Consider the following 72,089-nt stretch of genomic DNA (forward strand, 5'->3'; position numbering starts at 1 on the left):
AACTTTGTAAAGATAACAGAAGTCCTTAAAGACGAAGTAAATGAATCCCTTAAAGAAAGCAGAGAAAGGATAAATGAAGTATTGGAGAAAATTAATAAACCCCTTAAAGAAAGACAAAACATAAACAAAGAAACAGTTGACAGAAGTGAATGAATCTGTTCAAGACCTAAAATAGAAATAGGAACAATTAAAATATATGAACTGAAGAAATTGTGAAAATGAAAATATTTTGATATGACATGAGGGGACATTCTTCTTTTGTTACTCTATTTGGTATTCTTTAAGCTTCTTGCATTTTCATAGGTTTGACATTTTTAGGTTAGGAAAGCATTCTCCTATGACTCTATGGAATATATTTTCTGTGCCTTTGAGCTGAATTTTCTTCAATTCCTGTTATTTTTAAGTTTGGTCTTTTAATGGTGTCTCATATTTCCCGGTATTTTGTCTTAAGAATTTATTAGATTTAGCATTTTTCTTTGTGTGGTGTATCTGTTTCCTCAATAATGTCTTCAAGGCCTAAGATTCACTCTTCTGTCTCTTGTATTCTGTTGTTTATGCTTACATTTGTAGTTCCTGATTGTTTACTCAGATTTTCTATCTCCATTTTCCTTTGATTTGTGTTTATTTTTTATTGACTCTATTTCAGTTTTCAAGTCGGGAACTATTTCTTTCACTTGTTTGACTGCTTTTTCTTGGTTTTCTTTAAGGAATTTGTTGATTTCTTTCGATTTTTTGTTTGTCTTTTCCTCCATTTCTTTAAGTTAATTATTTTTGACTGTAGTAATCAGTTTATTACACAGATTAATCATTCTTGAACGTACAAGCTCCAGAGGAGCAACTGGGTCTTTAAATATACACAAGTATTTCCATCAAATGAATTTTCACCCTTACATCGAAATAGGAAAACATAAGAAAAATAAGAGCTATTAGCTATGTATTAACTGAGAAACCACATACAAACCAAAGATTATGGAAAGGGACTAAAAGGAAGAAGGCTGAAAGGGCAGAGAGATGTGAAAGTGTTGGGAACAAAGTCCACCACACTGTATGTACTAACAGCTCCAGTCCATTTAAATGTTGATCAGTCAAACTCAGACCTTAAATACAGCGTGTAGGCAGAGTCTAATCTGTTTGGTCATAACATTCACCTAAGTTGTAGGTCCTTCAGGGTGAAATGAATACAGAAACAGCTTCATGTTCTTCACCGTGCTTTTTATGACTGTTTGAGATTAGATGGGTTCCACTTAAAAACAATCTCCTATGGGTCACTGGAGCTTTTTTCCTCCCATCAAGCAAACACTGTGTACCCATTATCCCTCACATCTTGCCATTATCCAAATTTAGGTCAATAAGGAAAGCTTTTAGTCTCACACCTAGGTTATGCCCGGAGAACTGGCTTCTCACACACACACTTCTCTGCTAGGAGGCAATGTTGGTACAGAAGTACAGTATTTCTAGTTTGTTGTTCCAAGTATGTACAACACGCAGCACTGCTGTGTCAGGTAAACATGTGCACAGGGGAAGATGAGGCGTGGGCTCATAGAAAGCAGTCAAATGGAAATCAAAAGGACTTTCTCTTTCAGAGTTCCCCAGCTTTATTTGTAGAGGTTATCCAATAATTTCTTTAATTACATCGCATACTTCTGAGTCCATTCCCGAGCTATTCTGTTGTACTTTTCTCTATCTGTTTTGTAGATCTGAGCAATCTCAGGCACTAAAGGATCATCTGGATTGGGATCACACAACAGAGAACAGATGGACAAAAGTACTTTTGAAATTGTGCTGGAGACCACTGTGATCGTAGAATATCAAGACAAATGCTGCCATTACTGTTAATATTTGGATGACAAATTCTTGTTGTAAATGCAACCTTAGGTGGATTGAAGGGGTAATCTGTTGGGAAATGAATTGTCAAGAAAAACACTCCACCCTGATAGGGGCTGTCATTTGGCCCCATTATTGTAGCCTGCCAATGAAACATATCATCTCTAACAGGACCTGCTAAACACTGTGCTGGAGGATCTCGGGCCAGGTCATTCAATTCCTTATGGATTCTCTTCAGAGCCATGGTGGGAAACGGTGGCGACGGCCCCCAAGGTGGGGACGGGGATGGGGGAGGGATGGTGAAGGGGCGAGGGGGGCCTGAGACCGCCTGAGCGGTTGCGAGTCAGCCAGAGAAGACCCAGAGCTCCGAAGCGCGGATCCGACGAGCTGAGGGCCGAGGCCCACTCAGCTACTGGGCCTGCCGCAGCGGTCACCGCATCACCCGCATCACCCGGCGGCGGCCCCTTTATGCCCTTTAAGTTAATTTTTATTTCCCATTTAAAGACCTCAGTCATCTTTATAAAGTTATTTTAAGGTTATTTTCTTCTGCTTCACCTGCATTGGGATGTTCAGACCTTGCTATTGTAGAACCACTAGTGTCTGGTGGTGCTGTCTTGCTCTTTATGTTGTTGAGTGTATTCTAAGACTGTTGTCTATACATCTCTTCCTCCAATCAGAATAGGGAGAGTCTGTGTTTCAGGGGGTCCATTTTATCCAACTCCTGTAGTTGGGGACCATTGCTATGTTGATTGCTTCTTTAGGTGTGGGCAGAAGAGAGCCTTTGGTCATTGCTCCCCTAGGTGCTTATGGGCCCAAGGCTCAGATGATCATACATCTTAGTGTTGGCAAGATTGAAACTGAAGCTCCAGTGGTCAGATAATATCTGGAGGCCACTGCTATCATCATGACTTGCTACATTGCTGCTCCCACTTTTCTTCCCAGTAGTCTGTCCCAATAACACCACTATGCTCAGGCTTCTCCTCCCCAGCAGCCTGACACAGTCTGTCCCTTCATGCTGATGTTTATGCTTCTCCTCCCAGCCATCCGGCCTGGACTGGCCTGTTGCACTGCTGCTATACTACTTCTCCCAACATTCTAGCTCAGCTACCTGTTTCTCACGGTTCCCCTTCCCGTGGTCTGGGCTTGTCCAGCCTGTCTCACTGCTGCTTAAGCATTTCCTCTCAGCAGGCTGGTGTGGCCACCCTCACTACTGCTCACTTTCTCCTCCCAGTGGTCTGTGGGAATATTTTTTTCAAAGCACCAGGGGAACGTCAGTCTATGAACTACCATAGAAGAGGCAGGATAGGAGGAAGGCCAAGGCATTTGTCAAACAGATTTAGGATCTGTGCTGATGACATGTTGTTGAGGATTCTCAGGATACTCTTACAACCCTATGAGACATTCCAAGTAAGGGTTCATTCAGGGTCAGTATTTGGTCCCCCCAAAATGATTCATGGACCACCAGGTTGAGAATCACTGCTCTAAGCTGATATAAATAAAAAGATGAATAAATAAACAGCACTTAAAACATAGAATGAAATTCAAGACCTGGGAAACATTGGAAAATAGAAACAAAGCAATGATGACAGTCATGCCACTGAAGAAAATGAAATCTAAAAAATGATAACCAATAATTGACTTCTTAAAATGATAAAAATAATTGAACACTCAGCTATATGGACTTTGAAACTAAGAAGACACTTCCCTGGTAGGGAGAATGCCATTAGTAAGAGAACCTTGACTTTGTCCCATGTAAAATGTTAGCTGCTGAGTGCTGTATGCTGAAACATTGAGTTACAGTCAATAACATGTGTCTCAAACATCTGAGCTGACTTCACTCTGTCAACCAGGATTGAACATATCTGCATGGGAGAGTTCACTAATTGGAAACTAAATATGTAGTAGTTCAAGCTATCCTCCATAAACTCTATACCCACTGGTGTCTGTCTTCATTCACATGCAAGGAATTAAGGTATGATGGGAAATTACACAGAAAGTCACATGCTGTGCCCAACCAGGTTCTCCTTTGTAATGGATACCCCTGAAGCTCTCAGTCCCTTAAATTTCATTCTGTGATCTAGTTATTGTCCAGTCTTTGTCCCCCTTCCATTGTACACAGTATACTGTTCCTACTCTTCTGGTCTGAAGGGAGAAGCCATGTTCCACACAAATCCTTCTATTGCTATTCCAATGGACGCCCCAAGATATGACTCAAACTGATAATTTTAGAACTCTTTGGTGCAGCATACTAGTAATGCAAAAATTTATGGTGGTTAGCCAAGAGGATAACAAGGGTAATATCCTGTGGGGCTACAGACAGGATTCAAGTCCACCTCAATCAGGATAAAGGATATTGACTGTAAACTGCTTTTCTAAAAACTGAAAAATGCAGCTGTTCTAGAATTAGTATCCTTTCATGGCACACAGGTTGTGACCCTGTAATGGCCCTGTTAAAAGCATGTTAGAGGTTTTTGACTGGGAATTGGGTCTTTTGGCTGGTTGTAAATCATGGTTGTCTCATTTGTTATAGGAATGTACCTTAATGGCTTATTAATTCTGGTGAACTGTAACACCCGATTCTGTGTTACCCCTTTGGTACAGTTTGCCTGCCACTGCACCATATGTGGGCTGGGTAAGGGCCTGGAGATTGAAAGAACACATAAGAGACCTGGGTCATTTGAAAGGAGATCAACCGAATGCCATTTATTCAACTTTGGGGAAAATCTATTATACCTAGCTGCTGCACAAGGATTTCCTCCCAGGCAGGTGAGAAATTACCATACCAAAGATGAAACAATGTCCTACAGCTAATCACCAGGCAAAGGCAGAGGGAGCACAGGAAGAAACAGCATGTTTTAGCTGGCTGACCAGAAACAATCCTCAAGATGCACCCCAGGAGCAAGGGTAGACCCAGGGCCCTACAGTGAACAAACATTTGCATCTCATGATACTAATATCTAACAGGCATGATTAGCATACTAATATTTGGGGAATTTGGGATGCAGTCCTCCATTACTTAAATTCTACTTTGTGTGACTTAATGTCTCCTCAGAACTGGTAAATTCTTATACCATTAATTCTATTATCAATTATGCTCTACTTCAGTTTAGCAGTGGAATGCTACTCTACACAGGAGAAACAATTTACGAGCTCAACATTTAACTACAGATGGATCCTAAACCTAAATGTTAAAAGGACAGAACTTCTTTTTTTTTAAGAAAGTAATTTTATTAAATTATAAAAGTTTCCATTTCTGCTCCTCCTCCCAACATCCTCCCACTCCCCCCTCCTCCTTTCCACCACCAAGATCAGTCAGGGTTTCCTGCCCTGTGGGAAGTTCAAGTTCTTCCCCCTTCCCTCCAGGTCCAGGAAGATGAGTATCCAAACAGACTGGATCCCCAAAATCCAGTATATGCAGAGGAAACAAGTCCCAGTGTCATTGTCAATGGCTTTTCAGAAAGACTCTTGGCCAGCCACATTCAGAGAATCCGGCCACTTTCAGAGAATCTGGTTGGATCACATCCTCGCTCAGTCCCAGTCCAGCTGGTCTTGGTGAACGCTCATTAGATCAGTCCCCTTGTATCAATGGGAGATCGCATCCCTCGCAGTCCTGATTTACTTTTTCATTTTCGTCCTCCTTCTGCTCCTCATTTGGACCTTGGGGGGCTCAGTCCGGTGCTCCAATGTGGGTCTCCGTCTGTATCGCCATTCATTGTCAGATGAAGGTTCCCTCTGGCCCTGCCCTCTCCACTCACGTTCTCTTTCTCTCTGCCTCTCATCCAGACCCAGGGAGTTAAGTCCAGTGTTCCAATGTGGGTCTTGTCTCCATCTCCATCAATCGCCAGACGAAGGATCTATGGTGATAAGCAAAATATTCATCAGTATGGTTATGGGCCAAGGCCGGTTCAGGCACCCTCTCCTCTGTCCAGAGAACAATCTGGGGATCTCTCCTTGGACCTGGGATCCCATATATAATCAAGTCTCCAGTAAACACTAAAATGACTCCCATAGTTGAAATATATTCTTCCCTGAACCCATGTTCATCCTTCTTCCCTCCCCCATCCCGGTCCAGCGAGCTTTCCCCATTCTTCCCCTACCTTTAGCTCCCTTGTCGAATATTAGGTGTTCATAGGTTTGTGGGTTAATATCCGGATCTTCTATTTGATTCCACAGGTCGACTTCTCTGTTGTTATGCCAATACCAAGCTGTTTTCAACACTGTTGCTCTGTAATAGAGTTTGAAGTCAAGGATGGTAATGCCTCCAGAAGTTCCTTTATTGTATAAGATTGTTTTGGCTATCCTGGGTTTTTTGTTTTGCCATATAAACTTGATTATTGTTTTCTCAAGGTCTGTGAAGAAGTTTGGTGGGATTTTGATGGGGATTGCATTGAATCTATAGATTGCTTTTGGTAGAATTGCCATTTTTACTATGTTGATTCTCCCAATCCAAGAGCAGGGGAAGTCTTTCCATTTTCTGGTATCTTCCTCAATTTCTTTCTTCAAAGACTTAAAGTTCTTGTCAAATAGGTCTTTCACTTCCTTGGTTAGAGTTACCTCAAGATATTTTATGCTATTTGTGGCTATCGTGAAAGGTGATGTTTCTCTTATTTCCCTCTCTGCTTCTTTGTCCTTTGTGTATAGGAGGGCAACCGATTTTTTGGAGTTGATCTTCTATCCTGCCACATTACTAAAGGTGTTTATCAACTGTAAGAGTTCTTTGGTAGAGTTTTTGGGGTCGCTTATGTACACTATCATATCGTCAGCAAATAACGAAAGTTTAACTTCATCCTTTCCAATTCGAATGCCCTTGATCCCCTTTGTCTTATTGCTATTGCTAGAACTTCAAACACTATATTGAAGAGGTATGGAGAGAGTGGACAGCCTTGTCGTGTTCCTGATTTTAGTGGAATGGCTTTGAGTTTCTCTCCATTCAATTTGATGTTAGCTGTCCGCTTGCTATATATTGCTTTTATTATATTCAGGTAGGATCCTCGTAAACCCAATCTCTCCAACACCCTTATCATAAAGGGGTGTTGTATTTTGTCAAATGCTTTTTCAGCATCCAATGAAATGATCATATGGTTTTTTTCTTTCAGTTTATTTATATGATGGATTACATTGATAGATTTGTGTATGTTGAACGAACCCTGCATCTCTGGGATGAAGCCCACTTGACCATAATGGATGATTTTTCTAATGTATTCTTGTATTCGGTTTGCCAGTATTTTATTGAGTATTTTTGCGTCAATGTTCATGACTGAGATTGGTCTGTAATTCTCTTTCTTGGTTGTGTCTTTGTGTGGTTTTGGTATCAGAGTAACTGTAGCTTCATAAAGAGTGTTTGGCAATGATTCTTCTGTTTCTATATTGTGAAATACATTAAGGAGTATAGTTATTAGCTCTTCCTGGAAGTTCTGGTACAATTCTGCATTGAAACCATCTGGTCCTGGGCTTTTTTTTGGTAGGGAGATTTTTGATAACAGCTTCTAATTCTTCACGACTGACAGGTCTATTTAGATTGTTCACGTGGTCTTGGTTCAACTTTGGTATATGGTACTTATCTAAAAAAATGTCCATTTCTGTTACATTTTCCAACTTTGTGGCATATAAATTTTAGTAGTAAGATCTATTGATTCTCTGAATTTCCTCTGTGTCTGTGGTTATGTCACCCTTTTCATTTCTGATCTTATTAATTTGCATGTTCTCTCTCTGCCATTTGATTAATTTGGATAGGGGCTTGTCAATCTTGTTGATTTTCCCCAAGAACCAGCTTTTTGATTCATTGATTCTCTGGATTGTTTTCTGCGTTTCTATTTTGTTGATTTCAGCCCTCAGTTTGATTATTTCCAGTCTTCTAGATCTCCTGGGTGTATCACTTCTTTTTTTTCTAGAGCTTTCAAGTGTGCTGTTAGGTCTCCAATGTGTGCTTTCTCCGTTTTCTTTATTTGGGCGCCTATTGCTATGAACTTTCCTCTTAGCACTGCTTTCATAGTGTCCCATAGGTTTGAGTATGTTGTGTCTTTGTTTTCATTAAATTCAAGGAAGTCTTTAATTTCTTTCTTAATTTCGTCCTTGACCCAGGGGTGATTTAGTAGTTGACTGTTCAACTTCCATGAGTTTGATGACTTCCTGGGGTTAGCATTGTTGTTGAATTCTAATTTTAATCCATGGTGGTCTGACAAGACACAGGTGGTTACTAATATTTTTTTGTATCTGTGAAAGTTTGCTTTGTTACTCAGTATGTGGTCAATTTTCGAGAAGGTTCCATGAGCAGCAGAGAAGAAGGTATATTCTTTCCTATTTAGGTGGAATGTTCTATAGATATCTGTTAAGTCCATTTGATTCAATACCTCCAATAATTCTCTTATTTCTGTGCTAGGTTTCTCTCTGATTGACCTGTCCATTGGTGAGAGAGGAGTGTTGAAGTCTCCTACTATTAGTGTCTGTGGATTGATGACTGCCTTGAGGTCTAGAAGTGTTTCGTTTACAAAAGTAGGAGGCTTTATATTAGGGACATAGATATTCAGGATTGAGACTTCCTCCTGGTGAATTGTTACTGTTATGAGTATAAAATGTCCGTCTCCATCTCTTCTGATTGATTTTTCTTTGAAGTCAATTTTGTTGGAAATTAGAATGGCTACACCTGCTTGTTTCTTAGGTCCGTTTGCCTGAAAAACCTTTTCCCAACTTTTTACTCTGAGTAGATGTCTGTCTTTGTGGTTGAGGTGTGTTTCTTGTAAACAGCAGAATATTGGATCCTGTTTTCATATCCAATCTCTAAGTCTGTGCCTTTTTATAGGTGAATTGAGTCCATTGATATTAAGTGATATTAATGACCAGTGGCTGTTGACTCCGGTTATTATTAATTTTTGTTTGTTTGTTTAATAGAGTTTGTATGTGTCCCTTCTTTGAGTTAAGCTCGTGAAGGGTCACTAGATGTCTGAATTATTGTAGGCAGTGTTGGCAAAGTTGGATTCTTTGGGTTGTGATTTTCCTTCTATTACTTTCTGTAAGGCTGGGTTTGTGGCTACTAATTGTTTAAATTTGTTCTCATCCTGGAATATTTTGTTTTTTCCATTGATAGTGAATGATAGCTTGGCTGGGTATAGTAGTCTGGGTTTGCATCCATGGTCTCTTAGTTTCTGCAGTACCTCTATCCAGGACCTTTTGGCTTTCATGGTTTCCATAGAGAAGTCTGGTGTATGTCTGATAGGTTTACCTTTATAAGTTACGTGACCTTTTTCCTTTGCAGCTCTTAATATTCTTTCTTCAATCTGTATCTTTTGTGTTTTGATTATTATATGGCAAGGGGATATTGTTCTTTTGATTCAGTCTATTCGGTGTTCTGTATGCTTCTTGAACCTTCATAGGGATATCATTCTTTAGGTTGGGAAACTTTTCTTCTAAAATTTTGTTGAATATATTTTCTGGGCCTTTGATATGCAGTTCTTCTCCTTCTTCAATCCCTATTATTCTTACATTTGGTTTTTTATTGTGTCCCAGATTTCTTGAATGTTTTGTGATGAGAATTTGTTGGATTTGCTGTTTTCTTTGATCTGCGCATTTATTTTCTCTATGGTATGTTCAGACTCTGAGATTTGTTCTTCCATCTCTTGTATCCTATTGGTTATGCTTGATTCTGTAGTCTCTGTTCGTTTACGTAGATTTTCCATATCCAACCGGCCCTCGTTTTGTGTTTTCTTCATTGCCTCCATTTCAGTTTTCAATTCTTGAACTGTTTCCACTACCTGTTTGATTGTTTTTTTCTTGGTTTCCCAGTGTATCATTCACAGATTTACTCTTTTCTTCAAACTTTTGGTTATACTTCTCATCCATTTCTTTACTCATTTCTTCAATCTTTTTGTTGTACTTCTCATCCAGTTCTTTAAGGGTTATTCATATCCTGTTTAAGGGACTCTATTGCTTTCATAATGGCATTTTTTTCCAATTCTTCTGAATTAAGAGGTTCAAGTCCTATTATTGTAGGGTCGTTGGGATCTGGTGATTTCATGTTGTTTTTTAGATTGTTGGAGGAGTTCTTGCCTTGGCATCTGCCCATCTCTTCCTTCAACTGCTCTATATTGGATCTTCTGGTACCAGGTCAGGTTCCCTTGTTGGGCAGGGACTTCAGTGACAGAAGGTCTACCTTTCCTCAGGCAGTCTATTGAAACACAGGCACTCCCTCCTGCCAGGTTGCACTCACAGCCCAGGCCCAGCGAGCAAGGCAGCTGCTCTGGGGAGATCTTGTGACCCCAGAGGGAATGGGGGAAGAGAGGAAGGTGTGCCTGGATAAAGACTGGGACAGGATTCGGGAGAGCTCTGCCGGGAGGAGCCTCCTCTGCCTGGTGACCAGAAAGTGGAGAAGGGTGGGGAAAGTCTGAATTCCTCCTATCCAAAGCCCTCGGGCCAGTAGCAAACTCACCCCTCCTCCAATGGATGACTGCTAGAAGATCACTGTCTCTTGCTGGCCAGGAGTGTGGCTGAGCTGAGACAGAGCTTACCTGTCCTCAGGCAGGCTCTCAAAGCAAAGGAACTGCCCCTGCCGGCCTGAGCCCACAACCCTGGCCCAGCTCGCAAGGGAGCTGCTCTGGGGAGATCTTGTGGCCCCAGGGGGAAGGGGGGAAGAGAGGAAGGTGTACCTGGATGAAGGCTGCGATGGGATTCGGGAGTGCTCCACAGGGTGGAGCCACCACTGCAGGGCAACCAGAAAGTCGAGGGGGGCGGGGAAAGTCTGAATTTCTCCTAGCCAAAGCCCTCGGGCCAGGAGGAAACTCACCCCTCCTCCAATGGATGTCTGCTAGAAGATCACTGTCTCTTGCTGGCCAGGAATGTAGCTGAGCTGATTCAGGGCCTGCCTGTCAGGCAGGCTCTCAAAGCACAGGAACTGTCCCTGCCCTGCTGAGCCCACAGCCCAGGCTTAGTGTGCCAGGGAGCAGCTCTGGGGAGATCTTGTGGCCCCAGGGGGAAGGGAGAAAGAGAGGAAGGTCAAAGAGCAGAACTTCTGAAGATACTGGAGAGACCAGCACTCTCCGAGTTTGGCAAATTTGGTGTTATCTCTTCACATGTGACAATACAAGCAATAAAGGCACCATCATTTGTGGCTCCCAAAATTCTGATCTGTGCAGACACAGCCCAGGCAGTGAAGTTATTCAGAGACTGCCAGCAGGGTGTTGAAAGGATCACTTAGAACTACTTAGGATAAGGAAGGAACACACTTAACTCTGTTTTTGTCCACTGACTCCCACCCACCCAGGAAAGGATGCACCACACCAGACAAGAGCCACAGCAGGATGCTCCACCTACTTTGAAAACAGTGGCCCCATGCTCGCCAAGCCCAGCTATTCCTCTGCACATGGGGAGAACAGCCCCACGCACCAAAGCCAGCCACTTCTGGAGACATTGGCCCCTTACTTACCTTGGCGCACCACTCCTCCAATCTGTGGAGAGCAACCAGTCAATCACCATGTGCAGCTGCCTAGCTGAAAAACTCTCTGCACAAGGGAGTCAAAGGCGCAGTGCATGAGAGAGACTGTGATTTCTTCAGGAAGCGCTAAACCAGAATCCTTGCTCCTGGAAAAACCCTCCCATTTGAGTGGTGGAGTCTCTGATTGGTTAGTGAAGTCTGAGTGTCAGAACCAGGTGAGCAGAAGGGATACAGCACAGCATTCCTGGGCTTCTAATCTAAAGACAGACATATCCCAGATTGGCTGGAGATATAAGTCAAATTCAACAGCAAGTCTCTTGCTAATGTAAATCAATGGGTTCGGTTTTAAAAGGAAGTATACAAATTCAGAAAGAGGCTAATCAGACAATGTTGCACAAGAGGAACATTGGGTAAATCAAGAACATTATAAACAAAGTCCACAGTGGTGTTGGAACTGGTAACCACAGTTTTCACCCTTTTGTGAAAAGTCTTGGGTTCTGAGAATCTGAAACAATCCTTTTCCAAAGGCCCTGGCCCCACATCTTTACCAGCTTTCCCAAGCATATTCCTGAGATTAGAGACAGAACTATGTTGTTGCTTTATACATCAGGGCCTTCGAGTAACCTCCAAAAGCCTAGGCAGGTTGCCAAAGTTTGAGAGGCCTAGTTTCAAGTATTTTCTAAAAGTTCTGAACTTAGCATTTGACATTTAGGTGCAAGATCCAATTGGAGTTAATTTGTGAAAGTTGAAAATGGGGTCTCATGTACTGTGTAATAAATATACAACTAAGTCGCAATGTAGAAATGTAGAATTGGTGATATAAAGGATTGACCAATGCTTAGAAGAGACTAAGCCATATGAAATAGAATTTAGCTGAGGGAGGGCTGCCTCTGAAATACCCCCAAAGACAAGTACTATGTTAATCAGGACTTTAAGAAATTTGGATGCTAAAATGTAAAAGTTTATTTAGCCTTTGTATATACATGTCTTTAGTGAAAAGAGCAAATGAGATGCTCACCCACAGAAAGGACAGAGAGTCTGCCTGTGTAACTCTAACATTATCAGAAACCAGTATGCACATTCACATACCCACAAAAAAACACACTTATAACACATAATCACAATTAAAACAACTCTTTAAACATATTTTCACTCATGAATGTTTTTCTCTTGTAAGAATTCATTCCTATAATACAGGTGTTAAGGTACCCAATGGCTTACAGAGTTTTTCTTCACCATGAAGCAATCAGGTAGGCATGAAGTCTGAGAAATCAACCCTTCTAAGTTGATGGAATAAATCATTTGAGAGGACTTATGAAATGAGTCCGGTTTCAGGTTCAGGTGTTTCTCTCATTGGCTCTGGATTCAGGAACAAAGTGTGTTTCTTTGTCTCAGTTTTAGAGTCAGAATATATTTCTTTGGCTCCAGCTTCACAGTCAAAATCATGTAATTCACTGGCTCTGGTTTCAGGGTCCAGATGTGTTTTTTTGATTGGCCCATTTACCCTACACATAGAGCTTCATAAATTCACAAATTCATTTTACCATGAGTGTGTAAGTACAAACAGTATAAAAAGGACATCATAAAGCTTGAAAAGATTGTTAACACTGTCAAATTTATTTCTACAGAAGAAATCATCTTGAATTTTAGGCAGAGGATTCTTATTCATTCCTAGCTGTCCAGACCAGAAATAATCACAAAGAAATTATATTAATTAATTAAAACACTGCTTGGCCTAGAATTACCTAGGGTTCTTATTAACTAACTCTAACATCTTAAATTAATCCATTTTGATTATTTTGTATTTTACCATAAAATTTGTGATTTACTAGTAAGGACATCTGCCTCCTTAATCAGCAGATAAATGGAGTCTGACTCCACTTTCTTTTCTCCACTATCTCTGCTTGGAATTCCTGCCTTCCTCTATGCTGCCCTGTCATAGGCCCAAAGCAGCTTCTTTATTAAACAATGGCAACAAAATACATTCACAGCATAAAGAGGAGAATCCCAAATCATTGTGTAGCTGATTATAAGTATTTTGGCTAAAGAGCTTACCAAATACTTTATAATAACAAGTCCTCAGTATCTTTTTCATGTAGTCAATGTCTATTGTAATATGCAAAGATTTTAACAGATTGTTGCACACAAAAGTTTTACTCCTATATAATGTACAAAACTTTATCACACTGAACACATTTATGGGGTTTATCTGCAGTATGATTTTTTCTCATGATTTAGATTATTCATACATGCAAATGCTTTACCATACTGATTACAGTCATAGAGTTTATCTCCAGTGTGTGATTTTTTATGCATTTGAAGAGTACTGTGAATTACAAAGTCCTTACCACAGTGATTGCATTCATAGGGCTTCTCTACAGCATGTGTTAGTTCATCTTTGAAGATGACTATGATAAACAAAGACTTTACTACACTAATTACATACATAATGTTTCTCTCCAGTATGTGTTTATTCATGCCTGTGAAGATAACTGTGCCATGCAAAGGCTTTACCACACTGATTACATTCATAAGGTTTCTCTCCAGTATGCCTTCCTTCATGAGGGTGAAGATTACCATACTGAGAGAAGGCTTTATCACACTGATTCCATTCATAGGTTTCTTTCCAATATAGCTTCTTTCATGCTTTTGGAGAGTACTGGAACATGAAAAGGCTTTTCCACACTAATTACATTCATAGTCTTTCTCTCCAGTATGGGTTCTTTCATGACTTTGCAGATTATTGTGACTTGCAAAGGCTTTACCACACTGATTACATTCATAGGGTTTCTTTCCAGTATGTCTTATTTCATAACCTTGTAGATTACTGTGCCATGCAAAGGCTTTACCACACTGATTACATTCATAGGTTTTTCTCTCCAGTATGGATTTTTTTATGTTTTCGAAGACTATTGTGACATGCAAAGGCTTTACCACACTGATTACATTCATAGGGTATCTCCCAGTATGAGTTCTTTTATGACTTTGAAGATGACTGTGACATGTAAAGGCTTTAACACACTGATTACATTCATAGGGTTTCTCTCCAGTATGGATTCTTTCATGAATTTGTAGATGACTGTGACGTGCAAAGGCTTTACCACAGTGATTACATTCATAGGGTTTCTCTCCAGTATGAGTTCTTTTATGTGTTTGGAGAGTACACTGACGTGCAAAGGCTTTACCACAGTGATTACATTCTTAGGGTTTCTCTCCAGTATGGGTTCTTTTATGATGTCGGAGAGTACTGTGCCATGCAAAGGCTTTACCACAGTGATTACATTCATAGGGTTTCTCTCCAGTATGGATTCTTTTATGATATCGGAGAGTACTGTGCCATGCAAAGACTTTACCACACTGATTACATTCATAGGGTTTCTCTCCAGTATGGAATCTTTTATGATTTCGAAGACTACTGTGACATGCAAAGGCTTTACCACACTGATTACATTCATAGGGTTTCTCTCCAGTATGTGTTCTTTCATGCAGTTGTAGATGACTGTGACGTGCAAAGGCTTTACCACACTGATTACATTCATAGGGTTTTTCTCCAGTATGGGTCCTTGTATGTGTTTGGAGAGTGAACTGAAATGCAAAGGATTTACCACACTGATTACATTCATAGGGTTTCTCTCCAGTATGGATTCTTTTATGATATCGGAGAGTACTGTGACATGCAAAGGCTTTACCACACTGATTACATTCATAGGGTTTCTCTCCAGTATGGCTTCTTTCATGACTTCGTAGATTACTGTGCTGTGCAAAGGCTTTACCACAATGATCACATTCATAGGGTTTCTCTCCAGTATGGGTTCTTTCATGACTTTGTAGAAGACTGTGACGTGCAAAGGCTTTACCACACTGATTACATTCATAGGGTTTTTCTCCAGTATGTGTTCTTTCATGCAGTTGTAGATGACTGTGACGTGCAAAGGCTTTACCACACTGATTACATTCATAGGGTTTCTCTCCAGTATGGGTTCTTTCATGATTTTGAAGATGACTGTTACATGAAAAGTCTTTACCACAATGACTACATTCATAGGGTTTCTCTCCAGTATGGGTTCTTTCATGACTTTGAAGATGACTGTTCCATGCAAAGGCTTTACCACACTGATTACATTCATAGGGTTTCTCTCCAGTATGGATTCTTTCATGCCTTTTAAGATCACGGTAATGTGCAAAGTTTTTACCACACTGATTACATTCATAGGATTTCTCTCCAGTGCATGTTTGTTTATGCATTTGAAGATGACTATGATGTGAAAAGGCATTACCAAACTCATTTTCTTCATAGGGTTTTAATGTAGTATATGTTTTCTCATGACTGTGAAGATGACTCTCATGTGCAAAGGTTTTAACACTTTGAGTATATGCAGAATGTTTCTTTCTAGTTTGACTTTTTTCATGCCTACAATTACAACAGTACATGTGAAAGCATTACTACATTTAATACATTATTGAATATTTTTATCTGTATGAATTAATTTTACAATTTAGTACTATTTTAACTAGGAATGATATGTTAAGGTTCTATCACCATGTTTACAATCTCTTTTTTCCCCTTCATTAAGGTTTGCCTTTCACCATTGAAGAAACCTGAGAACAGCCTTTAATATATGGTTCACATTTACAAAATCTTTTTTTGTATGAGAATTTTCATGTATTTGAAGAGAACTGAAAAATTCAAAGCTTTACCACTGTTATTGTATTCATAACGTTTCCTATACTGTGATTGATGATACATTTGCTAAGTGAACTAGGACAAACAGATGTATTTACACAGTCCTAGTACTCATGGGGCTTTTCTGAAATGTGAGTTTGTTGATATATTAACAATCAGACAAGAAAACCAATTACTTATATATACATGTATATCAAATTCAACCAGTATACTCAACATGGGGACTGCTACATATTTTCAATTTGTTCTGAGAGAGAGGTTTGTCATATCTTTTCACATCCCTATGCTCATGTGGTTTGTATCCAGAGTAATATATGATGTACTTAGTAAAGGAAGAATAACAAACAAAAGGTTTCCACATTGAGTTCATCCAATTTGACTTTCTGTCCTCATAGACTTGTGGTTTATGGATTAAGGTCGCTTCAAAACAGCTGCCCCTTGATTCATAACCCTAAATGACCCCTCACAAAACGTAACACAGCCACAAGTATATGGGTTAAACTACCTTTTCTATGGACTATTAGTGTAATAGATAGTTTTAGAGATCTACTTATCACCTATTCAACATGTATATCTTTTATAATATGAATAATATGAGATAAATGGATTGACAACTTTACAGTATAGCTCTCATTGTATTATGATTCAAATGGTAATGTAAGTTAAGACATTGTTTTCTTTCTTAAAAGAATGACTTGCAAGTGTAGATCACCTATCTGAAATTCAGGTATATGATTTTGTGAGAATTTAATAAACATCAATTTACTTTATTATTTCCACTCTTGCTTTTGTTTAAAACATATAGGATTAATTACAAATTCTTCAGAGGTACATTTGTATCAACTTATACATGAAAATTACCTTTCATGTCTTTTAGAATTTTGACAATGTTCTTCAATATTATGGTCTTCCCAACTGTATCCTAAAATATAATGCGAGAAATTGTATGTTTTATATTAAAAATTGTAAAAAATTTAGTTACCATTTGAAGCAAACCTTACAACCATGCCTGATTTATTTACCCCATTCTTCTTTCTCAGTCATATTACAAAAGAGCATCACTAACCAATGAATAGTTGTTCCCTTATATGAAACATGAAAGATCATATAGTCTTACCTATAGTAGTGAGGTTCCTGTAGGTCTCTACCATCACATCTTTGTAGAGATTCTTCTGAGAAGGATTCAGCAAAGTCCATTCTTCCCAAGTGAAGTTGACATGCACATCATCATAGGTCACTGAATTCTAAAATATCCCATACAGGTGTACAACAGAAAGTATGATTTTGACAACACTGTAAATGTATACTTCTTTGACAGTATAGTCATATAATTCTGGGGCTCCTCATACTTCTTCCATGACAAAGACATCATAATTTAATCACCAAATCACTTCAGAAGCAAACTGAATAGGAGGTTCACCTCTGTCATTTCTGAACCCTTTGAATGGGATATCACCTTGCAAGAGAAATGCTGACCAACCAACAATGAAAGATACATAAACATGTCACCAGTATAGAGTACAGATAAGAAAAATTGTATGAATGCTTAATTCCTAACAACAAAAAGAAAATAAAATGAAAAAGTTGGATGCATTGAATCATGCCTCTAATCTTTGCACTCAGAAGGCAGAGGCATGTATATCTATCTGCCTCTGAGTTGAATACCAGCCTAGTCCATGCAATCACATTTAGCGCAGCCAGAAATACATGTGAAATACTTGTTTCACATGGAAAAAATTCAATGAAACAAACATAAAAGCTAGAAATAACTCAGGTTTTTGCTGAAGTTTCTACAAAGAGTTACACATTCACTTCAACTCTTTATTCATCTACCAGAAACCTGAAGTTGCCCAATTTAAACTGCAACAAAAATGAGATTTTACTAAAAGGCACTGTGTGTTTAAAAATTACAAATGAACAAATGAAGACAATAGAAATTATTATGCTGATTACAAATATTCAACCCAGAGCAGGAAAGATGGCTCAACAGCAAAGAGACCTCCTAGTCTTGCATACAGGTGGGCTCAAGGACTTACATGGGGGAATCATAACTATCCATTATTCCATGTTCAAAGTTTCTAATACCATCCTTGATCAATTTAAGGACCAGGTACTCACATGCTGCATGTCCATGCATTCAGGTATAATACTCTTTTTAAAATAAAAATTCAAACAAACAAAACAGGCAGGAAGACGGTTATGCACCTACAATCCAGTAACACAGAAGGCACAGGCAGTATTAATGTCATGACTACATGCCATCCTGGGAAACATAATGATATCCTCTGTCAAATTTTAAAATTCAAGATATTGGTGAAGCTCAGTACAACAGCATATGCTTGATAGAAAAAAAAACCACCAAACAACAATATAAAAGCAAAAAAGCCAACCTTTAACCCCGGCACTTGGGTGTCAGAGTCAGAAGTTCTCTGAGTTTGAAGCCAGCCTGATATATAGAGCTACTTTCAGGACAGCTAGGGCTACACAGGCAAACCTTGTCTTCAAATATAACAAAATAAAATGAAAACAGTAGGCTACCAAACCACCTTAGCACTAAATAGTAGTTAATTCTACTGAATCTTGTGTGATTTAGAGATAGAATTTATGATAGTGGAAAGTTATGACAGCAAAAGAAGAAAGCTGACTGATTAGTTTCAACCACAACACAACAGGCACAAAGAACAGGAAATGGGTTGAGGCTATAGAAACTCAAATTGTGGAATTCCTTTCTGTATGCTGTGATTATCATTAGTTAATAAAGAAACTGCTTTGCGCCTATAACAGAGCTATAGAACAGAATTTAGGTAGCTGGGGAAAACAAAACTGAATGCTGGAAGGAAGAAAGCAGAGTCAGAGAGAAGTCATGTAGCCCCTCCAGAGACAGGGGCTGAGAAATTTACCTGGTAAGCCACAGTCACATGGCAATACACAGATTAATAGAAATTGATTAAACTAATATGGAAGAGTTACCCTCTGTATGCTATGAATATGTTTTATTCCCATTGGTTAATAAGGAAACTGCTTTGGGCCTATGGCAGCACAGAATAGAACAAGGTGGGAGTGCCAAATGGAGATAGAGGAGAAAAGAAGGCAGAATCAGGGAGATGCCATGTAGCCACTGAAGGAGACAGATGCTGGATGAAACCTTACCAGTAGGTCACAGCCATGGGGTGACACACAGATTAATAAAAGTGAGTTAATTTAAGATGTAAAAGTTACTTAATAAGAAGTCTAAGCTATTGGGTATGCAGTCTTATAATTAATAAAAATTCTGTATAATTATTATAAGTCTGGGCAGTGGGGAAATGACCAAGCACCCTATGTCTATAAAAGGATATAATGAAGTTTACAAGCTATACAGCACACACAAGATTAATATCTAAGTTCAATTGTCCTGTTAAGCATTCATGATTCCTTGACTATTTAGGGATCATACAAAGAAGCACAAATCAGCCTGAATGCTTCACTGTCTGAGGGAATACAACAGTCTGTCAGGAACTGGGAGGTATATACTTACCCAGGAAGCATGGACCTTAACCTGGTCTCTCAAGATAGTTAGGCTGTGCCAGCTCCATGATTCCCTGAAGAGCCTACTGCCCAGTAAAATCCTATGTCCTTGACCTCCACTGTCTGCCATTACCTGCAACATTCCCATCTTCTAGGTCCTACAAGAGCAGATGATTAAGCTCTTTGTCCAGTTTTCTAATATATTAAGCATTCTTATAAGAGTCAACATTCCCAGGTCCTTTGCAGCAACAAAATCCTCTTTGAGTCCCATTTTTGTTACAACTTTCTTCTCTGTTGCTGTTATTAAATTATGCAATCAAAAGCAACTCAGGTAATGAACATGTTTATTTGGTTGTTAACCCTATTTCACAATTCCTCCTTATGACAATGTAGGATAGATACTCAAGTTAATAACTAATGGCAAAACATGTGGAATCATTGTTTTCTGGCTTTCCCTCTTGCTTTGTCACTGCCTTGTGCTCAGCTAGCACTCCTATCTATCCCAGGGCTGCTTGTTCAGAGATATTGCCAATCAGTGGAAGAGCCTTCCTATATCAATCAAAATCAACAAATCTTCTCGGATACCTTAATCAGGTATTCTGATCTAGGCATACTCTCAATTGGTATTTTCTCAGATCAGTCTAAGCTATGTCATGCTGATAGCTGAGGCTATCTAGAAAAAGACAATAATATACAAGAAGGTTTTAAAGATCCAAAGGCAATGTATTAATCATATCAATCACTTAAGCAGCAAAAACACAAACAAAGATAGATATGCCAGGAAATGGAAAGAGGCAAACATCTAAGACAAAGAAGAGAAAACTAAAACTCTCTCCACAGAAACATCCCAAACCAACAAAAACTCAAGGAACTCATAACATGAGAAATCTTCTGAATACAAAATTAGTAAGAACACTATTTTCCAGAAAATAAACAATATACTTAGATAATAATGAATAAAATCAACAATATAGATGGGTAGCACTGACAAAGACTTATTACGCTCCTTTAAATGAAAACAAGATTCTAACCAAACTAAAACTCTAAGAAATTACTAACCAGCACTAATCCTATACACTCCAGTTCTTTATCCTTTACCAATAATAGAAAATGGCTTGGGTGTGGAAGGCTGTTCTACCAAAATTGGAGAGATTCACTTGAAACCTTCTTGTGTCTTAACTTCAGAGAAAATAGTTTTGACTACTTAAAAAAATTTCATTATCTTATAGTAAAGAAAATATGTCTGTTAGGATCACTTAGACATCATTTTGCTCCCCCTGATTGATGATTGCCTGTAAGTCTGCAATCAGAGTGAGGAAATGAAAACATTTTAAAACAAAATGCGAGATAATAGGTTTTTAAACAATCAGTGCACATCTAAAGCAGCTTCTTGTACTCTATTGCTTTATAAGTGACAAGCACATCGAAAACAAGATTAATGCTATTTTTGCATATATTTGTGTAAGAGAGAAAATTCCTTCCACATGTGTACAAGTAACAGAGAAAAAAGGAATTAAAATGCCCTCAATCTAAAATGGTAGAGTTATAAGCCTCACAGTTTGATGGTAGGTATCGCAACTTAGGTCACCTCCAAAACTAATATGTGCTGAGCCACCTGCCAACATACATAATACCTTTTATCCAATAAACCAAAAGTCTCTCACAGATTAACAAGATCAACAAAACCTAACTAAATAAAGAAGTATATAAATGATCCTTGGAAACAGGATGCATCAAAATTAAGATGATGTGTATTTTAAATTTGGCCAATAAATAACTGCAGTAAAATGATAATTCCCAACAATTTATAACAGGAAAGCCGATTACAAAGCTACATTCATATTGGAAGCACAAAGAGTACTCAATGGGATTATGAAAAATAATACACAAACTGACATAATATGACTTCTTTCTGGGAAGTGGTGGCACACAACTTTAATCCCAACACTCAGGAGGCAGAGACAGCAGGATCTCTGTGAGTCCAGCCTGGTCTACAGAGAGAGTTCCAGAACAGGCTCCAAAGCCACAGAGAAACCCTGTCTCGGGGGAAAAATTACCACAAAGCTGATCAATCAAGAATGTGTATGATATTTGGGAAAGAATAAAGAGAATGGAGAGAAAAAGCCAAGAACAATCATAGAAAAATATAGTCAGCTATTAATCAAAAGACCAAAGGAAACTTAGTCAAGAAACATGTAATCTTGACCAATGTTATCCAGATACCTATAATTCTATGTGTATAGAAATTAAATGAGGACTTTACAATTTTCAAAAAGTTAACTCAAAGTGACCCTTAAACTGTTGTAACTGATGATCCACCTACTGGTATTTCTTCCTGAGAGGCGCCATGTTCTTGAGCCTTTTTTGCAAAAAGAGATGATCTACTGCTATGGTCCTGCAAGTCCTTATACCTCCTTCTGTTTTCAGGTAAATCCAGCCATACTGATGCCCAATCACAAAACAATATAGAATAATTTCTGCTTCCTGTCAAACGGATTATAGCACAAGATATTGATTCTGCTCTATCTACCTGCCCAACACCATACACACCTAAGAAACCACTGCAGCTCTGAAACTCCCTTTGTCCCCTGGAACTAAACATCACTGAATCACACTATTGCCGCTGGTGGTAGCAGAAAGTTAAACATTTTAATCTTGCATTGCTAAATCAACATCACTGAAGGTCTACCAGCTTTTAAACTATTTGAAACATTTATAAGACAAACTTGAAAGTAGGCTGCAATATTCAGAACTTCTAGAAACCAGATTATTAGTTCTCAAATCTGTCTTCCCACTGCATACTAAAAGCATGTCTCTGTTTCTACACTGGACAGTGAGATTTCAAGCATAATATCCTACCATACCAGGGCTGCAGAGTCCCCTCTCCCCCTGGAAATCCATACACAGGGAGGCTCAGAGGACAAGGAGCACTGCCCAGGTCATTACATAGAGCAATAGAACCACAGCCTGGCTCATGGTCCATCCAAATCCCAGCAGAAATGACAGTTCAACAGACCTTCTCTGAACAGCCTACACTCACTCTGGCATAGCTTGTGGTCTTCCTTACAACTCATTACAACAGAAGCAAAAAAGAATCCTAGAAAGTACCACCTGTAAGCTACCTCCCACTATTATTCCTGTTTGCTAAGCCTTCCAAGAGTCCCTCAGTGGCTAATGCCACCCAGTTGGGACTCAGAATATTATCAGCTCCAATACTGGGTGTGATCAGAGATCAAATTACTCAGATATCACAGAACTTTCTGCTTGGCCCTTCTAGTCCAGTAGACAGGGCCCTAGTCCAGAAAGTTTGTATATTAGTAGACATTCATCCAATTTCCTAGAGCATACCCTGTTCCTCATCCAAAGCACAGGGTCCTTTGTATGTACATTTCATTAGACTCTCAATATGCAGTGCGCCCAACCCATCACCTCATACCTGGGAAATCCTGCAGAAAAACACAGGTCACATTCACAATTTTTGTTAAAGCAAAATGTGCCATGAATTAGAAGATAATAAAGGGTCAAGGTAAGGCCTGGGGACAGGAAAGAGAATGTGGATACTGTAGCGTGAAGAGCCGGCTTGTTTGGGTATCTGTCCGGCTTGGTACCCGACAACGGGCAAAAACCAAAGAAATATCATACACAGGACTCCATAAGGTTATAAACTGACTGGCCCATTAGGTCAGGCTACTTATTAGCTCTTATAACTTATATTACCCCATTATCCTTATCTACATTAGCACATGGCTCAGTACCTTTTCCAGCAAGGCAGCTTACACCTTTCCTCTCTGGTGGTCTGGGCAGCCCTGCGGAGGGAGCTTCCTGCTTTCCAGAATACTCCCAGTCTCTTTGCTCCACCTCTACTTCCTCTCTGGCTTTCCCGTCTATACTGCCTGCCTGGCCAATCAGTGTTTTATTAAAATATGATTGACAGAATACAGACAATTCTCCCACACCATTTCCCTCCTTTGTTTTTAAACAAAGGAAAATACCCATAGCCCATTTGTTGGGAATGTGGGCGTAGTATTTCAGGCTACTTCCTGCTGGTTGGGGGTACTGATAATCTTATGGGGACCTAAAAAATATTTAGAGTTATACTCAAGTTCTGACTGGAGTATCCTGTGAGTCTTGATTATCTCAGTCAGCAGTCTTGAACCTGTTCTAGATGAAGAACTCAGACATTTGGGCCATCTGTTCCTGTCGGAGATTTCTCAGGTGGCCTCCCTTGATCAAAGCGGATTTTTCTTAACTCAGAATGAATCCATAGCCTCTCATTTTCTGTGGAAACAAAAGCAAAATCTCTTCTCCAAAGTAACATACCTTTTGACTTCAGTTTTGAAGCCAAGGTATTTTCAAAATGCCTATCTTGGGGTTAGTTCAGCAGCATTTATAAACAAAAGTCTTTTAGCAGCTGCTGCTCCTTCCTCAGCATTCAAACAATTCAAAGAGAGAATAATAGCATACAGTATCAAGATTCTCTGTTTATTTTCCATCTTTATGCAGCTTTATTTCAACCTCTATTTCTTTTATTTTTACTTTTAACTTTTGGCTTTTTTGAGACAGGTTCTCTGTATATATCTTTGTCCTGGAATAACTCTGTAGACCAGGCTGTCCTTGAACTCACAGAGATCCTTCTGTCTCTGCCTCCCCAGTGCTGGGATTAAAGGTGTGTGCTACCACACCTTGAACTCACAGAGATCTGTCTGTCCCTGCCTCCCAGGCATTGGGATTAAAGGTGTGCACTACCACACCTTGAAGTCACAGAAGTCTATCTACCTCTACCCCTTGAAGTCACAGAGGTCAATATGCCTCTGCCTCCCAGGCACTGGGATTAAAGATGTGTACCACCACATCGAACTCTTCTCTTTCTTTTCTTTTAACTTTAAGAACTTTAACTTTCAGCCTCCATATACACACTGTAAACCATTTAGATGTTTTCTTCAAATTTGAATCTTTCTTTTACTATATATCTCTCTTTTTCTGACCACATGAGTCTTTAATTTACCAAGCAATATCGGTAGGACTAAACCCATGGCTTTGACAGCTAGATCCAGCCCATTATTTACCTTTCCAGCCTCATGCCTGAGGTACCAGCCAGAGCTGTGTTCACTGCCACAACTCTATGGCGTTTCAAGGTCTTTGCCAGCAAGCAAAATGTAACATTCTGCTCACAGACCACACTCAGTCTGTGCCTGTGCAGGGCCACATCTTACTCAGATCTATTTTGGTTGAACTACTGTAACTACAGCAACTTGGTTTCATGATAAGTTTGGTTCTTTATCAAGATTCTTGATTGCCCGGTCTGTGGACAGCCAGAAATGACCATCAGGACATTTATGGAGCACCTAAAATTTGTTACCCACTTTCACATTGATAATCTCAACTACAGTTGAAGTAGGAAAGTTCTCAGCCATTCTCCTGTCTCTCCCTCCCTGCACTGTGAATCTACCAGCTTCAAGCTTGACCTATGTACTCACCCTCTTCATCTATAATCATACACTGAAAGTCAGAGATACTGGAGGTTACTCCTTAGCTGGTTTATTTTTCCTTCCCACTGACCAGTCAAGGCCCAGTCCTGAAGAAATTGAAGGACTATCTACCAAGCACTGGGCAGCAGAGGGAGGATTAGGTTTTTAAAGCAATTCTCCATTGCATAGTCTGAGGCAACAATATTACAAGCTCATAGTCTCCCATTCCAGGATGGCAGAACCTCCCCCATACTCAACAAAGATCAGAGGCCAAGGGCCACTACCCAGGTGACAACATAGAACAATAGAATCTGCTTGGCTCATGGTTCATTCCTCTCCATGCAGCTCTGAAAGCTCAGCCAACCTGTTCTTCCTGGTCTGAGGACAGTTGCTTCTACATTCACCAAAGCATGGCTTGTGGTCCTCCTTACAGCTCTGTACAGCAGAATAAGAGAATCCTGGAAAGAACCTGTAAACTATCTCTGGTGCTCCTAATTGCCAACCAGATTCCCTCTAGGACCACCCAGCTGGGCTTCAAGACATTAGCAGTTACCCTACTGGGTGAGAAGAGATCAAATGTCTCAGAAAGCAAACATCCTCCAGGTTTGTCCTTACACGCTATAGTCAGACAAAAACCTAATCTGGGAAATTTATAGTTTAATAAAATCTCCCATACTCCCAGAGCACTTCCTGTTCCTCCTCCAAGACACCAGGTCCTGTGTGTGGTCTGTGAACCCATGAAATGGCCAGATGGGACATTTATGGAACATCTAAAATTGATCACCTCACTACTCACAGATAATGTCAACTACAGTCACAGCAGGAAAGATTTTACCCTCCTTCTTGTCCATCCTTTGTCTTTTGTGACTACACTGGCTTAACAGTCGGTCAGTGAACTCATTTCTTACACAGGTCACACTTCACTCTTAAATTCACAATAAAATCTACAGAAATTGGAAGATGCTCACTCACTGATCTTTCTCCATGACACAGACCAGTCAAGGTCTAGCCTGGTAGGATTTGCAGGACTGTCTTTCCAGCACTAGGTAGCAGAGGCAGGATTAGGTGTTCACAACAATTCTCAGTTACATAATATGATGCAAGCCTGAGCTACAGGAGACATTAATCTAAACCAGTTGTTCTCAATCTTTCTAGTGCTGTGACCCTATAATACAGTTACTCATGATGTAGTGACACCCCCCACCTATAAAATTATTTATACTACTTCATAACTATGTTTTTGCTACTGTTATAAATTATAATATAAATATCTCTGCTTTTTTATGGTCTTAAACTAGTGGTATGATAGGTCCACAAGGTTGAGAATTATTTCTCTAAACTGATATAAATAAATAGACAAATAAACAGCACTTAAAAATGGAATGAAATGCAAAAACTGGGAAACATTGGAAAATAAAAACAAAGAGATTATAGCACTTATGCCATTGGAGAAAATAAAATCTAAAAAATGATAACCAATAATTGACTTCTTAAAATTATAAAAAATAAGAGAACACTCAGTTATACTGACTTTGAAACAGAGTAGGCAATTCACTGGTAGGGAGAATGCCATTAATAATTTGTCCTATGTAAAATGTTAGCTGCTGAGTGCTGTAAGCTGACACATGGAGTTACAGTCAATGGCCTATGTCTCAAATGTCTGAGCTGACTTCACTGTGGCAACCAGGATTGAACATATCTGCATGGGAGATTTCACTAATTGGAAACTAAATACTTAGGAGTTCAAGCTCTCCTCCCTAAACTGTACACCCACCAGTGTCTGTCTTCATTCACAAGGAAGGAATTAATGTATGATGGGATATTACACAGCACATCAATCACTGTACCCCATTCGGTCCTTCTTTGTAATGGACACCCCTGCAGTCCATGGCCTTAAACTTCAGTCTAATATCTAGCTATTCGCCAGTGTGTTTACCCCCTCCAATGTACACAGTACACGGTTCCTACTTTTCTGGTCTGAAGGGAGAAGCCATGTTCCACATGCAAATCCTTTTATTGTTACTGCAATGGACAAGCCCACTGTATGACTCAAACTGGTACTTTTAGAGCTTGGTGGTGCAGCATACTTGTAATCCAAGAATCTATGGTAGTCAGCCAGGAGAATAGCAAGGGCAAAGCCTTGTGGGGCTGCACACAGGATTCAAGTCCACCTCAATCAGCACAGGGGACACTGAGTCACATCTCCTTTCCTAAGAGCTGAAAGAACCAGCTTTTCGAGAATTATTATACTCTCCTGGCACACAAGGTTGTGACACCTTAAGAGGCCCTGAGCAGCAGGTCAGAGGCCTTTGATGGGGAAGTGGGTTTTCTGGCTGCTTGTAAATCATGGTTGTCTCATTTGTTATAGAAATATACCTTAATGGCTGATTAATCCTGCTGAACAAACATTTGCATCTCATCATACTAATTCCTCACAGGCATGGTGTGCATCCTACTCATCTTTGGATATTTGGGATGCAGCCCTTCCTCGCTTTAATTCTACTTTGTGTGACTTAATGTCTCCTAAGACATACTCTACAAAGGAGAAACCATATACAAGCCACAGGAAATTAACTACTGACAGATCCCAAACCTAAATTTTAAAAGTGCAGAACTTCTGAAGACCCAGGAGAGACCAGGAGTCTCCGCGTTTGGCGAATGTGCTGATATCTCTCCACACGCAACGATATATGCACGACAGACACCACCATCTGCAGCTCCCCAAGCTCTGCTCTGTGCATATGCAGCCCAGGCAGTCAAGGGATTCAGAGGTTGCCAACGGAGAGCTGTAAGTTTATGACTACTCAAGCAGAAAACGCTAAACTCTGTGTCTGTCCGCTGGCTCCCACCAAGCCGCGAGTCTCAGCGCCGCTCCACATATTTTGGGGACAGCAGCCCCTTGCTAGTCATGCCCGGCCACTCCTCCCATCTGTGTAGAGCAACCCCTCACTCACCATGGTGCAGCTGCCAAGCTGACAGGCTATCTGCCCCCACAAGAGAATGCAAGCTGCGGAAATGGATCGGAAATCTGGCTACCATTAGGACCCTCCCATCTGACTGGCAGGTCTGCTGGAGGTTCTGATTGGCTGTTGCGGTTTGAGTGATGGGGCCGGATGAGCAGAAGGGATTTAGCACTGTGGTCCAAAACTGGCTTCTATCTAAAGACAGACCTGTCCGAGATTGGCTGGAAATTTATGCCAAAATCAACAGCAAGTCTCTTGCTAATGTATATCAATGGGTTCGGTTTTAAAAGGAAGCATACAATTTCAGAATATTAACTAAAAGTAAACTAAATAACCTGGCATTAAAAAAATGAAATGAACTGATTGGTGGAGGCACAGGGATATAACCCCAAATCTCCACAAAGAACGCAGGCAGGTCTGTGTGTTCATGGCCAGACAGCTAGGAATGTTACACAAAGAAAAACTGTCTCGAGAAAAAAAATCAAAAAAGGTTTTAGAAGCTGCTTTCAAGCTTCTGCTGGTGAATATTTATGTATCTGACATATGTGGCTGGTGGGGAAGGGATTTCTAAAAGAAATGATCTGTGGGCTAAAGGGGCTTCAGGATCTGACAATGAATTCCAATAGCTGCCAGCAGATGTGAACCTGGGTGTGACTTTAGGTCCCTGGAGGAGGAATGTAGCTAGCATTGACCTTGTCAATAGGCCCCAGTCATATGTTAATATCAGAGCCTGTAGTTCCTCAAAAGGGAATAAATGGAGACCCTTGCTTATCTAAATGCCTGACTTTGTGAAAAGGACTTGTAGGAAGCAGGCAGCACTTGAAACTAAGGGTTTTTTTCCTTAGTCTTGCCATCCAGATCTGTTCCCCTCAAAATGCTCCCTCTCAAAAGGGAAGGTCCTGACGTCTTACTCTCTTCCCAGGATAACTTTGTAGCTTCCCTTTTGATGGATTGTTATGTACTGATGATTCTTAACCCTAACTGAACTCTTCCGTTGTAAATAAATAAAGTAAGTAAATATGTCAGCAGATGAATGAACGAACAGACGAACAAACCAACAAACAAAGAAAGAAAAAGTTCACAGTTGTTTATTGACTTTTGTTTTCATAATAAAAATCTTGACATGTGACCTAGAAAGTGTCTGGAGAATAACTTTATACTCAACACCCTTTCTACTTTCTGTCTCTGTTTCTGTCTCTCTCTCTATGTCCCCCCCCCCCTCTCTCTCACACACGCACACACACACACACACGTTGGTCCCGGGGGGGGGGTCACACAAAAATGAGAACACCACCAAGTCTAATAAACCAGAAGCAAACTTTATTCCAGAAACCAGATCCTAGGAAAACTAGAACTAAACTTAAAAATAAAAAAAATAAAAATAAAACACCGCTGGGCACAGAAGCTTATCAGCTAGCTGAGACCACAGCCAGAGATGGTGTTTGTTAGGCTGTGACAAGAGGCCTGTTTTTGAACCCACTTTTTAGAGTAGGGACACCAAGTATGAGCTCTGAACAAAAGAATTTTTACAACTTGCCCCGACCCTTGTGTTGGTCAGCGGAGACCCTAAAGAGGGGAGTGAGTGTTAATGTCAATGGGAAACTATGCAGCCATCATGAAATATGTTTTAGAGGAGATTACAACGAAGGTCACTAATTGCGAGAAAACAGATGTCTTTAATAATTAGTCAGAAAGGGACTGCTAGTAATACTAGAAGGTTAATAAATTAGGATTAACTGATTCTTAGGCTGAGAATTTAGGAGATAGCAGAAAGCTTTTCACACTATCTTAAGGTAAAACTCAAATACTGACTGCCATACTTTACAACCTCCATTATCAGAGCTCATTAATTAAACCATTGTATTTGTCCACAATCTCCTGGTACCTCTACGTGTAACCTGAAGACTTATGCCACTCCTCTGATGGTACGAGTTTTCCATAATGGAGACAGTGTCTAACCCAAAGGTCACATATCTCTGTCTCCTAAGATTTATCTCAGATTACATCTGTCGATTATCAGGAATGGCCAGGACACTACTCTCAAGGTCTGGCCTTGTAAATAAAACAGCCAATTGTAAAATGACCTACATTTTCCAAGCAACTGAGAAAATAGCTCACTGAGAATGAATGATCCTTGATCTGCTGAGAAAGCTGATGATAGTCTGTTCGCAGTCTCGTAGACTTAAAACTTTATATTTCTTTATTCCTACATTCTTATTTTTGGAATCTACATTTTTATTTTCTTATTCCTGGACTCTTCAACACACAGAGAAACACTTGAATAAAATTGAAAATTAAACAAAGCATACAATAAAAAGAAGCAAAACACCTTTAATATCATCATCCCATCACTCAGGAGGCAGAGTTAACTCTGTGAACGCTGAAAGTCATGTTTTCAGGGCTACGTAAAGAGATGCCCCCACGTCAATATATGAACAAAGAAACATGAAAAGGCAGTGCTTGCTGGTGGGGGGAGCTATACATGACTTTACAGACGAGGTTTTATGGGATTAAAATTCACAGTCTTGTCCTTCACAGGCTGCACAGGAAACCTTCTTTGGTCTTACCAAGGTTCAGAGAGCCATGAGGCACTGTGAGGTAGAAAATGGGACACCTCCTGGAGATTCTCAATGGAGGCCTAGCCCCTTGTTATAAAGCAGAGTGATGGAGGGAGGGCCTAAGCAGTGGGCACAGAGGAGTTGAGATTCCCACAGTGGTATTTAAATGTTTGCTCGCATCTTGGGTAGTGCCATGTCAGTCAGTCAAGCTGATGTCCACCTGAAGAGAAAAGGAGAGATCCAGCTGGGTGGTGCAGTGGTGGCACATTCCTTTAATATCAGCACTTGGGAGTTCCAGAACTGGTTCCAAGGCTACAGCTTAGAGTCTGGTTTCCTGAGCTCACTTCTCAGCAGAGATTTGGGTTTGTGTGCTCCTGAGACCTACCCCAATTTAATAGTGCCATTGCCCTTTCATAAAGGATAATAGGGCATGTACACACATGCATGGTATCGCACACATACACTGGCTGTATGTCTGCCTGCCTGCCAGCCTCTGTGAACTTTGTGAGAGTGCCTGGTACCTTCCGAAGACAGAAGATGAGGAGGTGGTTTCTGCTGAAATTAGAGTTATGGATGGCTGCCAGCTGTTTCTTGACTGCTGTGAGGAGGGTGGGACAGGAACTCACCAAAGACAGAAACACGCCAGACAGGAGTTTTCAGTAGAAAACTGAACTGAGTGGAAACCATTTTAGTGTTCCCAGAGTTATGTCTGAGGAACCTTCTACTTATACAAAAGAAAACCAAATCATTTCAAATGTCCAGATGTCCTCTGAGGGGGATGAATGGATGACAGAAAAGAAAAGAAGATAAGAGGGTTTTAGTTTTTCCAAAATCTGCAGGGACAAAATTTACCCTTATATGGTGTACTGGAGAATAGCAAGAGTTCCCGCTGTGTTGTGTTTAGTTTTTCTCACTTGAGGTTGGATGGTATCAACCATAAGATTTTCATCTTTTATGATCATGTGGGAGTCTAGCTTTTTTTTTCACTTTGATAGATGGGCACATGTTTCCTCTAGTTCTACTGGCTATACAGCTTTGACCATGGAAGCAGGTTGGATTTCATCAAAGAAATTCTTTTTTCATCAAAGAAATTTTCTATTTTAGAGACATGGTTTCTTTGTAGTTTTGGAGCCTGTCCTGGAATTAGCTCTTGTAGACAAGGCTGTCTCGAAATCATGAAGATCTGCCTGTCTCTGCCTCCCAAGTACTAGGATTAAAGGACTGCACTGCCACCACCGACCGAACCAGCTCTTATAAACCAGGCTGACCTCAAACTCACAGAGATCTGTCTGTCTCTGTCTCCCAAGTGCTGGGATTAAAGGCACAAAACTAGATTTGTTTTTTTCCTAATTCTTGAATGGGGTAACTACCAAAGGTATTTCTTCCTACTTGAATTGTGTTTAACTGCTGTTTTAAGTTTTTAGATCACCTATTCCCTGATCCCTAGGCTCCACACCTGTCCCCTGAGGGCACCTGGTAGAGGTGAGGCACAGACTAGTAAAATTCAAGGTCACCACCCCTTGCTAAGGTCTTAAACTCCTGCCTGACCCATTAAAGGGTGTGGCTACAACTTGACTGGTCTGCTTAGATATGCTTTTTGTTTGTTTGCTTGTTTGTTTATGGAGACAGTGTTTCCCTGCCTAACAGTCCTAGCTGTACTGGACCTAGTTCTTGTAGACCAGGAGCTCACAGGGATTCACCTGCCTCAATGTAATGAGCATGAAAACAGATTCCTCTGAATGAATAAATAAAGGGAAATCTGTAGTGTAGATAAAACAGGAAATTTATAAAACAAAAATGAATGCAACTTAGGGTAGTGTAAAAGCATTTCTTCTTGTGTGTGGTGTGGAAAATTACTAAGGTGAAATATTAAGAGAACATTTGCCCACTTGAAGCCTGCACCCAGCAACATTGGTAATGAGGTAATCTTGTCACAGGAGAGGGACCCCCATCCTTCTGTGGCCAGTCGATAATGATAACCTAGGATATCTGGTTATCAGAAGGAACAAACGAGAGGCAGTTTCAAACTGGCATACAAAGAGAGGGCAGAAGCACGGTAATTATCTCACTTCTTACGATGACCTGGGCATCAAGCTTCATGGAAAGAGAGATCCTCAAAGCCTGCCTCCTTAATAGCGGAAATATTTATTGCCTTGCCTAAACATTTAATGCTCTGTCTCCTGAGTACAAAGCTTCATCTCCCAAAAGCAGACATCAACATCTTGCATCCTGAGTGCAAAGCTTCATTTCCTAAGAGTGAACATTGAAGGTCTGTCTCCCGAGAACAGACAAGACACTCTGCCTTCTTGAGTGCAGGCAGAACTCTCTGCCTTCCCAAGCACAGACAGAACGCTTTCCCTTCTGAGACCAGGCCACAGATTACAGGGTCAAGAATTGATGCAGCACCTGACCAGCCTAAGAGCAGGACATTGAACACCTTATCTCCTGAGCACAGACCACAGGGTCAAGAGTTGAGCCTCACCATCCAGCTCCCAGTGCTGTCAGGCATCCAACCTGAATAAATTCAAGGGCTGGAGAGATGCCTCAGTGGTTAAGAGGACTGCCTCCTCTTTTAAATGTCCTGAGTTCAATTCCCAGCAACCACATGGTGGCTCACAACCATCTGTAATGAGATCTGGTGGCCTTTTCTTGCCTGAAGGAATGCTTGCAGACAGTATACTGTATACATAATAAAAAAGAAAACATTAAAAAAAATTCAAAAATTCCATTTTAAACTGAAGAACACTAGGTCATATGATGCTATTTAATGTGTGCACAAAATTTTAAGAGAAGAGCATAGATGTGTTAATACATATGTTTATTAGACAATGTTAAGAGATATCAATAAGTGATAAGTTGTATTAAGTTTAAAAGGTGTTTAATAGGTAATGGATAAGTTGTATTAAGTTTAAAAGGTGTTTAATAGGTAATGGATAAGTTGTATTAAGTTTAAGAAGTATGCTGCAGCAAGCCAAGACTGCAGGCAGGGGCACCTCGTTTCTGATCCTGTGGAGGGGTAAGTGTATTGTTCCTGACCGCCACACAAGGCCGGTTAGGGAACACACAATACTCCCGCCACCCTTATCTCCCTGACTACTCCAAAGGGGAAGCTTCCCCAGCTAATCCCTCTCTCCTGCATAGCCATCTCAGCTTTCTGCCTGGAACCCATACCCTCCCCTCTCCTTTTTTCGGGGCTTAAATTCCTCCATCTCAGCCGGGGTGGGCACCGCGGGCCAGGTTAGGCGGTGAGTGCAAAGGGACTGGAGTCCCTTTGTTCCAAAAGCCGGCCTGCAGCAAGCCAAGACTGCAGGCAGGGGCACCTCATTTCTGATCCTGTGGAGGGGTAAGTGTATTGTTCCTGACCGCCACACAAGGCCGGTTAGGGAACACACAATACTCCCGCCACCCTTATCTCCCTGACTACTCCAAAGGGGCAGCTTCCCCAGCTAATCCCTCTCTCCTGCATAGCCATCTCAGCTTTCTGCCTGGAACCCATACCCTCCCCTCTCCTTTTTTCGGGGCTTAAATTCCTCCATCTCAGCCGGGGTGGGCACCGCGGGCCAGGTTAGGCGGTGAGTGCAAAGGGACTGGAGTCCCTTTGTTCCAAAAGCCGGCCTGCAGCAAGCCAAGACTGCAGGCAGGGGCACCTCTGACCAGCGAGGGGCTCTGATCCTGTGGAGGGGTAAGTGTATTGTTCCTGACCGCCACACAAGGCCGGTTAGGAAACACACAATACTCCCGCCACCCTTATCTCCCTGACTACTCCAAAGGGGCAGCTTCCCCAGCTATTCCCTCTCTCCTGCAACGCCATCCCAGCTTTCTGCCTGGAACCCATACCCTCCCCTCTCCTTTTTTCGGGGCTTAAATTCCTCCATCTCAGCCGGGGTGGGCACCGCGGGCCAGGTTAGGCGGTGAGTGCAAAGGGACTGGAGTCCCTTTGTTCCAAAAGCCGGCCTGCAGCAAGCCAAGACTGCAGGCAGGGGCACCTCTGACCAGCGAGGGGCTCTGATCCTGTGGAGGGGTAAGTGTATTGTTCCTGACCGCCACACAAGGCCGGTTAGGGAACACACAATACTCCCGCCACCCTTATTTCCCTGACTACTCCAAAGGGGCAGCTTCCCCAGCTAATCCCTCTCTCCTGCATAGCCATCCCAGCTTTCTGCCTGGAACCCATACCCTCCCCTCTCCTTTTTTCGGGGCTTAAATTCCTCCATCTCAGCCGGGGTGGGCACCGCGCGCCAGGTTAGGCGGTGAGTGCAAAGGGACTGGAGTCCCTTTGTTCCAAAAGCCAGCCTGCAGCAAGCCAAGACTGCAGGCAGGGGCACCTCGTTTCTGATCCTGTGGAGGGGTAAGTGTATTGTTCCTGACCGCCACACAAGGCCGGTTAGGGAACACACAATACTCCCGCCACCCTTATCTCCCTGACTACTCCAAAGGGGCAGCTTCCCCAGCTAATCCCTCTCTCCTGCATAGCCATCCCAGCTTTCTGCCTGGAACCCATACCCTCCCCTCTCCTTTTTTCGGGGCTTAAATTCCTCCATCTCAACCGGGGTGGGCACCGCGGGACTTACAGGTGGTGAGTGCAAAGGGACGGAAATCCCTTTGTTCTAATTGCCTGCCTGCAGCAACCTAAGGCTGCAGGCAAAGTGATTCCTGGATAGCAAGGGGCATTAATCCAGTAGCAAAAGATCCAGCGGAGGGAAGAGCCATTGGAGAGCATCTGAAGGAAGAGATGGGCAGGCGCCAAGGCAAGAATTCCTCCAACAATCTGAAAAACAACACGAAAACACCAGATCCCAGCGATCTTATGACAGAAGGACTGGAACACCCTATACCGGAAGAAGTGGAAAACAGTGTCATTATAAAAGCAATAGAGTCTCTTAAACAGGGTATGAATAACTCACTTAAAGAAATAGAAGAGAAATATAACAAAAAGATGGAAGAAATGAGTAAAGAAATGGAAGACAAATATAACAAGAAGTTTGAAGAAATAAGTAAATTCGTAAATGATACCCTGGGAAACCAAGAAAAAACAATCAAACAGGTAATGGAATCAGTTCAAGAATTGAAAACTGAAATTGAGGCAGTGAAGAAAACACAAACCGAGGACCGGCTGGATATGGAAAATCTAGGTAAACAAACAGAGACTTCAGGAACAAGCATAACCAATAGAATACAAGAGATAGAAGAACGAATCTCAGATTATGAAGACACCATAGAGAAAATAAATGCCCTGACCAAAGAAAACAGCAAATCCAACAAATTCTCATCACAAAACATTCAGGAAATATGGGACATAATAAAAAAACCAAATCTAAGAATAATAGGAGTAGAAGAAGGAGAAGAATTGCAGACCAAAGGTCCAGAAAATATATTCAACAAAATTATAGAAGAAAACTTTCCCATCCTAAAGAGTGATATTCCTATGAAGGTGCAAGAAGCATACAGAACACCGAATAGACTGGATCAGAAAAAGACATCCCCTCGCCATATAATAATCAAAACACAAAGCATTCAGATTAAAGAAAGGATATTAAGAGCTGCAAAGGAAAAAGGTCAAGTAACCTATAAAGGTAAACCTATCAGACTTACACCAGACTTCTCTATAGAAACCATGAAAGCCAGAAGGTCCTGGATAGAGGTACTGCAGAAACTAAGGGACCATGGATGCAAGCCCAGATTAATATACCCAGCCAAGCTTTCATTCACTATCAACAGAGAAATCAAAATATTCCAGGATAAGAACAAATTTAAACAATACGTAACTACTAATCCAGCCTTACAGAGAATATTAGAAGGAAAATTACATCCCAAGGAATCCAACATTGCCAACACTGACTACAATAACTCAGACATCTAGCGACCCTTCACTAGCACAACCCAAAGAAGGAAAACACATACACTCTACTACCCAAAAAAAAAAAAAATGACTCGAGTCAACAACCACTGGTCATTAATATCTCTTAATATCAATGGACTCAATTCACCTATAAAGAGGCACAGACTTAGAGATTGGATACGAAAACAGGATCCAACATTCTGCTGTTTACAAGAAACACACCTCAACCACAAAGACAGACACCTACTCAGAGTAAAGGGTTGGGAAAAGGTTTTCCAAGCAAATGGACCTAAGAAACAAGCGGGTGTGGCCATTCTAATATCTAACAAAATCGACTTCAAACTAAAATCAATCAGAAGAGATGGAGATGGACATTTCATACTCATAACAGGAACAACTCATCAGGAAGAAGTCTCAATCCTGAATATCTATGCCCCTAATATAAAGGCACCCACTTATGTAAAAGAAACTCTTCTAGAACTCAAGGCAGTCATCAAACCACACACGCTAATAGTAGGAGACTTCAACACTCCTCTCTCACCAATGGACAGGTCAATCAGACAGAAACCAAACAGAGAATTAAGAGATTTATTGGAGGTATTGAATCAAATGGACTTAACAGACATCTATAGAACACTCCACCCAAATAGGAAAGAATATACCTTCTTCTCTGCAGTTCATGGAACCTTCTCGAAGATTGACCACATACTCGGTAACAAAGCAAACTTCCACAGATACAAAAAAATATTAGTAACCACCTGTGTCTTGTCAGATCACCATGGATTAAAATTAGAATTCAACAACAATGCTAACCCCAGGAAGTCATCAAACTCATGGAAGTTGAACAGTCAACTACTAAATCACCCCTGGGTCAAGGACGAAATTAAGAAAGAAATTAAAGACTTCCTTGAATTTAATGAAAACAAAGACACAACATACTCAAACCTATGGGACACTATGAAAGCAGTGCTAAGAGGAAAGTTCATAGCAATAGGTGCCCAAATAAAGAAAACGGAGAAAGCACACATTGGAGACCTAACAGCACACTTGAAAGCTCTAGAAAAAAAAGAAGCTGATTCACCCAGGAGGAGTAGAAGACTGGAAATAATCAAACTGAGGGCTGAAATCAACAAAATAGAAACAGAGAAAACAATCCAAAGAATCAATGAATCAAAAAGCTGGTTCTTGGAGAAAATCAACAAGATTGACAAACCCCTATCCAAACTAATCAAACGGCAGAGAGAGAACGTGCAAATTAATAGGATCAGAAATGAAAAGGGGGACATAACCACAGACACAGAGGAAATTCAGAGAATCATTAGATCTTACTACGAAAGTTTATATGCCACAAAGTTGGAAAATGTAAAAGAAATGGACATTTTTTTAGATAAGTACCATATACCAAAGTTGAACCAAGAACAGGTGAACAATCTAAATAGACCTGTTAGTCGCGAAGAATTAGAAGCTGCTATCAAAAATCTCCCTACCAAAAAAACCCCAGGACCAGATGGTTTCAATGCAGAATTCTACCAGAACTTCCAGGAAGAGCTAATACCTATACTCCTTAACGTATTCCACAATATAGAAACAGAAGAGTCATTGCCTAACTCCTTTTATGAAGCTACAGTTACCCTAATACCAAAACCACACAAAGACACAACCAAGAAAGAGAATTACAGGCCAATCTCACTCATGAACATTGACGCGAAAATTCTCAATAAAATACTGGCAAACCGTATCCAAGAGCACATTAGAAAAATTATCCATTATGATCAAGTCGGCTTCATTCCAGAGATGCAGGGCTGGTTCAACATTCGCAAATCTATCAATGTAATCCATCATATAAATAAACTGAAAGAAAAAAACCATATGATCATCTCACTAGATGCTGAAAAAGCATTTGACAAAATTCAACACCCATTTATGATAAAGGTGTTGGAGAGACTGGGGATACAAGGATCATACCTAAATATAATAAAAGCAATATACAGCAAGCCAACAGCTAACATCAAACTGAATGGAGAGAAACTCAAAGCCTTTCCACTAAAATCAGGAACGCGAAAAGGCTGTCCACTCTCTCCAAACCTCTTCAATATAGTGCTTGAAGTTCTAGCAATAGCAATAAGACAACATAAGGAGATCAAGGGGATTCGTATTGGAAAGGATGAAGTCAAACTTTCGTTATTTGCTGACGATATGATAGTTTACATAAGTGACCCCAAAAACTCTACCAAAGAACTCCTACAGCTGATAAACACCTTTAGTAACGTGGCAGGATACAAGATCAACTCCAAAAAATCAGTGGCCTTCCTATACACAAAGGATAAAGAAGCAGAGAGGGAAATCAGAGAAACATCACCTTTCATGATAGCCACAAATAGCATAAAATATCTTGGGGTTACTCTAACCAAGGAAGTGAAAGACCTATTTGACAAAAACTTTAAGTCTTTGAAGAAAGAAATTGAGGAGGATAACAGAAAATGGAAAGACCTCCCCTGCTCTTGGATTGGGAGAATCAACATAGTAAAAATGGCAATTCTACCAAAAGCAATCTATAGATTCAATGCAATCCCCATCAAAATCCCATCAAACTTCTTCACAGACCTTGAGAGAACAATAATCAAGTTTATATGGCAAAACAAAAAACCCAGGATAGCCAAAACAATCTTATACAATAAAGGAACTTCAGGAGGCATTACCATCCCTGACTTCAAACTCTATTATAGAGCTACAGTATTGAAAACAGCTTGGTATTGGCATAAGAACAGAGAAATCGACCTTTGGAATCGAATAGAAGACCCGGATATTAACCCACAAACCTATGAGCACCTAATTTTTGACAAGGGAGCTAAAGGTATACAATGGAAGAAGGAAAGCATCTTTAACAAATGGTGCTGGCATAACTGGATGTCATCCTGTAAAAAAATGAAAGTAGATCCATATCTATCACCATGCACAAAAATCAAGTCCAAATGGATTAAAGACATCAACATTAATCCGTCCACTTTGAACCTGATAGAAGAGAAAGTGGGAAGTAGTCTACAAGATATAGGCACAGGAGCCCTCTTCCTAAGTAGGACCCCAGCAGCACAGACAATAAGAGAAACAATGAATAAATGGGATCTACTGAAACTGAGAAGCTTCTGTAAAGCAAAGGACACTGTCAGTAAGACAAAAAGGCTGCCTTCTGACTGGGAGAAGATCTTCACCAGCCCCTCATCAGACAAAGGTCTGATCTCCAGAATATACAAAGAACTCAAGAAACTAGACACTAAAACTCTAATTAACCCAATTAAAAAATGGGGTACTGATCTGAACAGAGAATTCACAACAGATGAACTTCGAATGGCCAGAAGACACTTAAGGTCATGCTCAACCTCCTTAGCGATCAGGGAAATGCAAATCAAAACCACTTTGAGATACCATCTTACACCTGTCAGAATAGCTAAAGTTAAAAACACCAATGATAGCCTATGCTGGAGGGGATGTGGAATGAGGGGAACACTCATCCATTGTTGGTGGGAATGCAAACTTGTGCAGCCACTTTGGAAATCAGTGTGGCGGTTTCTCAGGAAACTGGGAGTCAACCTCCCTCAGGACCCAGCAATTCCTCTCTTGGGAATATACCCTAGAGATGCCCAAACATACTACAAAAGCGTTTGTTCAACTATGTTCATAGCAGCACTATTTGTAATAGCCAGAACCTGGAAACAGCCTAGGTGCCCCTCAATAGAAGAATGGTTAAAAAAGGTGTGGAACATATACACATTAGAGTTTTACTCAGCGGTAAAAAACAATGACATCTTGAATTTTGCATGCAAATGGATGGACATAGAAAACGCTTTACTGAGTGAGGTAAGCCAGACCCAAAAAGAGGAACACGGTATGTATTCACTCATAAGTGGATTCTAACCATAATTAAAGGTCTTTGAGCCTATTATTCGTGATCCTAGAGAAGCTAAATAAGAAGACGAACCTGATGAAGATTATTTACCTATCCGCCAGGAGGTAGGAAATAGTCAAGAGTCCCAGGTAATCTTGGGTGCATGGGGGAGGTGGGTGGGAGGGTTGTTGGAAGGGGAGAGGGTTAGAGAGAAGGGAGTAGGGGAGGAATGGAGAAAGCTCGGTTGACCGGGATGGGGGGAAGGGAGGAAGGATGAATGTGGGATCAGGGAAGAATATATTTCAACTAAGGGAGTCATATTAGAGTTTACAGGAAACTTGATTATATATGGGATCCCAGGTCCAAGGAGAGATCCCCAGATTGTTCTCTGGACAGAGGAGGGGGTGCCTGAACCGGCCTTGGCCCGTGACCATACTGATGAATATTTTGCTTATCACCATAGATCCCTCATCTGGCTTTGGATGACGAAACAGATGGAGGCCCGCGTTGGAGCACCGAACTGAGCCCCCCAAGATCCAAACGAGGAGCAAAAGGAGGAAGAAAATGACGAAGGACTGCGAGGGATACTATCACCCACTGATACAAGGGGTCGGATCTAATGAGAGTTTACCAAGGCCAGATGGACCGTGACTGAACGAGCATGTGATCCAACCAGATTCTCTGAATGTGGCTGGTTTTTCTGAATGTGGCTGGCCTGCAGTCTTTCCGAGAAGCCATTGACAATGACACTGGGACTTGTTTCCTCTGCATATACTGGATTTTTGGGATCCAGTCTGTTTGGATGCTCACCTTCCTGGACCTGGAGTGAGGGGGGAGGAACTTGGACTTCCCACAGGGCAGGAGACCCTGACTTCCCTTGGGGACAAAGAGGGAGGAGGAGAGGGAAGGGGGGGAGTGGGAGGGTGTTGGGAGGAGGGGCGTAAATGGAAACTTTTTATAATTTAATAAAATTACAAAAAAAAAAAAGAAAAAAAAAAGCACAAAAAAAAAAGTTTAAGAAGTATTTTATAGGGAATGAATAAATTGTATTAAGGTTAAGAAGTATTTTATAGATAAGTGATAAATTAGATTAAGGTTATGAATTGGTTTTATGTATTAGGATTAGTAGGATTAATAACTGTGATATTGAATTGCCTGTGTGTTGCCCATTATCAAGCCCCCATGCCTATGAAGATTGTAAACCCCATTGATGCCTTGGATATTGAAGTTGCTAGTAAAGGATCATTAGAAAGACAATTCTCTTGCTTGGTCTGGTTACTCATCACTCTCTGGGGAGAAGTACACAGGGTCCTCATAGGTACTACTTGCAAAGAACCTGGAGCTGAAGTCCCCCAGCTTTTAACACTCAGCCTCCTAAGTGTTGGGATTAAGGGCACATGCCACCACTGCCAGGCCTAGATAGATAAGCATATTTGCTGCCTTCTTGCTGAAGTTGGGAAACATTACCTTCTTGTTGAAGTTGGGAAATTGCTGAATTCTGTCATTTTCAGGTTTCTTAGCAAAAAACAAAAACAAAACAAAACAAAAAAAACCTTTATTTGCCTTCTTTGTTTTATTTCACATTTTAACTTAATTTTTTTTTTGATTTTTGGGTTTTTTTTTGGAGACAGGACCTGTCTTTTTATTTGTGCTTCAGACCAACTATTTCACTACATGGAAGAGGACCTTCTTCTGAACATTGCTGCTGCAATTACAATTTAGAAAAGGAAACTAAAATTGAAATAAACAATCTGGTATTAACAAAGAAAAAAGGAGAAAAGCAGCAATTTCTTTCTTTCTGTTTTCTTCTTTCTTCATTTTTTGAGGCATGGTTGGTTTCTCTGTATAATAGCCGTAGCCATTCTGGAACTCACTTTATAGACCAGGCTATCTTCTTGGTAATATTCTGATTATTTTTCTTATTTCCTATCTGTAAATCAACATTTCTTCTCTTTCTCTCTTTTTTTTAATTTATGTTTTTTTTCTTTTTGTTTTACTCTGTTCTTGGAACTAGCTCTTGTAGACCAGGCTGGCCTCAAGCTCCAAGAGATTTACTTGCATCTGCCAGATATGGAGCCAGTCCCCTCTAATGCTTTCATCTTGGTCTTATGGGTTTCATGCTCTCAATACTGCATGAAAAACTCCAGCGTGCAGGCCCTTGTCTGTCACGTCAGCAGCACTCAGGGACTGGAAAGCAAGGATCAGGAGATCATCTTCAGCAACACAGCAAATGTAAACCATCCTGGTGTGAAACAGACCCTCTAAAAGAAATTTTAAAAAATGACTCTTACTTTTTATGTCTGAAGTAAAAACATTCAAAACAAATCACTATGTCAATATTATTCCTGGAAATGATATCCAATTGGGAATTTTTAAAATTATTCCACAGCTGTTTTAATTTTTTCTGACTCAGTATTTAGTCTGAGAAGGGGGCTGAGTTTGTAAAAACAGAACAACAGAAAGAGAACCCCAAGCAAGCAAGTGGTGGCCATGTTGAAATTTCTTTGAAAGGAGACTTAGATGGCAGGGAACTGCACTTGCCAACTTCCTCCTTTCCTCCCTCAGTCCCTCGGTCCCTCCCTCTCATGATGCCATAATTATGGCAGCCCCTTGGCACACATAGTCCTTTTGCTGATCAGTCAGACACACTCTTTGTTTTATTTTGTAATTTTTGAATTATAGGTGAAGTCAATTATTTGAACTCTTAGATTCATTATTATTATTATTATCATTATTATTGTTATTATTATTATTTGGGTTTTGTTTTTTTGACATAGGGTTTCTCTGTGTATCTCTTTATGCCCTCAAACTCAATTAGTAGACAAGATGGACTTTGGACTCAAAGAAATCCAGCTGCCTTGACCTCTACCTCCTAGTGCTGGGATTAAAGGCATGTATTAAACACATTTTGTTTCAAGACAGCATTTCTCTGTGTCACTTCATCTGTCATGAAACTCATACTGCAGAAAAAGGTAGCCTCAAACTCACAGAAATATGCCTGCCTCTGCCTCCCCTGATCTCTGAGGTCTTTAAACATCTCTATCTATCTGTGTAGTTGTCTATCTACCTATGTATGTATGTATGTATGTATGTATAATCTATCCATCTATCTATGTATCTATGTATCTATCTATGTATCTATCTATCTATCTATCTATCTATACATCTATCTGTCTATTCATTTAATACTTTACTTATTTATTTTTTGTTTTTTCAAAACAAGGTTTCTCTTTAGCTTTGGAGTCTGTCCCCTAGAACTGAGAAAAAGGAATGTATCACCACCACCACTCAGCTAGATGAATTTTTTCTTATGGTGGGCAATGAGACCTACAAATTCCCTCAAAGGACTGAATTCACTGTGTGCCAGATGTTCTGTAGGGTTATGTTTTCCTTTGCTTGGGGGAATAATCTGCCTCTCTCTCTCTCCCTCTCTCTCTCATTCTAGATCTCTATTTTGTCCCATTCCACATAGAAACTTCTCTGTTTCTCTTGAATATTTTTTACTCAGTCTGTCTTTCATATTTCTTTTATTTTCTCTCTCTCCCTTTCTTTTTAATCCTCTCAGCCTAGACAGGAAGCTAAAGGCTTATGGTATTTTTCTTTACACATATAGTGTATTGTCACAATGTGGAGAACACTGATTCCAAATTGTTGTCTTATAGAGTCTAGGAGACTGAGAACAAAATGGACTTGAAAATATGGCTTGTAGTATCTACCATCTTGCTGAGGTCAGCACTCATCAAGGTAGTTACTAGAGGTAGCCTCCTAAAAGCATCCATCTTGGTGAAGTCGTCAAACATGCTGTCTGCAAAGGGCCTTCACTAAAATGTTTTGAACTGTGACCCTGCACACCTCACACACACACAGGGACAGACATGGGTACACTGAGAGAAACAATATTTGAAGTAAAACTCAATGTATGAGAGAGTCAGAGAACACAAAACAAAACAAAACAAAAATATACAATAAAAACATGCTATGGGGTTGTCTCATGTGAAAGACCCTAGAATTTCTAAGGCCTTGAGGGAAGTCCCCGGACTCATTAATCCAGGCCAGCAGATGCAACAGCAAGAGGTTTATTTGGTAGCACTATCGGGTGACTCAGTGCTCCCCAAGCAAAATTTCAGCAAGTTTATATAGGCAAAATTAACTTTGTATTCGGCAGTTTTCAGAGCATAAAGATCACTAGTTATTTTAAACAGATCAGACAGTGACAATGGACAATGTTGTTTGTTCATGCTATTTCCTAGATGTTTCATTTTTGCCCTGAAATTTCCCATTAACATTCTAAGTTTGGCACATGTGCCAACCACAGATATCCTGTTCTCCTAAGCAAACAGGATGTTCTCATGAGAACAGCTGGCTGCAGGTCCTGATAGCAAACAGAATGTTCTCATGGGAGCAGGCCAGCTTCAGGTTCTGAGAGGGGGTCCTGAGGGTCTTTCATTCCCCCCTTTTCTTTTCTCATGGATTTAATCATAAATCCATGTGTTTGAAAACATCTATATCATTCTGCTTTAATATCTGATATTGCTGGGATAGTACCATGGTTTGGATAACTCAAAGCCTGTCTTTTATAAATTGCACCAGGTGATTTAAAATGCAGGGGCCGAATGTAAAGATAAGAAGCAAAATAAGTAGGGACCCAGCTATAGTGGACATTAAGTCATTAACTATAGTGATTTATTAAACCATCTTTTAAATTATCCTTGTTGAGAATCATATTCTAATTTCCTCTGTTTTATATATATATATATATATAATGTATACAATATTCTGTTGTGTGTATGCCTTCAGGCCAGAAGAGGACACCAGATCTCATTACAGATGGTTGTGAGCCACCATGTGGTTGCTGGGAATGGAACTCAGGACCTTTGGAAGAACAGGCAATGCTCTTAACCTCTAAGCCATCTCTTCAGCCCTTTTTTTCTCTGTTTTAAGTGTTCCCTCAGTTTGGTCATAGATTCCCTAACCAATCTGGTATGGTTAGCATAAAAACAACATTCTTCCTTGAGTGCAGTGCAAAGGCCCCCTTCCTTTAAAAACAACAGATCCAGGCCCCTCCTGTTCCAGAGCACCACATCTAAAAGTTAGGTTATGGACATATGTATATATATATGTACACATATATATGTACATATATGTATGCACATATATGTATATGTATATATATAATAAAATCAAAAGACTTGCTCAGACAATAACCATATGAAAACTAGTATAACTGATATGACAAAATAACTCATATTTTACAGAGCATTATTTACACAGCAGTGTTGAGAGAAGATAGTAAAACACCTCCAGGGCATGCAGAATAGCTCTTAGAAAAATTATCTGATGAATAAGGCTTGAAAGTAACTACATGGTAGACATTGTGAACCATTGCAGACCCAGGAATAGCACCCATCACTGTGGCAGCAATAATCTATTGACTACCAAGAGCTTACCTCAGCCCTAAGAAACAGATGGATGCCTTATCACTGTAAAAACAATGTCCTTTGTGAAATGTATTTTTCCCTTAAATGGCAAGTTTAGTATTATGAAGACAAATCTCCTTTGCTGTAGACTTGGAGTGTTGATCCTCAACTCTAGAGAATGTGCCTGAGAGGTCAGCTTCGGCCCTGCTGGCGCCATATGACATTCGCCGGCTTCCATTGTGTTGTATAGCATCAGCTTCATCCAAATGTACAAGGGCTGTGCCCATTGCAAGAACTTCGACAAGCAATGAAAGAAAATGCAATACAGAATGACAAATGTTCAAAACAAAACAAAAAGCCCTAAAGCCAGAGGATAGTCAATGAGGAAGCAGAAATCAAGAATTAGCTTTAGTTCATAAGAGGTACAGAAAGACAAATATAATTAACCAAGTAAGTTCTAAAAGCTCAACATGTCATTAAAACATTAGGACAGCTTGGACGTAGGGACATAATTCAGAAATAAAATCAATGGGGGTGTAAAAGGGAGATGGTGCATTAGTATTTATGTTCAGAACTAAAACAAAAATAGAAGAAAAGGATCCGCAGCATCTTGAGAACCTAAACAGTGGTTCTCCAGCCTCAGCACTCTGAGGGACTGGAAAGGTGATCATAAATAAAACCATATATGTTTATCTTCTGAAAGTCATGTCATTCCATAATCTCATAGATTAAAGCAAGATTTTCCTGTAGAAAAGCCAAACCTGTCAAGAGGTGTGAAAGATTTAGGTGTGCTTGCTTCTCTCTGCAGTTATCTGCACAATACGGTCTATCTGGAAAAAGCTCAAACCGAACAAAATAATTCCTGTCAAGAGGTTCCAGACACATGGGGAGGAACAGAACAGAATTACTTTTTGCTTCTGCTATCTGATACTGTGTTTCAAAAGACATCAACTTTTAAAACAATGAGCAGAGACCTGTGGGCTTCTGACTTCAGGAAAGAAGAAGCTTAAAGGTGATGTAAACCCATCTTCCAGCAGATGTGCCTGTCCTGTGCAGGCCTTGAGCTCAGGATATCCATCACCAGGGTCAGCCATAGTCAGCAGATGCGAGAGCAGCAGCTAAGTAGCCAGGAAACAGAACTAGTGGCAGCGATTGCTGGGGTGTTTTGAACCCAGAACAGGACAGAGGGAGGGAGGTCTGTCCAGTCATTTTTGCTGGCCTCTAGGGCCAATTTTGTCAATTTATATATTTTTTTTTAGAATTTTATTTATCCTATCTATCTGACCTGAGCTTTGGGGTTGGTAAGCATAATTTAATCTTTAATTGATCCACAGTGTCTTGGCATGCCCTGACTTACCTGGGCAACAAAGGCAGGTCTATTATTGGACATGATTACCTTGTGCATTTCAAACCTCAGTAAGATTATTTTTATGATCTTCTTAGCCATTACATTGGTTGTCTCAGTCCTGGCCAATGTATGTTGGCTTTCTTCTTTGGCAAATGTTTGGCCTTGAGGAGGATCAAAATTTCCGCAAATGTCAACAGTCCTCTTTGTCTGTATATTGCTCCATGTATATGGGTGGTGGCAAAAGCATACCTGCTGTCAGTGTAGACGTTTCCTCTATCATCCATAGAATTTTTGTCAAAGTCACAAGTTCAGCCTTCTGGGTGGGCCAATGTCCCTGAAGGGAGGCTACTCACCCAAATGATTCGCTTCCTGTTCACCACTGCTGCCACCCCCCTTTCGCTTACCTTCCGTCTTGTATACCTGCTTGGCTCTGACCCCCAGCCTTGTGTCCCAGGCAAGCTTTGCCATCATTTCTGGCTCTGCCTGGCACTGCTTATCCTGCCATTCTGCCAGCCACCTGTCCTTTCTGCAGATGCTGGTATGATCCATAGTCCATCGATGTGAGCAGGTTACAGGAGCAGCAGCCCGGTGCAGGAGGCACCTGTGGTAACACTGTGAGTGCTCTATCACAATCTGACAGGGGTGTAGGGAACAAGACTGCAGGTTTAGCAGCCAGGGCTCATGCAGGCTTTAGGACAAGTGTGGCACCAAGGCAGTTGCTAGGAGACAAGGATTTCTCTGGTGGTGATGGCAGGGGGAGGTGGTCATCCTGGTGAGGAGGGCATGGCAGAGGCAGAGGCAAGCAAGCATCCTGTGTTTCCTGCAGAACTGAAAACAGCAGGGAAAACGAAAGTCCCTGGTTTGGTCAACAAAAGGCTTTGATCAGGGATGATCAAGGAGTCTATCTGTCTTTATTTGTCTTTGATCGTCTGTTGCCCAGGCTCCCTATCTTTCTGAGTCCTGTCTTTTTTTTCCTAGTTAAATTTCTTGTCTATGATCCCTCCGGTTTTCTCTTTTCTCTGCCTCCCACCTTTCTCTCTTTCGCTTCCCGCCTCTCTCTCTTTTATTTTAATTTTTCTGTCTTTTGTTTAACATTTTCTCTTTCTCCCCGAATTCTGCAAGGTATAATCTTGCAACCTATCTATCTGCTGTAACTTTCTCCTTATATCTGATGCTGACTGTCCTATGAAGGCCATGGCTATTGCTGCCTGGTGACCTTCAGAGGTTGGACAAAATGCCTGTAAACCTTCATTAAACATTTAAGGAACATAGATTTTAATTGTCCCCTGGAGATCCTCTCTTACCTTGGCCGAATTAGTGGGTTGCCCAGCAATCCCCCTGAGATTTGCCATTAGCCCGGCATTTTGACTGTCAGTTTCTCCCTTTAAGAATTTATTAGACATCTTCATGTAGAATGAAAATAGATTCATATTTATCTCTATGCACAAAACTGAAATCCAAATGAATCAAAGACCTTAACATAAAACCAGCAATATTGAACCGCATAGAAGAAAAAGTTTTAATATATATTTTTAAACATAGCCTCAGTGGCATAGACGTCTTAAATATAACATCCTTAATTATCGGGGGAATGCAAATCAAACAACTCTGAAATTTTATCTTATCCTTGTAAAAATGACCAAGATTAAAAATATTGTTTAACAATTTACACATAAAAGAATGTGGGATAAAAATAAACTGATACAGTCACCTTGAACAATAGTAGGATGAATTTTCAGAATTAGGTAACATATTATCTTAAAACTCAACAATATCCCGTCTGGGCCTATTTATAAAAGATGTTTAGTTATATCATAAGGACATGTGTTTAACTATATACATAGCAGAATTATTTTATCATAGACAGAATCTGAAAACAACCCATAATGTACTTTTTTATATCAATAATATATGAAAATCATCATGTTTTTAAATAGCCATAAATATTATAAAGAATCAAAAGGGCCATTTTGATTTAAACTCATCACAAGCATTGTGAGCAGTTAAGTGTCTAATTCAGATCTAAACATGAGCCGGCTTAGAATCTCAGCTGGGCTGTTTATATGGCCCTGGCCCAGGGCCAGGGCTCCTACAGCAATAGTTCTTCAAGACAGTTTAGTCCTGGATCCCTCTAAACAGATCTGGAAAATTTTCCCCCCTGGATACACTGCATAGTAAGAGATATAGAAACCAACAAGCTGTAGTTTTTATAAGCACATTTTTAAAAAGTTTTTCCAATTTTTAAACCAGAAGCTTTACCCTGGACATAGCATCTGATGATTAAACAGAGCATCCCTAGAAGAGAGATGCTATCAGGGCTGGGAGGCCCTTGAAGACATACCTGCCAGTAGGAGCTGGGAAGACCTTGGCATTGGCTATAGGGGAAGGGAGCATGCTGGACTGTCTAAGGCAGCCCTCCTCCCCCCAGTCCTCCTGCACAGGTGGACTCCAGGTCAGAATGGAGCCCTGCTGGAGCAAGGGAGGATGTCATATTCAGCACAGGGACTTCAGTGGGGCAAGCATTCCCCTCCCATGGATGCTTCGGCCCCAGTCTCTACCTGCTGTAGCAGGGAGAACTAGCTGTGAGCAGAGGTGGGCAGGATTACATTGCCCAATAGCAAAGGCTCCTCACCTGGGCAACTTAGCTGGAGCCTGTGGCGAGCTCTCCCTGGGCCTGTCTTTTCGCCCATGGTAATGGCAGAGGCAGAGGGGCCCAGCAGTCGCAACAGCAAGAGAGTTGGTCAGACTGGGTATCAGGGAGGCAGGGTTTTCTGTTTTGTCACTCCTGCATGGGAAAAGAGACAAGGGAGGGGCAGATTGACGTTATCATAGTCAGAGGGAAGCCAGCCATGGTGCTTACACCGTGCTCTGTAGGAGGGGTTCTCTGGACATTTTCTCTCAGGTGACAATATAGGGAACCTGGTCCGGGTGCCCATAAGGGTCAGCCTGGAAAACTTTTTCTTCAACCTGCACAATAGTATCTAGATTGAATGTCCCACCCTGTGGCCAGTCCATTTTAAAAGTGGGCCATTCCAGGAAGCAGACCTCTTGCCAGCATTTCTTTTGGATTTCCATAGCTGGGTCTGCAGCTTCTCTCTAGAGTTAAGAGTTAGGGTCAGAGAGGTGGTTACTTCCTGCCCCATGGTACCATATTTAGACTCGAGTACAAACAGATATACAAAAACAAAGACACAACATAAAAACAAAGCCACGAAAAGCCAAAACCAAACTCAAAATCAGAAGCTGCGCAGCACTACAAATTCAGAGTAAGTGAACAGCAAAAAGCCATGCCTCCTGGGAACTACAGGAGTGATCTAGTCACTCTTAGGCCCTTCAGAAACTGGAGAATCCTCCAGATTTACAGATTTCTGGGGCATCCCCCAGATTTACAGATTACTGAAGCCTCCTCCAGTTCAGATACTGGCCCTACATAGGTACAATTTCTCAGAATATCAACAAACATAGACTACAATAATGACAGAAACAAAGCAGACAAACAGACAAAGACAATAGACAGTGCTGGCTGAACTTACCTCCTGCTGGGACCTGGGTTAATTGAGCCTGGGTCCATCAAATCTCGGTGTACCTCCAAATGAAAGACCCTAGAATTTCTAAGGCCATGAGGGAAGTCCCCAGACTCATTAATCCAGGCCAGTAGATGCAACAGCAAGAGGTTTATTTCGGTAGCACTATCAGGTGACTCAGGGCTCCAGCAGGAGACTGAGCACGCCAGCAAAATTTCAGCAAGCTTATATAGGCAAAATTAATTACATATTTGGCAGTTTTCAGAGCATAAAGATCACTAGTTATTTTAAACAGATCAGACAGTGACAATGGACAATGTTGTTTGTTCATGCTATTTCCTAGATGTTTCATTTTGGCTCTGAAATTTCCCACTAACATTCTAATCTGGCACATGTGCCAACCATAGATATCCTGTTCTTCTAAGCAAATGGGATGTTCTCATGAAAACAGGGCAGCTTCAGGTCCTGGGGGTCGTGAGGGTCTTCCACCAAAAAAGGATGTTCTCGGCTAAGGAGTTCTACCCAGGGAGGTGAGTGGGTGCTCACCTGGGCGGCCTGCCTGTCCTGGAAGAGAGCACAGCCCCTCCCCCCTCAGCTTCTGTGGCAGGGTCTTCGGTGTTCCACAGGACCCCTCCATGCCCCCACTGCTGCTGCCCTTTTGTCTCCTGGGTCCTGGGTCCTGGGAAAACCAGTTAGCCCTGTTGCAGTGCTGAGAAGTTCTACCCAGATAGAGCTGAGGAGCTCTATCCAGAGAGTGCTGAGAAGTCCTACCCAGAGAGTGTTGAGGAGTTCTATCCAGAAAGTGCTGAAGAGTTTCATCCAGAGAGGAGGAGATGGGCAGGCACCGATGCAAGAATTCCTCCAACAACCTGAAAGGCAACATGATATCTCCAGAATCCAGGGAGCAAAAAACTAGAAGAATTGAACACCCTACTCCAGAAGAAATAGAAGAAATTGACTCTAAGCGGATCTTTATGAAAATAATAGAGGAACTAAAACAGGAGGTGAAAATCTGCCGTAAAGAAATGGAAGATAAGTATAACCAAAAGATTGAGGAAATGAGTAAAGAAATGGAAGAGAAATATACCAAAAAGTTTGAAGAAATGAGTAAATCCGTAAATGAAATTCTGGGAAACCAAGAAAAAACAATCAAACAGGTAATGGAAACAGTTCAAGATTTGAAAACTGAAATGATGTCAATGAAGAAATCACAAACCGAGGGCTGGCTGGCTATGGAAAATCTAGGTAAATGAACAGAGACTTCAGAAACAAGCATAAAGAAACAAGAATACAAGAGATAGAAGAAAGAATCTCAGACTCCTCTGAGGACACCATAGAGAAATTAAATGCTCTGACCAAAGAAAACGGCAAATCCAACAAATTCTCTTCACAAAACATTCAGGAACTGTGGGACACAATAAAAAAACAAATCTAAGAATAATAGGAATTGAAGAAGGAGAAGAATTGCAGATCAAGAATACAGAAAACATATTCAACAAAATTAAAGAAGAAAACTTCCCCAACCTAAAGAACGATATCCCTATGAAGGTTCAAGAAGCATACAGAACACCGAATAGACTGGATCAAAAAAAAATCACCTCGCCATATAATAATCAAAACACAAAACAGTCAGATTAAAGAAAGAATATTAAGAGCTTCAAAGGATAAAGATCAAGTAAATTATAAAGATAAACCTATCAGACTTACACCAGACTTCTCTATGGAAACCATGAAAGCCAGAAGGTCCTGGATAGAGGTATTGCAGAAACTAAGACACCATGGATGCAAACTCAGACTACTATACCCAGCCAAGCTATCATTCACTATCAACGGAGAAAACAAAATATTCCAGGATAAAAACAAATTTAAACAATACGTAGCTACAAATCCAGCCTTACAGAAAGTATTAGAAGGCAAATCACAACCCAAGGAATCCAACATTCCCAACACTGCCTACAATAACTCAGACATCTAGCGACCTTTCACAAGTACAACTCAAAGAAGGAAAACACATACACGCTACTACCCAAAAAAATGACCAGCATCAACAGCCATTGGTCATTAATATCACTTAATATCAATGGACTCAATTCACCTATAAAACGGCACAGACTTAGAGATTGGATATGAAAATAGGATCCAACATTCTGCTGTTTACAAGAAACACACCTCAACCACAAGGATAGACACCTACTCAGAGTAAAGGGCTGGGAAAAGGTTTTCCAAGCAAACAGACCTAAGAAACAAGCAGGTGTGGCCATTCTAATATCTAACAAAGTTGACTTCAAACTAAACTCTATCAGAAGAGATAGATATGGACATTTCATACTCATTAACAGGAACAATTCATCAGGAGGAAGTCTCAATCCTGAATATCTATGCCCCTAATATAAAGGGACCCACTTATGTAAAAGAAACACTTCTAGAACTCAAGGCAGTCATCAAACCACACACATTAATAGTAGGAGACTTCAACACACCTCTCTCACCAATGGACAGATCAATCAGACAGAAACCCAACAGAGAAATAAGAGAATTATTGGAGGTATTGAATCAAATGGACTTAAAAGATATCTATAGAACATTCCACCCAAATAGGAAAGAATATACCTTCTTCTCTGCAGCCCATGGAACCTTCTCAAAAATGGACCACATACTTGGTAACAAAGCAAACTTCCACACATACAAAAAAATATTAGTAACGACCTGTGTCTTATCAGATCACTGTGGATTAAAGTTAGTATTCAACAACAATGCTACCCCCAGGAAGCCATCAAACTCATGGAAGTTGAACTGTCAACTATTAAATAACCCCTGGGTCAAGGAAGAAATAAAGAAAGAAATTAAAGTCTTCCTTGAATTTAACGAAAATAAAGACACAACATACTCAAACCTACGGGACACTATGAAAGAAGTGCTAAAAGGAAAGTTCATAGCACTAAGTGCCCACTTAAAGAAAACTGAGAAAGCACACATTGGAAACATAACAGCACACTTCAAAGCTCTAGAAAAAAAAGAAGCCAATTCACCCAGGAGGAGTAGAAGACTGGAAATAATCAAACTGAGGGCTGAAATCAACAAAATAGAAATAGAAAACAATCCAAAGAATCAATGAAACAAAAAGCTTTTTTCTTGGAGAAAATCAACAAGATCGACAAACCTCTATCTAAACTAATCAAATGGCAGAGAGAGAACATGTAAATCAATAAGATCAGAAATGAAAAGGGGGACATAACCACAGACACGGAGGAAATTCATAGAATCATTAGATCTTACTACGAAAGCTTATATGCCACAAAGCTGGAAAATGTAAAAGAAATGGACATCTTTTTAGATAAGTATCATATACCAAAGTTGAACCAAGAACAGGTGAACAATCTAAATAGACCTGTTAGTCGTGAAGAATTAGAAGCTGTTATCAAAAATCTCCCTACCAAAAAAAGCCCAGGACCAGATGGTTTCAATGCAGAATTCTACCAGAACTTCCAGGAAGAGCTAATAACTATACTCCTTAATGTATTCCACAATATAGAAACAGAAGAGTCATTGCCAAACTCCTTTTATGAAGCTACAGTTACCCTGATACCAAAACCATATAAAGACACAAACAAGAAAGAGAACTACAGACCAATCTCACTCATGAACATCGATGCAAAAATTTTTAATAAAATACTGGCAAACCAAATCCAAGAACACATCAGAAAAATTATTCATTATGATCAAATAGGTTTCATCCCAGAGATGCAGGGTTGGTTCAACATGGTAGCCTATGCTGGAGAGGATGTGGAATGAGGGGAACACTCATCCACTGTTGGTGGGAATACAAAGTTGTACAGCCGCTGTGGAAATCAGTGTGGCGGTTTCTCAGGAAACTGGGAATCAACCTCCCTCATGACCCAGCAATTCCACCCTTGGGAATATACCCAAGAGATGCCCTATCAAACTACAAAAATATTTGTTCATCTATGTTCATAGCTGCACTATTTGTAATAGCCAGAACATGGAAACAAGTTAGGTGCCCCTCAACAGAAGAATGGTTAAAAAAGGTGTGGAACATTTACACATTAGAGTTCTACTCAGCCGTAAAAAACAATGACATCTTGAATTTTGCATGCAAATGGATGGACATAGGAAACACTTTACTGAGTGAGGTAACCCAGACCCAAAAAGAGGAATAGGGTATATACTCAATCATAAGTGGATTCTAGCCATAGTTAAAGGTCTGTCAGTCTATAGTTTGTGATCCTAGAGAAGCTAAATAAGAAGGTGAACCTGAACAAAATCATATAGTTATCATCCTGGATATTTGAACTAGGCAAGATTGCCAGGCAAACTCGGGTGCATGGGGGTTGGGTGGGTGGAAGTAGGGGAAGATGGTTAGGGAGAGGGGAGATGGGGAGGATTGGGGATGGCTTGGGGGAATGGGAGGGGGGAGGGAGGAAGGAGGGTTCTGGGAGCAGGGAAGTTTATATCTCAACTAAGGGAGCCATTTTAGGGTTTACAAGGGACTTGATTCTAGAGGGGTTCCCAGGCCCAAGGAGAGGTCCCCAGATTGTACTCTGAGCAGCAGAGGAGAGGGTGAATGAACTGGCCTTGGCCCATAACCATACTGACGAATATTTTGCATGTCACCACAGAACCTTCATATGGCGATGGATGGAGATAGAGACAGAGACACATATTGGAACACTGGACTTAACTCCCTAGGTCCATATGAGGGAGATCGTGAGCAAGGAAAGCAAAATCAGAGGGGGCCTTCATCCAACCATGGATGGAGATAGAGACAGAGACCCACATTGGAGCACTGGATGTCAGGACCACGAATAGTGCCTTCACCCAGTGAAACAAGGGGACTGATCGAATGAAAGCTCACCAAGGCCAGCTGGACTGGGACTGAATGAGCGTTTGATCAAATCGGATGCTCTCAAAGTGGCTGACATGGGGGCTGACTGAGCCCTCGAGGTCCAAATGAAGACTGAGAAGCCATTGACAATGGCACTGGGTCTTGTTTCATCTGCATGGACTGGCTTTTTGGGATCCTGGCCTGTTTGGATGCTCACCTTCCTGGATCCGGAGGGAGGGGGGAGAAACTTGGATTCCCCACAGGACAGGAAACCCTGATTGCTCTTGGTAATGGTGAGGGAGGAGGAGAGGGAGTGGGGGTTGTGGGAGGGTATTGGGAGGAGGGGAGGAAGTGGAAAGAGTGTTTTCGGATACTTGAATAAACAAAAAAAAAGAAAAAAAGAAAAATAAAAGCTAATAAAGTGAAAAAAAATTGGGAGAAAAAAATATTTTAGTATGCTGATACAAATATAAGAGTATTTTTATTATACTGTATGTATGTTTCTACCTCTGTTTGAAATATTTTGTATATGTATGCAAATTAAAGTTACTTTTTTCATATTGCAAAAAAAAAGGATGTTCTCATGAGAGCAGCTGGCTGCAGGTCCTTATAGCAAACAGGATGTTCTCATGGGAGCAGGCCAGCTGCAGGTTCTGGGGAGGGGGAGGGTCCTGCGAGTCTTTCACATGCAGGACTCTCATGCATTTGGCGATGAAATTCTGCCAGGGGACTTTGATTTTTAGTGTTATTCACATCCCATGGTGACGTTAGTTCTCCTCTTGAACAAGGAAAGTATCAGAACTGGAGAGATGAAATTTCTGCAACTTTCAGAAACCAAAAGGTGGGGATCTATTGCACTCTTCTGGTGAAATGGAGTACATGCAGATAGAGTGCTCATGCATAAAATAAATACATTAATTTTTTTCTAAATTAAAGAAACAAACAAGGGCTGGAGAAATAGTTCAGAGTTTAAGAGAACTGGCTATTCTTCCAGAGATCCTGAGTTGTATTTACAGGAGAAATATCTCAGTGGCTCTTCCTGAAGAAGTGGCTTCATTTCCCAGCACCCACATGGCAGCCCATAAGTGATTGTAAATCCAGTTCCTGGGTGATCTGACACCCTCCCACCATTGCACATATAATAAAGTTAAATAAATTATATAAACTTCTTCTCTCTGGCTTTGGACCTTGTCCTTGACCTAGCTCTTGTAGAACTGGGAATAAAGAAATATGCTACCACCACCACTCAGCTGGATTTTTTTCAATGATAGGCAACAAGACCTATAAATTCCATCAAAGGACTGAATTCACTGAGTGCTATCCAAGCCAGTGGGATACGAACGGGGGTCCCTGATAAACCTAGTGGAGAGGAATGAAAGGAGACAAGAGACACGAGAAATGATGGCAAGACAGGATTTCGGATAAAGCCATCTCAGTTTATTTCCTCAGAAGCTGTTTTGTAGCAAATGGGCAAAAGGGGGAAGGGAAGGGTGTCAGGAAACTCAGGTCTGCTGGAATTCAGGTCTGGAGGCATCCCTAGCTAATAGGTAAATGCTGAGGGTCTGTGATTATTGACTAACAAAGCAAAATGCTAATGAGTTCCTAGAACCTGATTCCTGCAGGAGATAAGACACCAGGTTGATTTTCTAGACCCTGCAGGGGGGAGAGGTAAATATTTTTCTTAACCTGTGAACTTAAGATGGCTATAAAAAAATGCAGATCTCAAAATACAGGTCTTTGCTTCCAGCAGTGTGCCAGGTATTCTGTAGGGTTATGTTTTCCATTGCTTGAGGGAATACTGTGTCATCCCATCCCTTTCTCTCCCCCTCATTCTAGGTCTCTATTTTGTCCTGTTCCACAGAGGTACTTCTCTGTTTTTCTTGATTTTTTCCCTCAGTCTCTGTTCCACATTTATTAAACTTAATGTATGAGGAGAGAGTAACCAAGCATGTTGTTAAAAACACGGCTGGGGCTGGGAGGTGGTAGAACAAGCCTTTGACTCTGGCACTTCATTCAACCAGATTTCCACCTGCAGGAGAACAGGAAGAAAGAGATCCTGCCAGGTGGTCGTGGGCCAATTATTTAATCTCAGTTCTTGGGTGTCAGCCTGGTCTACAAGAGAGTTCTGGATCAGGTTCCAAAACTATGGAGAAGCCCTTTCTTGGATATAAAAAAGGAAGGAAGGTGCTGCAGGAACTCATTCTGCTCCTTCAGCCAATGCCCACTACGGCATGGTCTTAGCTGCTTTTAAAGCAGCAGTAGCCCTGAGCTCTCTTTCTTGCTTCAGACTCTGCTTCCAGCTACTAGACCCCTTCGCCTGGTCATCCAGAGGGCTGTTGTCTTGGATGGTAATCTGTAAGTTTTTCTTTTAAATAAATAACCCTTTTTTATTTAAAATAATTCCAAACTGGTGTGGGATTGTTTTGTGACTTATGCATTTAGGAAGGAAGGAGGGAGGGAGGGAGAGAAAGGGAAGGAGGGAGGAAAGGAAGGAAGAAGGAAAGAAGGAAGGAAGAAAGGAGGAGACATCTTGAAAGACTCCCCAGAGGGTGTCTTGAACACTTGGAGACCCTTGCCCAAGAACCGAGTCCGAGCCACTGGATGCAAGAGGCAATTTTTATTGTTCACACAGGACCTGTGGGTGCTGCAGTCATATAGAGAACTGAGCACCCCGGTCTGGGTTTTGGGGCAGACTATATAGGGTTGGGGTAGGCAGAAGCAAGTGTACAGAAGCAGATGCATCTCATTGGTCAGTTTGGATGAGGTGAGGGATGAAGTTGAGGGCAGGCCCCCTGACTGGGATCAAAGAAGCCAGATATCCCTTGGCCCCTTGACCGGGATCAAAGAAGCCAGATAATAGCTGACCTGACCCTATCTAAAGCACATATGGTTTTCCCAGAACTTTCCATTCCCCTCCCAGGCCAGGTATCTGATCATAAATCTCCTGTTTTGCAGCCTGGTGAGGCTGCCCTAGCCCCCTGACCTCAGATATACTGCCAGATGTCTGACCATAAATCTCCTGTTTTGCAGCCTGGTGAGGCTGCCCTCGCCCTGACCTTCCATTATTTCTATTTGTTTGAAAGAGCCTTGCAAAATGGTGTTACTGCAGCTAAAGCTGGGTCGGGGTCTTTCAATCTGAACTGTGTCCATGGTCCTAGAAACTTGACCATGGAAGCTTAGAGCCTATGAGACAGTGCATGAGTCTTTTTTTTTAAAGTTTATTAAATTATGAAAGTTTTCATTTCCGCCCCTACTCCCAACACCCTCCCACTTCACCCCCCCTCCTCCCTCTTCATCCCTAAGAGCAGTCAGGGCTTCCAGCCCTGTGGGAAGTTCAAGTTCCTCCCCACTCCTTCCAGGTCCCTGAAGGTGAGTATCCGAACAGACTGGATCCCAAAAATCCAGCATATGCAGAGGAAACAAGTCCCAATGTTATTGTCAGTGGCTTTTCAGAAAGGCTCCGGACCAGCCACATTCAGAGATCTGGCCACATTCAGAAACTCTGGTTGGATCACATGCTCGTTCAGTCCCAGTCCAACTGGCCTTGATGAACTCATTAGATCAGTCCCCTTGTATCAGTGGGTGATCGCACCTCTCACGGTACTGAGTTTTTTTCATGTTCTTCCTTTTTCTGCTCCTCATTTGGACCATGGGGGGCTCAGTCCGGTGCTCCAATGTGGGTCTCCATCCGTATCGCCATCCATCGTCAGATGAAGGATCTATGGTGATAAGCAAAATCTTCATCAGTATGGTTATAGACAGTGCATGAGTCTTATGATCTCACTTGGTAGATGAGTCTGGATTATAACTCACTGATGTCCCTCTGCCTCTGTCTCCTAAGTGCTGGGATTAAGAATTTCCTAATTGTTGAATGGGATATTTAAGGTATTTATTTTTACTTGATTTGTGTTTGATTTATTTTTATTTTATGATTTTTGAATTGTGGGTGAAGTCAATTATTTGAGTTCTCGGATATTTTTGTTGTTATTGTTATTATTATCATTATTTGTTTATGTGTTATTGGTTTCTCTCTAGCTTTGGAGTCATTCCTGGTTTCAGACCTGGTCACAGCTGTACCTGAAAACAAAACGAAAACAAAACAAAACCAATCAAAACAAAATAAAAACCATGCAGGACTGTATGGTGATAACCTTCCCTTCTTCCCTCCCCCATGAGCTACTCAGAGGTGATGAGGCCTCTTGATGGGAATCCACAGAGCCTCTGCCTAATGCTCTCCAGGGAACCTACTCTCTCCCTTCCCCCAGCCCCAGGGCTGCCAGCTATTTCTGAGCTGTGGCAGGCCCTCTGTCCACCCAGGATGTGACAGACACAGACACCACAGAGAAACAGGGAGGAATGGGGCCCACTCTCTCACTAAAGGCAGACATGCAGGAAGAACAATGAAAGAATCAGAACTGGAGAGGTGGAATTTCTGAAATTTCAGGAAACCATATGTTGGGGATCTAGTGTCCTTTTATGGTGACAGGGAATATATGAAGAAAAAGAAAAAAAGGAAAACCAAAAACTAGAAACTAACAATGAAAGACAGTGCTGGCTGGTGGGAGAGTACATGACTTATAAGAGAGAGGCTTTATGGGATTAAAATTGAAAGTCTCGGACTGGACAGATGGCTCAGTGGTTAAGAGCACTGCCTGCTCTTCCAAAGGTCCTGAATTCAATTCCCAGGAACCACATGGTTGCTCACAACCATCTGTAATGAGGTCTGGTGCCCTCTTCTGGCCTGCAGGCATACACACAGATAGAATATTCTATAAATAATAAATAAACAAATAAATAAATAAATGAATGAATAAATATTAAAAAATTAAAATAAAATTGGAAGTCTCATCCTCTCATGACTGTGCCTGCTCTGTCTTCACAGGCTGTTTAGGCAACCTTCTTCCTTTGGTCTTACCAAGGTTCAGAGAGCCACCAGGCACAGTGAGGTAAAAAAATGAGGCACCTCCTAGAGATTCTCAATGGAGTTCTAGGCCCTTGTTATAAAGCAGAGAGGTGGATCAATGGCCTAAGTGGTGGGCACAGAGGAACTGGGATGCCCACAGTGGTATTTGTACGTTTCTTCCTGTCTTGGGTAGTGCCATGTTAGTCAGTCAAACTGATGTCCACTTGCAGAGATGAGAGATCCAACTGGATGGTGCAGTGGTGGCACATTCCTTTAATATCAGCACTGGTTCCAAGGCTACAGCTTAGAGTCTGGTTTCCTGTGCTCACTGCCCAGCAGAGATTTCTGTTCATGTGCTCCTGAGACCTACCCCAATTTAATAGTTCCATTGCCATATCATAAAGGATGAGGGTACTGCATACACAATTGCTTGATATCACACACATACACTGGCTGTACGTCTGCCTGCCTGCCAGCCTCTGTGAACCCTGTGAGAGTGTCTGGTACCTTCAGAAGACAGAAGATGAGGGGGTGGTTTCTGCTGACATTGGATGTATGGATGGCTGCCAGCTGTTTCTTGACTGCTGTGAGGAGGGTGGGACAGGAACTCACCAAAGACAAAGAAAGGCTAGACAGGAGTTTTCGGTAGAAAACCGAACTGAGTAGAAACCGTTTTAGTATTTCCTGAGTTATGCTTGAGGAACCTTCTACTCAAATGAAACAAAACCAAATCCTTTATAACATCCAGGTGTCCTCTTTGGGGAAATGAATGGGTGATGGAAAAGAGAAAAAGATAAGTGGCTTCTAGTTGTTCCAAAATCCTCAAGGGCAAAACTTCCCCTCATATAGTGTACTGGAGAATAGCAAGAGTTCACTGGGCATCTGTGTGTCCCTCTTCTGCTGCATTGTTTCAAATTTTTCTCATGAGGTTGATTGGTGTCAACCATAAGATTTTCATCTTTGACTCTTAGGACAGAGAGGACTGGAGCAAACAAGCTCTACTGGGAGCAGAAGCCAAGAGCAAATCCAGCCCTGGGAGCCAACCCAGTCCTGGGACACTGGCAGACTAGGATTGAGCCAATAACATGACTCAGATTCTCCAATCTCCACCAGAACCAGAGTGGGACTGAAAGAGTTACCTAAGACACAGAGAGAACAAGTTCCACCAGGAGCAGAAGCCAGGAGTAAACCCAGTCCCAGGACACAGGCGGAATTGGGCTGAGTCATCGACCAGAACCAGAGTCAGTGATTGCCACCACAACAGGTCCAACTCCAACCCAGGGACTTTTGCAGGAGGATATCCAGACCAAGATTTACAGAAACACATCAAAGCAAGCAGCCTAGGCCAAAGTTGGTCAGAGACAGCAGACTTCAAGAGAGCAGACCAAGCACAAGATCACTGAGGTACCTCCTGGGACAGGAATAACCAATGAGGTAACTAGAACTGTGACACTGACTGTACGATGAGGAAACCACCATAGCTTTGGATTCACCAGCACCTAGATTAATCAACAGAATCTCAGACAGCTCCAACCACACCTATTAGAGGAAAAGATGAGTAGAAAAGGTAAGATCATATGCTATACCACAAAGAGCAACACAATAGTAGTAAAACCTAAAGACCCTACAAAAGCAACATCTGAACAACCAAATATGGATGAACCAGAAGAAAATGATCAAAATAATAACCTCAAGAGAATGTTTGAAATTCTTAAAAATGAAATGAGAAATCATCTTAAAGGAATGAAGGAAAAAACAAATAAACATTGGGAGATATCAGCAAACCACTTAAAGAAAACAACAACAATAACAAAAAAACTCAAACATATAACAGAAACTATTCAGGACATTAAAACTGAGATAGGAAAAATAAAGAAAACACAAGCTGAAGGAATTATAGAAACAGAAATCATGAGGAAAAGAACAGGAACCATAACTTCAAGTATGAACAATAGAATACAGGAAATAGAAGAGAAAATCTCAAGGGCTGAAGATAAAATAGAGGAAAGAGACTCATCAGTTAAAGAAAACATTAAATCTAATAAAAGCTTAACCTAAATATCCATGAAATGTGGGACAACATAAAAAGGCCAAATATTAGAATAATAGGTATAGAAGAACAAGAAGAAGTTCAACTCAAAGGCACAGAAAACTTATTTAACAAAATCATAGAAGAAAACTTTCCCTACCTAAAGAAAGATAAGACTATGATGATACAAGAAGCTTACAGAACAACAAATAGACTTGAGGCTTGTTTTGTTATCGAGTATGTGGTCAATTTTTGAGAAGGATCCACGAGGTGCTGAGAAGAAGGCATATTCTTTTCTGTTTGTTTGAAATATTTTACAGATGTCTCTTAAGTCCATTTGAGTCATAACATCTGTTAGTTCTCTTATTTCTCTTTTCATTTTCTGTCAGATTGACCTGTCCAGTGGTGAGAGGGGAGTGTTGAAGTCTCCCACTATTAGTGTGTGGGGTTTAATATATGATTTAAGCTTTAGAAGTTTTTCTTTGACATATGAAGGTGCCCTTTTATTTGGGACATAGATGTGCAGTATTGAAATTTCCTCTTGAAGGATTTTCCTGTGACTAATATGAAATGTCCTTCTTTGTCTCTTTTGATTGATTTTAGCTTGAAGTGTACTTTGTTAGATATTAGGATAGCTACACTGTCTTGTTTCTTAGGTCCATTTGATTGGTATATTTTTTCCAACCTTTTATGATGTAGGAGAGTCTTCTATCAATCTGTTGCTTTCATTGGTTAATTAATAAAGAAAACTGCCTGGCCTGATAGGTCAGAACATAGGTAGGTGGGGAAGACAGAACATAATTGTGGGAGAAAGAAAGATAAGGCAGGCAGTCTCCATGATTCTCCTCTCCAAGACAGATGCAGGTTAGGATCTTTCCCGGTAAGATACTACCTCATGGTGCTACACAGATTACTAAATATGGGTTAAAGCAAGACGTGAGAAGTAGCCAATAAGAAGCTGAAACTAATGGGCCAGGCAGTGTTTAAAAGAATACAGTTTCCATGTAATTATTTCGGGTAAAGCTAGCCAGGTGGGCAGCTGGAAGCAGCCTGCTGTTCCTTTACTACAGAGTGGCACCCAACGTGGTAACTAAATCCACTTAAAAACCTGAGAGAGCTTAAAAATAAGGGAAAGAGAAATTAACACAGCTTTTTGCTGTTTGCTAGGGCGTGCTGTAGAGAGATTTCCTAATTCAGCAATAGCAGCAGAAAAAAAAGCCATGACAGCCATTTTAAAATGCGGCATCCTGGGCCCTGCAAACTCCGGCTATAGAGCATTTCTGAGCCCAATTGGGGTCAGGAACAAAGTAGCTGAGACCATGCCTGTGGCTCAGCTCTTCCTGCCTGAGTAGGCAGCAGGATCAGGTCTACTGGAAAGTGGCGGTGTTGAAATACCAGATTCTTGCCTGTGCCGCCATCTCAATCTCTGTCTGGCTCCTGTGGGAGACAGAGCTGTTGAATGGAACATTTGGAATAAAGTGCTACAATTTGTTTGATGGCAACTAGACTCGCTGTATACCTAAAAGGAGGTCATTGCGTGCTGTGGCTCAGAGGCACAAGCGCGTCCGCAATGCTAGCAGTCCAATGTGTAAGGCTCAGAGGCACAAGCAGCTCTGCCATGTTGGGCTTGGCGGGGCAAGCAGGCAGTAGGTATTTTTGACCTAGGAATGTCACAGCTAAGATTCTTAAGTGCTTAGCGATTTAAAAGTACAAAGCAAAAAATGTTTCTGGACAGTAAAAAAATTACAGATTCACAATAGGACAGATTCAGACATAAAAGATCTCTAAATGGGTCATAGTGTTGGATAACTGTACGTAGGCTTAGCAGAGAGAAGAAAAAAGTATAGAGAACAAAGTTAATGCCTTAAAAATTGGGTAAAGTCTTTAAAGAGACAGAGTACAGATAGTTATAGATTAAATAAAATAAAAATAAGCCATGTAAAAATGGAAAATTCACAGAGAGTCTGGATTATGTACATTGCGTTTTCTTTAAAATTTTTGACTGTGAAGGAGCTAAGTACAGAAAAACATTTCATTGTATGGGCTGCCAAACTAAACCAACATATATGTTCTAAAGGTATAATGACTTCAAAATTTGGATCTAAGGTTATGATACTTTGGAAAGGAAGTTCTTCTTTTGTTTTCACAGAGGATGAGATCCTATGGATTGCTTCTATCCCAGTACGGTATGATAGACCATGCCCTCCTGAAATGTTGCTGTGAATATCCTCAAAAAATTACTTCATTCAACTACGAACTGAGATGAAGCTAGCAAACAGGTTTTACCGAGAAAGACTTGATTAACAGTGCCCCTATACAGCAGGAAGAAGTTTGGAGAGAAATAACTACGTCCATATTCCCAGATATTGTTTATAAATGTTCTTTTACATTTAATGGGGGATATGATACAGATATGAATCATTTGCACTGTTATGGATATTAAGGTCAATTTGTTATATGTGTATTAATTTCTGATCTTGATTAAGGTATTGTGATTATGTAGGTCATTGGAAAATGTAATGTATAATTAGAAAATATAGGTTGTTAATGGATAATCATCGATAATAGGCAAGCTTGTAGTCATGCTAGTTAGATTTTCTAGATATATTAATGTATATTTCAGCTAGGAATTCTTCATATCTTTCAAAGACTACAGAATATGGCATTTTAAATGTTTTAATAAGTTAGAGCTTTTCATGACAATGAGACACATCTGCTCCTGGCAGCATCAGCTACTTCAAGAGGAAGATGGGCATTGAAGAGTCCGCTTATGGAGTTTGATAGTCATTTGGGCAAGAAACTGTTCTTGCCTGGACTGATGGATAGACTGGACACAACGAACCCGCAGAGAGAGAGGACTACTGAATTTGCCTAAAGGTGAAACAGTCTTTTGGAGTTCTTGACTAATGAGAAGAGTCTGTGAGACATTCTGCAGGACACAGAAAAAAGTGACTGAACTGTCTTTGAATGTTCCTGTTTCATGGAAATGTCTGCTGGATACTATGAGCCTGTAGGCTGAAGATGGATGCCCCAACGGTACAAAAGAACTTTGGGTGACTGTTCAGGCAGCGAGATGTCGCTGTCATTTCTAGAGTTTTAGAAGTTGCTTACTTATTGTTTTCTTAGGTAATATTATATCCTTCTGGAGGCTTTGATGGAGTTGAAGAATAGATAGTTATAGTTTTTCTTAGTTATGATAAAAGATAAAATAGATATAAATATTGTAACTGTAATTCTTGCTTGATAACTGTTTTGTTATATGTATTTTTACTATATTTAAGTTAAAGCCTTTCTTTTTCTTTAAACAGAAAAAGGGAAATGATGTATGAGAGTCTTCTATCATTATGTTGCTTTCATTGGTTAATTAATAAAGAAAACTGCTTGGCCTGATAGGTCAGAACATAGGTAGGCGAGGAAGATAGAACAGAACTGTGAGAGAAAGAAAGCCGAGGCAGGCAGTTGCCATGACAGATGCAGGTTAGGATCATTCCTGGTAAGCTACCACCTCGTGGTTCTTCACAGATTACTAAATATGGGTTAAAGCAAGATGTGAGAATTGGCCAATAAGAGGCTGAAACTAATAGGCCAGGCAGTGTTTAAAAGAATACAGTTTCCATGTAATTATTTAGGGTAAAGCTAGCTGGGCAGGCAGCTGGAAGCAGTCTGCCCTTCCTTTACTACACTTTTACTCTGAGACGATGTCTGTCTTTGAGGCTGAGATGCATTTCTTGTATGCAGAAGAGGGATGGCTTCTGTTTTCATATCCAATTTGCCAGCCTGTGCCTTTTTATGGGTGAGTTGAGTCCATTTACATTAAGGGATATTAAAGACCAGTGGTTGCTATCTCCTGTTAATTTAGTTGTCATCATTGGTGATGTTAATTTGTGCATTTTTTTCAAACACCCCATGTTTTTTTGCAGCAACGAGATCCCCTTTGAGTCCCATTTTTGTTCTGACTTTCTTCTCCATTGCTGTTATTAAATTATGCAATCAAAAGCAACTCAGGAAATGAACATGTTTATTTGGTTGTAAACCGTATTTCACAATTCCTCCTTATAACAGCTTAGGATAGATACTAAGCTAATAATAACTAAAGGCAAAACATATGGAAACATTGTTTTCTGGCTTTCCCTCTTGCTTTGTCTCTGTCTTCTGCTCAGCTAGCTCTCCTATCTATTCCAGGGCTGCTTGTTCAGAGATATTGCCAACTCAATGGAAGAGCCTTCCTATATCAATCAAAATCAACACAATCTCTCTCAGATACCTTAATCAGGTATTCTGATCAAGGCATATTCTCAATTGGTATTTTCTCAGATCACTCTATGCTATGTCCTGTTGATAGCTGAGGCTAATTAGAAGAAAGAGAATAATACACAAGAAGTTTCAATACATGATTAGTTCTTGCCTTTGGATCTTTAAGCAGCAAAAACACAAACATGAAAATATATATGCCAGGAAATGGAAAGAGGCAAACATCTAAGATAAAGAAGAGAACACTGAAACTGTCTCTCCACAGAAACTTCCAAACAAACAAAAACTCAAGGAACTCATAACATGAGAAACCTGAAAACAAAATTGGTGAAACCATTATTTTTCAGAAAATGAGCAAAACACTTAAATAACTATTAATAAAAATCAATAACATATAAGGGTAGCACTGACAAACAACAACACAAAGACACATTATGGTCCTTTAAATAAAAACTACAAGATTCTAACCAAAATCAAACTCTAAGAAATCACTGACCAGCACTCATCCTATACACTTCAGTTCTTTATCTTTTACCAATTATAGACAATGGCCAGGTGAGGAGGATTGTTCCACCAAAATTGGAGAGATTCACTTGAAACCTTTGCATTTTTTAACTTTGAAAAAATAATTTTGACTACTAAAAAACATCTCATTATCTTATAATAAAGAAAAGTATGTTTGTTAGAATCACTTAGACACCATTTTGCTACCCCTGATTGATGATTGCCTGTATGTCTGCGATCAGAGTGAGGAAATGAAAACATTTTAAAACAAGATGCAAGATAACAGATTTTTAAAGAATCAGTGGACACCTAAAGCAACTTGTTTTACTCTAATTGCTTTATAAGTCACAAGCACTTTTGAAAACACGTTTACTGCTATTTTTGCATATATTTGTGAAAGAGTGACAATTTCTCCAATATGTATAAAGTAACACAAAAGGAGGGGTTCAGATGCCCTGGATCTGAAATGATAGACTTATGAGCCTCACAATTTATGTGTAGGTATCTGAACTCAGGTCACCTCCAAAATGAATATGTGCTGAGCCACCTGCCAACATCCATAATACTGTTTATCCAGTAAACCAAAAGTCTCTCACAGATTTACAAGAGCAACAAAACCTAAAGAAGTAAAGAAGTAAATAAATGATCCTTGGAAACATGATGCATCAATATAAAGATGACATGTGTGTTGAATTTGCACCATAAATGGATATAGTACAATGACAATTCCCAACAATTTATAACAGGAAAGCTGATTACAAAGCTACATTCGTATTGGAAGCACACAGAGTAATCAATGGGATTATGAAAAATAGTAATCAATGGGATTATGAAAAATAGCTCCTTCCGCTCCTTCAGCCAATAGCCGCTGAGAAACCAGCCCATTGGGGCGTGGCCTCTCACTCTTTATAAAAGCAGCAGCTGTTCTCCACTCTCTCTCTGGCTTCTGGCTCTGCTTCTGGCTCCTAGACTCCGTTCCTGTTTATGCAGAGGGGCTGTTGTCTGGGACGGTAATCTGTAAGTTTTTCCCCTTTGAATAAATTACCATTCTATTAATCATATTTCCAAACTGGTGTGGGATTGTTTGTGACTTACCACTTCATCTAGCGCCCAACATTTGGTTGTAGAACCTCCCCTTCCCCCCCACTCAACTGCTTGCTGCCAGCTCGGCTAGTCACGAGCCCTCCCTCAGCTGCAGCCTGTGCCCTGTGTGTGGAGCCAGCAGTTCAATTAAACCCCACTCCTCCCAAGCTCTACAGGCTCGGGACAATCTCTGCCTGCCTGGTTTGTTCTTTTCTGAGTTGTTTTTAAATTTTCCTTGGAAGTGCGGTGCTTTAGTGGCATGAATCAGAACGACTCGGTCACGGCTTCCAGGTTGCTCTTTTCTGCCCCTGAATTCTGGGTTTCTGGTTCCATGTATGGAATTTATTTAATTACATTTTCTTTCTTGAGCAAATTATATTTCCTAGTTTTTAACAAATACTAGGGCGGACACTGAAACAGGACCCCGTTTCCATCGCCTTTGCAGTGGTTCTAGTTGCCCCTTTCAACAGCACCACCTACTAGACAAGAGGTAATAAGGCAGTTTTTGTTTCAAACGCCAGTTTTACTGTTTTCTTTATTAATACAATGGATAATGTCATGTAAGGTTTATATGACTATGGGGATACATTAATTTACTTGTTACTAGGTTTCAGTTTTCTTTTCAATATTTTATCATTAAGAAAGATACAATTTTTACAGACCAATAATGAACAACTAGTTGAAAGGATTAAAATTGTTGAAAATCAGGGGTTATCTGAACAAGTGGATACCATGATAGACAAAATTGACTCCATATCCAAGGGTACTAGGAAGTTACCTGAAAGGGTTCAGGCTGTTGAATTTGATGTTCAGACATTACCACAAAGTTTTGATAAGGTAACAGATAGAATGTACCTCCAGAATGGGAACCAAAAAACTGATACCTTAGTGAAATACCTAGAAACACGGGTAGGTCAGGAGATTCAGGATTTAAGGGAGACAATGATAAAAAGATTAGAAATGATTGAAGAAATTATTGGAGCTGGTAAACAGAGTAAGAAGGCACAAGGAAAGGATACAATGCCACCACCAACTGTTAGAACTGACTTACCCAGGGTTTTAACGACATACCCTGTAATTTATTCTGACAAAGAGTCAACGTCTAAAGGCTCAAGGGAGTTAAAGAAGCTAGATGGACACCAGTAGCAATGAATGATTTAAAAGAAATTAAGCAAGCTGTCGTTAATTATGTCTTGCACTCTGCATTTGTTAAGGAAATGATAAGGACTTGGGCTTCTAATGTCAGAGCTACTCCCCATGATTTCTCTCAGCTAGTGTCTGCAGTTTTAGATAATGGACCTTCCTTGATGTTTGGAATTTATTTCAGAGAGGAATCCAAACATATGGAACAGCAAGGAAGAGCAAAAGGTGTGGAGGTTTCCCAAGATCAAATTCTTGGTGTAGGAGCATAAGCTGATCCACAGGACCAAGCTCTTTCTGATGAAGAAGTGCTGTCCTTATGTCACAAAGCAGCCTTTAATGCTTTGAATAGAATACAAGATCCAGCAAAAAGGGTCGAATCATATACCAGGGTTAGGCAGGGACAGAGAGAACCCTTTACTGACTTCATGCAAAGATTAATTAAGGCTCTGGACATAGGGGTAACAGACACAGAAGCTAGACGAATACTTCTTGAATCTCTAGCTTTTGAAAATGCAAATACAGAGTGTAAAAAGATAATTGGGCCTTTAAGATCTAGATCAGCACCTATGGAAGAATGGATACAGCATACAATGAATGTTGAGACGTTTAGCTATAATGATGAATCCTGGGTAGGAGAAGCGATTTCCAAAGCTATGAGGAGACATCAAACTACCAGGTGTTTTAGTTGTGGTAAATTAGGACACCTGAAAAGGGATTACAGGCAAAGAAATTCTAGGAATAATATCTCCTCTGGGAATGACAAAAATAGGAGACCTCAGCGTTCAGGTATATGTAAGAGATGTGGTAAAGGCCGGCATTGGTCCAACAAATGCAGGTCAACAAACAGACAGACAAAGCAACCCGATGCCATTGGAAAATTCCTTGAGGGGACTCTCGCAGGCCCCCAAGTCAAAAGTGGCCCAGTCATTCCTAGTTACAGTGGAAAATGTGTCTCACCAAGAAAATTGAAAACTCCAATGTCTGCTGTAAAAAGTAATACTGGTCTAAATGATGAATTACATGTGGAGAATGAGTCAAAAAACTCAGTAGACAGAGCAAACGTATATTTTGGCAGACTTCTATTAACAATCAAAGACAGAAGCTAAGAGTCTGTATAAATGCCATTTTTATGGAAGGCTTATTAGACACAGGTGCGGATGTAAGTATCATTACTCCAGAATCTTGGCATCCAAATTGACATCATCAAGAGGTAGATGTTCAGTTCCTGGGAATTGGAACCCTATCTCGCGTAAAACAAAGCACAAGATGGGTGGAATGCATAGGGCCTGAAGGGCAAATAGGAAGACTAAGGCCATATATAGCCAATATTGCAATAAATTTAAGGGGCCATGACTTGCTACAGCAATGGAATACCCAGATTAACATTCCTGTAATTCCAGGAACTCACAATTCTGGGAAGGATATAATGAGGATTATATATATAATAATATATATATAATTATATATATTATAACATATATATATAATATATATATAAGGGTATGGAAAAAGGTCACCAGCCATTCAGGCTGTACAAGAACATACAGCCAATAGCAAACCTTTAGCGGTACCAACAGCCCTACCTTTAAAATGGCTAACTGAGAAGCCAATATGGATCAAGAAGTGGCCTCTAGCTGAAGATAAATTACAGGCTTTGGAACACTTGGTACAAGAGCAACTAGATGCTAACCATATTGAAGAATCAGCCAGCCCTTGGAATTCTCCTGTGTTTGTTGTAAAAAAGAAATCTGGTAAATGGGGAATGGTGACAGATCTAAGAGCTGTCAACAAGGTAATTCAACCTATGGGTCCACTACAATCTGGAATTCCTTTGCCTTCTCTATTACCAAGAGGATGCCCTCTTATAGTTATTGATTTGAAAGATTGTTTTTTCACTATCCCTTTGCAAGAAAAGGATAGAGAAAAATTTGCATTCACAGTGCCTACTTCTAATAATTCTCAGCCTACTAGGAGATATCAATGGACTGTCCACCCACAGGGGATGCTCAATAGTCTCACACTGTGCCAATATTTTGTTAATAAGCCATTGGAAATAATTCATAAGCAATTTTCCCAAGTCCATAATGTAATTTATCATTATATGGATGACATTTTATTATCTGATTCAAATAAAGATACTTTGGAAAGTATGTTTGAAGAGATAAAGAAAGTCTTGCCTAGGTGGGCATTATAAATTGCCCCTGAAAAGATTCAAAGAGGAGATTCTATTAATTACCTAGGTTACAGAATAGGGTTAGAGAAAATTCGAACGCAATAGGCACAAATTAGGAGAGACCGGTTATGGACTCTTAATGACTTCCAAAGATTGTTAGGAAACATTTCCAGTCTATGACCAGCTGTTGGGAATAACACCTGATTTAATAGTTCATTTAAGCAAAACCTTAGATGGTGATAAAGATTTGAATAATCCCAGAAAATTGACAGTTGAAGCAAAAAAAGGAACTGACAATGATTGAGGAAAAATTACAGGAGGCACATGTCGATAGGGTGAACCCGAATTTTAGTTCCATCCTAGTTATACTGCCTTCCGGAATTTCTCCTACAGGGATTTTAATGCAGAGGGAAGATATTATTTTAGAGTGGATATTTATACCTCATAAACCAAGTAAAAAATTAAAAACTTATGTAGAAAAGGTCTCTGAATTAATTATAACAGGTAAATTGAGACTTCGTCAACTAGCAGGTATAGACCCAGCAGAAATTATAGTGCCTTTTACTACTGAAGAAATAAAAAAGTTATGGGAAGATAATCAACCATGGCAAAGAGCTTGTGCTAATTTTCTGGGAGAAATTAACAGCAACTATCCCAAAAGTGATAGACTTAACCTCATAAAGAGAACTTGTTGGATTCTTCCTAGAATTGTACATGATAC

At 40.6% G+C, this 72,089-nt stretch overlaps 1 protein-coding gene and 1 pseudogene across 1 annotated transcript; both read right to left on the reverse strand.

Annotated features, from left to right (window-relative positions):
- Nucleotides 1-1,571: 1,571 nt before the first annotated feature.
- On the reverse strand, nucleotides 1,572-2,133 carry LOC146893725 (ubiquitin-conjugating enzyme E2 D2 pseudogene; annotated as a pseudogene).
- Nucleotides 2,134-12,276: 10,143 nt separating this feature from the next.
- LOC148118626 (uncharacterized) lies at nucleotides 12,277-42,391 on the reverse strand. The gene is made up of 5 exons (XM_087900323.1): nucleotides 42,281-42,391; nucleotides 16,794-16,854; nucleotides 15,631-15,659; nucleotides 14,220-15,546; nucleotides 12,277-14,051 (listed from the first exon to the last, which is right to left on the reverse strand). The coding sequence occupies exons 1-5, from the start codon at nucleotides 42,389-42,391 to the stop codon at nucleotides 13,861-13,863; spliced, it is 1,719 nt and encodes a 572-aa protein (XP_087756449.1). The 3' UTR covers nucleotides 12,277-13,860.
- Between the last annotated feature and the right edge of the window lie 29,698 nt (nucleotides 42,392-72,089).

This window comes from Myodes glareolus, chromosome 22 (genome assembly GCF_982192425.1).
Source record: "Myodes glareolus chromosome 22, mMyoGla1.1, whole genome shotgun sequence".
In the NCBI taxonomy this organism is placed as follows: Eukaryota; Metazoa; Chordata; class Mammalia; order Rodentia; family Cricetidae; genus Myodes; species Myodes glareolus.

Excerpts from the sequence above, each read along its gene's own strand:
- LOC148118626 (XM_087900323.1), bottom strand. The coding sequence starts at position 42,391 with ATGGTTTACATTTGCTGTGTTGCTGAAGATGATCTCCTGATCCTTGCT. Across the intron at positions 16,855-42,280 it reads ACGCTGGAGTTTTTCATGCA|GATACAGTTGGGAAGACCAT; the intron begins GTATTGAGAGCA and ends ATTATATTTTAG. Across the intron at positions 14,052-14,219 it reads CTTCAAAGTCATAAAAGAAC|ACATACTGGAAAGAAACCCT; the intron begins TCATACTGGGAG and ends TTATGAAATAAG.